Source organism: Vitis riparia, chromosome 2 (assembly GCF_004353265.1).
Source record: "Vitis riparia cultivar Riparia Gloire de Montpellier isolate 1030 chromosome 2, EGFV_Vit.rip_1.0, whole genome shotgun sequence".
In the NCBI taxonomy this organism is placed as follows: domain Eukaryota; kingdom Viridiplantae; phylum Streptophyta; class Magnoliopsida; order Vitales; family Vitaceae; genus Vitis; species Vitis riparia.
The window spans coordinates 14626902-14698426 of NC_048432.1; the positions used below are offsets into that span (position 1 = coordinate 14626902).

At 37.1% G+C, this 71525-nt stretch overlaps 5 protein-coding genes across 6 annotated transcripts; 4 read left to right on the top strand and 1 right to left on the bottom strand.

Moving 5' to 3' along the window:
* Positions 1–15676: 15676 nt before the first annotated feature.
* LOC117904987 (probable trehalose-phosphate phosphatase F) lies at positions 15677–21314 on the top strand. Its single transcript, XM_034817840.1, has 13 exons — positions 15677–15801; positions 18207–18319; positions 18407–18902; positions 19037–19177; positions 19274–19345; positions 19478–19603; positions 19786–19842; positions 19955–20056; positions 20173–20250; positions 20364–20433; positions 20521–20591; positions 20690–20782; positions 20885–21314. The coding sequence occupies exons 3-13, from the start codon at positions 18609–18611 to the stop codon at positions 20960–20962; spliced, it is 1182 nt and encodes a 393-aa protein (XP_034673731.1). The 5' UTR covers positions 15677–15801; positions 18207–18319; positions 18407–18608; the 3' UTR covers positions 20963–21314.
* Positions 21315–21960: 646 nt separating this feature from the next.
* On the top strand, positions 21961–31741 carry LOC117904973 (transaldolase). 2 transcript variants are annotated; one of them, XM_034817827.1, is made up of 13 exons: positions 21961–22177; positions 22246–22360; positions 22450–22528; positions 22898–22973; positions 23070–23153; positions 23225–23329; positions 25638–25718; positions 25805–25869; positions 27311–27380; positions 27461–27538; positions 29783–29880; positions 29981–30008; positions 31406–31741. In XM_034817827.1, the coding sequence occupies exons 1-13, from the start codon at positions 22121–22123 to the stop codon at positions 31550–31552; spliced, it is 1083 nt and encodes a 360-aa protein (XP_034673718.1). In that variant the 5' UTR covers positions 21961–22120; the 3' UTR covers positions 31553–31741. The 2 variants fall into 2 exon arrangements, with proteins under 2 accessions (XP_034673718.1, XP_034673709.1); XM_034817818.1 differs by having other exon boundaries at positions 21963–22177; positions 29981–30116.
* Positions 31742–32741: 1000 nt separating this feature from the next.
* Positions 32742–36908, top strand: LOC117904968 (acid beta-fructofuranosidase). Its single transcript, XM_034817805.1, has 7 exons — positions 32742–33369; positions 34234–34242; positions 34742–35598; positions 35697–35858; positions 35952–36187; positions 36271–36358; positions 36439–36908. The coding sequence occupies exons 1-7, from the start codon at positions 32931–32933 to the stop codon at positions 36640–36642; spliced, it is 1995 nt and encodes a 664-aa protein (XP_034673696.1). The 5' UTR covers positions 32742–32930; the 3' UTR covers positions 36643–36908.
* Positions 36909–41892: 4984 nt separating this feature from the next.
* On the top strand, positions 41893–46721 carry LOC117933912 (monocopper oxidase-like protein SKU5). Its single transcript, XM_034855497.1, is given in 10 exon segments — positions 41893–42316; positions 42599–42708; positions 42792–42967; positions 42970–43061; positions 43177–43315; positions 44093–44459; positions 44899–45264; positions 45364–45442; positions 46060–46259; positions 46348–46721. Coding segments are annotated over 10 exon segments (1773 nt in total). The 5' UTR covers positions 41893–42175; the 3' UTR covers positions 46451–46721.
* A 5643-nt stretch (positions 46722–52364) lies between these two features.
* On the bottom strand, positions 52365–55172 carry LOC117927348 (axial regulator YABBY 1-like). Its single transcript, XM_034846844.1, has 7 exons — positions 54877–55172; positions 54566–54721; positions 54353–54470; positions 53338–53386; positions 53097–53172; positions 52903–52977; positions 52365–52817 (listed from the first exon to the last, which is right to left on the bottom strand). The coding sequence occupies exons 1-7, from the start codon at positions 54967–54969 to the stop codon at positions 52749–52751; spliced, it is 636 nt and encodes a 211-aa protein (XP_034702735.1). The 5' UTR covers positions 54970–55172; the 3' UTR covers positions 52365–52748.
* Positions 55173–71525: the final 16353 nt, after the last annotated feature.

Consider the following 71525-nt stretch of genomic DNA (forward strand, 5'->3'; position numbering starts at 1 on the left):
TAGGTGTTGAGATCTAATTTTCATCAAGTTAGATTGAAAACCTAAATTTTCATATAAACCGATTATTGATTTAGCTTTATGTTTAGATCTAATTTCTCTTCAAATTAGGTAATCTAATCCAAGAGATCAATTCGAATCATATATTCAATTCATCTTAAATTATCTTCCGATGATTCACATAATGCAACTATTCAATCTTATCAAATCTAGCATTAAGAATTTGATGAATTTACCTAACTTGCATTGTAGTAATCATCCAAGACAATTTGAAGAGAAAAATCCCCAAATTTAAATTAATCAATCAATTGGATCAAATTACCTTTGCAATTCAACCTCAATTCTCTAATTCACCATAGATCTTGCCTCTAGATCCTCCCTCCTCCGAGAAAAACAAGATTTAGCCACTCATGCTTGGAGATTTGATCTCACAAGACATGTTTGGCTACCGAGAAAATGAGAGAAAATGAAGGAAAGTAGAGAATTATATAGAGAGAAGAAGTCTGAAAATTTCTACAATTAAGAAAAATTCAAAAAGTTCTTAAATGAGTCAATCACGTTTCTATTTATAGGCCAAGGTCAAGTAGACACTTGGCATCATTTAAGAGGTCTTTCGGAGGCTTCTTTAACAAGGAATCTAGAGAAAATACATTTTCGCACGAGCCCCATCAATTTCGCATGATGGTGCAAAGTGGAAAGTATATCATCTTCATTTTCGTCTTCCCAAAGCGTTTTGCATGACTGTGCGAAAATTTTGCATGGTCATGCGAAATCACTTTTCACGTTTTCCTTGTGTGCTACAACCAAGCCTATTCTGTTTCATTTTGCATGATTGTGCGAAAATTTCGCATGGTCATGCGAAATTGAAAAACATGATTTTTTTCGACTCCTCTTTGCAATTTCTCCCATTTCTTCATTTTTAATCCACCTCCACCACCTTCAATTAAGCTCCAAAGCTTGGTCCAAGTGCATTTCATCTTCCTCTTCATCCACATTGTGTACCATTCTCCATTCCATTTTCCATTTGTCACTCCATGCTTCAAAAATCACCTTAAAATATCTCCAAAACTCAAAAAAAAAAAAAAAAAACCATTACTATCTCTTGCAATGGTAGAAATGTATTACTTGGGCATATTAGGCATAATTACTACTCAAAGGTATGAAACTCATGAAAATTAGTATTTAAAATGTGTGGTTTTTTAGCAGTTTTCACCTACCTACCTTTTATTTTGTACTCAGACATGTCACCATTGATAATTTCATGATTTCTATCTTACCAAAGCCCGATCATTACCTTCTTCTATCCCACACATCTCACCATGACACATGACTTCACACTTCTCTCTTGATTAGGAGAAGATGTAGACCAGTCCTTGATTTCTTTGGTTGTACTTTCATACATCTTTTGAACTTTAAGTTCAATATCTTCCATGATGGCAAGACCAGATTGTTGATTTATTACGATAATGCTTTCATTTTGATAGTTGGCATGCTGAGTGTTGATTTGCTTACTCTTTGCATTTTGAGCACTAGTCATCATTGTTTTTATCCATCGGTTAGTTTTGTTTTGTTAGCATGGTATCACAATACATGGTCCTATTTGGCATTACCTATTTGAGATTGGACATTTTCATTACATGATGGATGAACATATTTCATAGTACAATAATTTTGAGGAATTTTGTATCTCAGTTTATTTACCGTTACATACTGTGGCATGCCCCATTCTCTGAGAGCACCAAACTTTTCAGTAGACTTTCATTCACCTTTTGATCTAGTTGTTGACCCTGGTGAGTTGCATACTGAGGGCATTCCTCCTTCTCTGAGATCACCAGACCTTTCAATAGACTTTCATTCATCTTTTGATCTAGTTGTTGACCCATGCAAGTTGCATACTGTGGCATACTCTCCTTCCCTAGGATCATAAGGCCTTTCACAGGCTTCATTATCTTTTGACCTAGTTTTCGATCCTTATGAGTTGTCATACTGGGACATATCCCCTTTTACCAAGTTTGCTTGCATTGTTATCTTAGTTATCCTTTGGCTTTGAGCTACTTGATCTAATCATCGTCGTGTCAATTCAGTTCAAGTTTTTAGGGTCGCACCTATATCGATCGACCATCTTCCTATCAGTTCAGTTCAGCTTGAGTTTTGGGACCACACTTATATCGATCGGTCATTTGTCTTGTCAGTTTGTGTTCAATTCAAGTTATCACACCTATATCGATTGGTCATTTTCCTATAAGTTTAGTTCAGTTTGAGTTTTTTAGGACTGCACCTATATCGATCGGTCATTGTCTCGTTAGTTTGAGTTTGAGTTTTTAGGGCTACTTTCATATCGATTAACCATCTTTCTATCATCTTGTGTTAGATTTCAGTTTTTGGGACCGCACCTATATCTATCGGTCATTCATCTTGTCAGTTCAATTTGAGTTTTTTGGGACCACACCTATATCAATCGGTCATTGCCCATATTAGTTTGAGTTTAGTCCGAGTTGGGACCACACCTATATTGATCGGTCATTGTCTTGTTAGTTTGAGTTTTTAGGGCCGCATCTATATTGATCGGTCATTCATCTTGTCAGTTCAGTCATAATTTTGGGGTTGCACCTATATTGATAGGTCATCTTCCTGTCAGTTTGTGATCAGTTCAAGTTGGGACCGCACTTATATCAATTAGTCATTATCTTGTCAATTTGAGCTTAAGTTTTTGAGACTACACCTATATCGATCGGTCATTCATCTTGTTAGTTCAGTAAGAGTTTTAGGGTCGCACCTATATCGATTGACCATCTTCTATGTCAATTTGAGTTCAGTTTGAGTTTAGGACCACACCTATATCGATCAGTCATCATCTTGTCAATTTGCATTTGAGTTTTCGAGACCGCACCTATATTGATCGGTCATCTTCTATGTCAGTTTGAGTTCAATTTGAGTTTAGGACCACACCTATATCGATCAGTCAACGTCTTGTTAGTTTAAGTTTAGGTTTTTGGGGTCGCACCTATATCAATCAGTCATATTCCTGTCAGTTTATGTTCAATTTGAGTTAGGACCGCACTTATATCGATTGATCATTTTTGTATCAGTTTGTGTTTTTGAGGTCGCACCTATATCGATCGACCATCTTCTTGTCTTGTCAGCTCAGTTTGAGTTTTTCGAGGCCGCACCTATATCGATCAATCATTGTCTTGTGTTTATTTTGAGTTTTGAGTCCGTACCTATATCGATCAATCATTGTCTTGTCAGTTGAGTTAAGTCTTGTTCGTCTTCAAGTTGCGCCTACCTAGTTGAGTCTTGTTCGATCTTGAGTCACACCTCTTTCTTTGAGTTCATTATTTATGAAGATCGATCATTCCTTACTTTGCTTATCATTAAGCCATTCATTGTGTCATAGTCTAGTGCTACTCATTGTACATGCATTATCATACACTCCTCGCGTCATCCACATCTTTGGCTAGAGTTTCACCTCCCTAGCATGTGCCTTTGATCTTGAGTTTATCGTGTTATGTGTTTAGACCAAAATTCAGGATCTTTTCAATTCTTCGATACAGATCACTTCATTCCATTCATCTCTCACGTATTCGTGATCCATTCATTACACTCGTGATCTCTACCGAATAGGGACATATTTGTAGATCCTCATTTTTTGTCTAAGTTTTTTTTGGTTATTTTTTTAGCACATTTTTACCACCGTTTAGGAAGTTTTAACAGCACGTGTATGAGAGAGTAGGTTGGAAAAGACATTTTCTTGAAGCAACCAGCATGTGACAGGTGACATGAGGATTCAGAGGCCGTTGGGAGTGAGCTTGGACGGTAAGAAATCTGAACTAAAAAATAACCACAAAAATTTTTTGAAAGTGTTGCAGATCGGTGCCGGAGGAGCTTGGGAAGAAAACAAATAGAGGTTAGGAGAGTTTGAGATACATGAGTTGAGTATTCTGGGAGGAGGAACCAATCATTTTTCTAAAAGGAGTAAAAATGGTGAACTGAGCATTAAGCATAGAGTGGGAGAGATGAAAACCAGAGTTCAAGTAGGTTTAGAGGGAGATAGAGTTGGAGGAAGAGAGAGCTAGTTTTCGGAGGAAAAGACACATAGGGGGATCGTCTTGAAGGGGAACAACACAAGTATGATTTCTATAAGTTGTCGATTCCTTCATTCTCATACCATTTTATTATGTTTTCTATGTATAATGGGATTTTATTTTGATGCCTAAATGTGAGCATTGGGGACTTTTGCATATTTTTATAGAATCTGAGTTTGCTTGCACTCATTTTATGCTTGATTTCTAACTTGTTTTCTGGGTTCTATTTTGAGATTTTATATGAGATGTTGGCAATCATGTCTTGATTTCCCTTTGAAACCCATTTGAAATCCATTTCGGCTCATCCCCTACATCTAAGCTCGTTGATTGAAACATGAAATGTGGCTTTATCGAGTCCATTTTGTTCTTACCATTTGTGTTTTATTTTGCTATCTTCCTCTGTTCCTGGTACTCGGTAATGGTGTGCATCAAATTCCCCATCTATGCCTGAAGGAGATATATTCTATTCTTAGTCTGTGGGTATGAAGAGTTACAACATGCCCATCCAATTATGGGAATGCTAAAAATGGCTCATGGATATTGAGGGTGGTTGAAATTTATTTGGGTGGTAAGGTTTGAGAAGTTGAACAGATGAGAATATGATAAAGGAACGGGAGAATACTTTGGCTAACTTAGTTACAAAACATCTAGACAGCCATAGTCAAGAGTCAGAAGAGAGTCCTGTGAGGTAGAAATCAGAGCATCATGGTGAAAACGCTGAACCAAAAGTCATTTCTAATGGTATGTATACTCCTGAGGATGAATGGGTTTCTGCTTCAAGGATAGGAAGGTCACCTACTGTATAAGATTCCGCTATTGAAAAGAGTAAGACGGAGCAATGTGCCATGAAAGTTTCTGTTATTGAAAAAAAAAATCAATGGAATAGAGAATGGGAAACTCATCCCGCAGAACAAGTTATTTCATCATCTGGAAGATCTCCAAATTCTGGTCCTCATCTTTGTCATCCTGTTGGCCTTGAGCATGTTGTCCTGCTTTTGGAACTTGTTTTGCGTAAAGTGCAGCAGCCCCTGAGTGAATGGAACCATATCCTAGCTTGCTCATAGACTCGAGCAGACTCCTTATAACGTTGTCATGGCTCAAGTCTTGTACAGACTTGGATTGGTTGAACAGCTACAAGAGAGGAATGAAAGCCATGTTGGTGTCTTCGGCTTTGACCTTGTTAGTAACATGACTGAGCAACTTGAGGTAACTGATTACTACCGAAAAGTGTTATTTTGTAGACCTAATTATAAGGGTTTTAAGCACCTTTGAGTAGTAATCATATTCATTTAACCTAATTAATTCATTAAGCTCCTTAGTAATTAGTTCTAACCATTTTTAGTGGCAAGTTTACATGTTTTTCATCAGCTTATGAACCAATTCAAGCATGCCAATTGATGGAGGAGCTACTTGGGTGAGTCAAGCAAGGATTTTGGACGTTTACAGGCTTGAATTTCAAGTGGAAACGCGAGCACAAGCAATGGGAACACCATTTCGCAAGGGAAGGCAATTCACTTGCCAAATGACCAATTTCTCAAGGTGAATTTCACCTTGCCAAAATTTCGCAAGGGGATTTTCCTCATGGTGCGAAATTTGGCCATTTCGCACCATGAAGAAACCACCTTGCGAAATTTCGCAAGGTGGCTTTTTACCTTGCGAAATTTGGACCTTTCATCTTCTCCCTTTGCGAAATGCCTTTGAAATCCCCTGTTTTGAGACGCTATTGATGATATTCCATTACCGGTTCTCCAAGATATTTTGCTTGACTTTTAGCTTTGTAAATACCTATTTTACTCTTGTAATCAACCAATGAAAAGGTTGCTTTTGTAATAGCTCTTGTAATTTAGCTTTTTATTGTCTTTAAATAGAGGTGAAGAGCATCAGACACGATCATCTTGTAACCTGTAACTTTATAAGTTATAAGAGCACTTTTGTTCATACGCTTCTTTTCTCTTTTCTTTCTCATTTTCTTAGTAGCCAAACATCCTTGGAGGATGAAATCCCCAAGATGAGAGGCTAAAACCTTTTAGTTTCTTGAAGTAATGGATGCCATGTGAAGCTCCCGTGTCAGGATGGAGATTTCCAAGCCATAAATGTAAGTAGCTGAGCGTCATAAATGTTTTCATTCAAAGTAAAGCTTTTAATCCCTCTGACTTGCTTTGAATGGCCAATACTTGATAACCTTTTGGTCTCAGTGGATTCTTATTGTTAGATCCACTAACGTTCATTAGTTATCTCCTACGAGCCATTGTATTGCAAGTCGAGGAGATGACCTATACCAATAAAAGAACAGTTATGAGGTTCAGCTACCCTTTTTGTAAGTTTTCAAGGACTAAAACTCAGTTGTTAAACTCATACCGGTTCGGGAAGTAAGCATCACCTTAGTTGCTTCCCCAACTCGAGGTGAAAAGTTCCAAAATCTCCATTTTTACACAGTGAGTTAAGTATGGCTATCCAAAGCTTTGAGAAACTTCTTTTTCCATCTTTTAACCTATTTTCATGTTAGTTTAGTTTACAACACCTTCATCTTTTTATGTTTTCATCTTAACTTAATTTTTATTAAGAAAAGTTCACTCAATCCTCCGAACTTCACCAGTTAAAGTAAAAACCCTTCCTAGTGTTCGATCCTAGAGCCACTATGCTATAGTAGCTTTGCTACTTTAGTGTAAGGACCTTAGGTATAAATTTTTTTGATACCCTTACATGCCAAGCTACCAAGAGTCGGGTTATCAGTAACAGAACAAAAGCCCCTCGATTTCTCTTGCACAATCATGGTTCTTGGAAGGACGGGAGTTGGGTACAAATAAAGTTCAGGGTGTTATGGGAATAGTTCAGGGGAGTAAGGTAAGGGTCATGGACACTCTAGGCCTTCTACCATCTTGGTCAGAACAATGCTAGAATGAGAAGATCTTCCGCTCTATTAAAAGTTTTATCAAGAAAACCTCTTCATATATTGTTCTGTATCTTGATACGTTGGACATGCATAGCAATGATTTTGGTGACATGTAGTTGTTGCGCATAATGATTGAAATATTTGGGCTATCAATATAGTGTAATGCAATTGTGGTTCTCACTCATGCAGCATCTACTCCACCACTCTTATCCCCTTTCTTTGTACTCATCACTGGCAATTTATCCCACACAATCGCATCACTTTACCATCCTACATCATTCATATCCTCATTTTTCATGTCCATCAAACCCAAATCTCAAACAAAATTCCCCATCGCATACTCACCTAACCTATCTTCTCCACTATTCATTCCCCACTCATTTATTTTCTACCCTACCTTGGTGTAGGTGACCCATGCGTGCATGGCCTCCTAAACCCTTATCAAAGTCCTCCATCAAATCTAAATCCCCAACCAAGTTGCTCCACGCCTAAAGCCTTATGACTAGCTCATCATTTTTCCAATCTCCATATCTACTACCTTCAACCCATCCATCAAACCCATCACTACACTCTCACCTTCAACCTCATTCATATGCCCAACCTGCTGCCCCGCTACTCATTTCCTATCCATGTGCACAAGAATTATACATGGTCACTCTTCATACCCATCGAACCTGTCTCCACACCACTACTCACTTCCCATTTGACCACCACCCTCAACGTCTTCCCTTGCTCATATTGACCACCTCCCTTTCCTCCACCATTCATATCCCTAATCCACCATACCCACATTTCCATCTTTCATACCCACTAAACCCACTTCTTCCACTACTTGCATCTCCACTCAACATCTAACCCTGTAAACCCATTTCAATTTCTACCTATTCCATTCATCCTACCTCCAAACCCATTTTTCTCACTATTTCCTCTACTTAAACTTCTTCTCATTCTTTCCCATGGGCGCGCAGCCCACATGCACGACCACTTCAATGCACACATGTCATGTTTCTGCTTGTTTCTAATCATAGCATCTTCAATACTTGGCACCTCTTCCACATTATGATGAGAGTTCAAGTTTTGTAGTCCTCACACAGTTTTCCAATCATTCATTCCATCCTGGGCTCGCACACACATGGGTTCAACTTGCATAGCCACCTTGTGATATTTGGAGTCACTACGCGGGCTGGTAGAATGATGTAGTTCCCAGGCATGTTAAATTGCCAAATTGCCATGTGAAGGGAGGTGCTTGGAAGCTTCGTTGTTGTGTCTCTTTCTCCTCCACTTCCCCATTACTCCATCATGAAACTCACTACCATAAAGAATTGGACAACCACGACTGTGGAGTCCCTTATTGTTTGTAAGCAAAAATGGTATTGATAGGCAAAGAAGTTGCAATCTAGTTGGAAATTATGAGAGAAATTCCAAAGTCAACTTCTTACTTCAGCCAATGGCAAGGCTCAATGAAAGCTCTTCATTCTGGTGCAATTTGTTTTCAGTAAGTCATGGATTGCGTCCTAAATTGAGAAAATGCACTGCCATTCTTCAGAAAGAATTAAATTGTTCAGAAAAGTTTAAGCATCATGATTGTTCATTTTGTCTAATTAGATGTTGGAGTGATGTTGGTTATGTCAGTTTCTATTGACGTTAGTAGGACATCTTTCTAGGCCCTCACTAAAGAATTTTTTTTTTTTCCTTAAAGGCATGGAAGACAATTGACCATGCATATGTTGACAAAACATTTAGTGGTCACAGTTGGTTTCACTACAAAGAAAAAGGCACTGCGTAATGAGCCAATGAACACGCGAGAAGAGACATATATGGCAATAAGAAAGATGTTTGCCACACTTGATGATCATTTCACTCATTTTCTAGAGCCTGACAAGTTTAATAGTTTGTGATCTGGAACTCAAGGCGCTCTTACAGGTGTCGGGCTGTCAATTGAATACCCCTAATGGATTTGATGGATCACCTACTCTAGGAGGTCCGACATGTAGATAGAGGTGAAAGATGTTGTCTCTGAGTTTGATTACTATTGTTTTGTTCCTTGAGAAATGTGAGATTGATCTAAAGCAAATTAGATGGCTGGAAATTGGCAATGAACTGTGATAGGCAAAATAATCATGGAGAATATGGTTTTTGTCATGATGAAGCCTCTGTGGGTTATGATTCATGTTCCAAGTCACCAAATTTGCCTTAAACTTCATTTATACCGAGATTACATGTTGTTATTAAAGGAAATGGTGCGCCAGCAGTGCAATCCCACTAACACCCCGGGCCTCACTCCTACAGGGCCATGCATGGCCACCCTCCTATGCTTCTTTTTAAAACTCATATGTTTCTTCATCCATCTTTATGCATGTCTTTGGAAATTGGTTTTCAAAAAATCTTGTTTTGACTCCACAAATTTTCATCCTTAGAATTTTTAAGTCCCAAAAGTCCCATTTTTAATCAAATTTGTTATCATTTTCTTTTTGGCAAGTATTTTTCACATCTTCCTTGATTTTTAAATGTTTTAAAATAAGCGCGAATAAATTTCATAATTTCAAATAATGGAATTCATGAAATTAATTTGTGCAAGAATAATCTGGGCATTAGTGAGACCCAACATCTGTGATTGAATATCAATTGACTCAGATTTGCTCTGTACACATGTGATTATTTTGTATTCATTTATTAACCCTTGTTTTCCATGAAGCGATTAGCTTGCTACTCAGGTATGCACCTTGCCTTTCTTGTTTATTTATTTATTGCTAGAATAATATTTGTTTGGTATCTATGTTTAATCTATCAATTGTTACATTTGCTTCATCTTATTTAGTAGAGACCTATTTTAGGGGCTTAGAGGGGTGCAATAGTCTTTACCGTACCTTCCCAATAAGTAATCTGACCTCGAGCCCAAATTTGGTTTTTCGCAAACCATATTTTCCAAATAAAGAGTTACACTTAAGGTTTTTTTTATTTTATTTTGTTATTCTTTTAAAAATAAAACAAAAATAAGTGGCGACTCTAAATCATTTTCTAAAAAATAAATCTTTTTTAAATAAAAAGTGAGTTCACCATCAAATAGAAACGCATGCTTAAAAATACGGGTCCACAAATAAATAAATATATATATATATATATAAACTCAATTTCCTTTCTTTACTTTTTAACGTGACTACATCCTACCGCCATTCATTAGGACTCACAGGGACCTATTTCTATAAGGTTTTTCAACACCTAATCCAATCATTAATTCTAAAAAAATTAACTATTAGTTTCCTTATCAAAAAATATAAACATTTTCATCCATATTACCACCAACTTTCATACATTAATTTTCTTTCTTTATTTTAATTTTTTTTTTTATTTTGTGATATAACCATCAATAAGGGGTTTTATGACAGTAAATCATAAAGAGAATATTAGTTCAATTAATTTCAATTTTATTTTAATTCTAAGAACTAAGATGTGTAATATTTTGAAATATTTTCTTGAATATAAGAAACTAAGATCTTGTTTGATAACTAGTTTTTAAAATAATGTTGAAAAACAGTTTTTAAAAATAATTTTTTAATATTTTATAAAATAAAAATCTGTTTAAGAAGTTAAAATATTTTTAATCTATTTTTTAATATTTTAAAATATGTTTTAAAATAATTTTTATATTCATAGTAAAAAATAATTAAAATATGTTTTTAAAAAATATTTTATTTTATATTTTTAAGAATAAAAAAGGAAAAATAGGTTTTAGTTATTTAATGTATTTGCTTATTATTTGATAACAAAAATAATTATTTTTAAAAATAATAACCAAACAAACCCTAAATATGAGTTTAGCCAAGTGGCCAGCTTTTCTGTATTTGCCGCCGACTCCTCAATGTTGGACTTGGACTACGTCACTGTGGAAAAACCTGATCTTTTTTACAATATATTGACTTATTGAAAACGCAATTACTTAAAGTAGACGGAAATGTGTGGAGTTCTCGTCCACTCTTTTTGTTTTTTCCCTCACACTTTCTATGCCCTGTTTGGCGCCGTTAGAGATTCTAGAAAAATAAATAAAATTTTTTCCTCATTATTTATTTATTTTTTTTATTTTTGCTCAAAAGGAAATCAATCACCTTCCTAGAAACGACCTTTGGGTCAACCCTGGGACGCTTTTCGAGTTTGGGCCGGTGGAGTCCGCCGTCCGCGTCAGCTCCTAGTCAGGTGACATCCTGGCGTCACCGCCGTGTCACTCTCAAAATTTTCTCCCAAGCGTGCTGGTGGACCGCTCTTAAAACAAGAGAGAATTGTATTTTCTATCGCGTAAAAATTAAGATTTAATTTATAAAAATTATATAATTGATGAACGTGCTATAAAATATAAAAAGATTATTATCTCTTTAAAACTATTTTAAATATTTTTTATCATAATATTTGATAAATTTTTTATCTTAAATTTTTTTAATAATTATTTTCAATTTTTATTATTTTTTAAAAAATATATATTTTTTAAAAATATATCATTTAAAAAAAATGATTTTGACATATTTTTAGTTTTTATAATATACATAATTTTAAATATATATATTTTTCAACATGTTTGATTTTTAAATAATAATAATAATAATTTATTTTTATATTTTTGAAAAATGATGTATTTTTTTTAAATAATTAAATTAAATTAAATTTTATTAAAATTTACAAAATGAATAAAATTTAAATTAATATTTTTTTATTCTTTTTTAATTATTTTTGAAAAAATAAAAAATTTATATATTTTTTTTAATTTTCACATTTTCTTTAAATTTTATCTTAAATAATAAATTTATACGAAATCAAAACTTAATTTTTTTCAACCAATTAATCCAAAACACAATGCTCTACTAATAAGAAAAACATCAGAAATCGAGGCAGCGGTCACCATCCGAAAGTATGCAGCCACGTCATCACGTAACATCGTGGTGTTGTCAATGATTGGAGGGAGAGGATGAGAGAGCAAGATGCCAATCGTGCGCTGATGACTTGTACCAAAATGGGACCCACCTTCTTTTGTCTTCCGCTCTCACGACAAGTCCCTCACCTCGTGTATCCGACGTGGCTCTGCACCATCTTTCCTTCTCTGCTTTCGGCTGCATTATGTTGCTAAATGAAATCAATATAATACTACACTAGCCAGTCGTTTTTTTTTCTCATTGCAAATATTTTGTTGTCCAATTCAAATGATTTTAAAAAATAAAAACTGTTTTTATTGCCAAAACAATATTATTTTGATACATATAATAATCATATTACTATATATCAAATCTCATTTTCTTACTTCAAATCCTAAAAATATTAAACATAAATTATAAAGTGTTTTTATTAAATTATTTAATAAGATGTATAATCATTTAAAACATGAGATTAAAATACCGTAATTTACACTGTAACACCAACTAAACACTTGCTATTATTTAAATGAAAGCATTGATTATGTTAATAAGATGATTATTTTTATTAGATACCAGAGAAATGTACGTTCATGAACCACAATTCACTCGTAGCATAAAATATTTGATTATGACACAACTATTAGGATATCAAGAATCAATAATTTGTATTTGTGAATTTATAATTACATAGGCAATGTTAAGGTCATTTTCCAATTTCTTTTTTTATATATATTAAAAAGTTAAAAATGTTTTTTTATTTTTTTTATTAATGCTATATTTGATTCTTAGCGTAAAATATTTGATCGTGACAATACTACTAAGATATCAATCAATAATTTGTATTTGTAAATTTTTAATTACATAGACAATGTTAAAGTCATTTTCCAAATTCTCTTTTCATATATATTAAAAAATTTAATAATGTTTTTTTTATTTTCCTTATTAATGTTATATTTGATTCTTAAAAAAAAATTGATTTTATGAAAAAAAAATCAAATACAATTAAAATTATTTAATCTTTATATATATAAAAAATTAACTTTAAATTTAAAATAACTTATAACAATAATTTATTGACATGAAACAACTTCAAACGCAACGAATAAAAACAACTTTCATCTTCTAGTTCTCTCCCATCAACCATGAGTAGATGACAATGCACCTCAATTTTCAATTGAAGAGTCCCATCAAGATATAGTTTTGATTTAAAACTTGAACCAAACTTTGTAAGGAAGGTATAGCATTTATTTATTTGGGTAGGATTCGTTTGGTAACATCCGAGTATTTGATTGGTTGGGCGGCAGGGTTTTGAGAAATGCTGACATTTACCTACTATTCTTATTTTCAAAGTCCCCTCCTTAGAAAAATGAAAAATGATGTTTGGCATAGCCAGACCTTTACTCAATAATTAACGGCCAACGTGTGATTAAAACACACGACCTTGCTTTAAAAATGTTGGTCACAGGGACATTCATCTTTTAACTCATCCCAATGTTCAGCAAAATTGAATGGAGTTTGTCCTGGAATAAGGACCACACGAGCAAGGCATTATTATGGATGTATGATGCATCTGTACGTAGGCAGCCTGTTAAAATTGACCCAAACAAAAGCTAAATCAACTAATCAAGTCATTTGTACTTGTTATTAAAGAAGTTCGGGCATAGCTTTGTAAGGCTACTAGCCTAACCTAATTAACTAATTTAAGGTGCATGCCTATGTATTTTGTTTGATATCGTCGGCTTCAAAGAGTGGAAAAGAGTCTCATATATATAAGAGAAAGACAACTTTGTATCATAATTACTTCCTATTGGGCATTATTGTACCAAATTTAATATGACTACAATAATTGAAAAGCCTTGTTTGGAAAAAGAAAATGTTGACATAAATGAAATCAAATGAATATTGTGGGGGGTTGAATCATGGCATCCAATGGGTAGAGTGGTTCAACTTTGTCTTGGAAATGGCACCTACCAAAAATAAAAATATTGGAATTTGAAAAACATAGAAAGGCTCAAACATTTCCATGCACATTGCTCTAGTGCCCTATTAATCAATTATGGGTTTGAGTCTTTGACCAAGCAAATGGTGCACTTTGTCATAATAATGTTAAATACTGTGTCTTGGGCAGCACAGAGCCATGCCAAAATATGGTGCATGTCATTGGAAATTTGGAAGGAAGTGCTTTAGTTTTACCAAACAATTTGTTGTAAGAATTGGAAAAGGGGAGGGAGACTTAATTTTTCTATGGGCTGCTCTAATTCTCCAATTAAGTTTAGCCCACCAACTAAGCATTATTGGGTTCACCTAACAAGATAATGAAATATAGGACTTATGTTTGGTTTCTAGAAAATATTAAAATAAATGATTTTTTAATCAAATATAATTAAAATTAATTAAAAATTTGTATAATTTTAAATTATTTAATTTTAATTTTATTTATTTATTTATTTTCCTTTGTTCAAACCAACCATACCCTTTTAAGTTTTTAGCAAAAGTTTTGTACATATACTCCAAGTATTGCTTTAAAATAAACTTCACCGAAAATGAAAAGTAGGTTGGAACAACCAACCTCCTTTGAACTTTTAGAAAATGAAACCATCTGGTTTTGACTTTGTATGTTTCTGGCCTTGGAAAATGTAAAATAAATAAATAAATAAATAAATGGGGAAAAACACAATGTGAGCAAGGCGAAGCAAAGAGGCACATGGCTGTGGACTGTGGTCAGTAAACCGTATGCGCAGGGAAATTGCAGCACATGGGGGGGGGGGGGAGATAATGGAGGCCAGACTGCGCTTTTGGGCACTTTGAGTGCGTAGTGTGTACACATATAAACCGGAGGAGGTTTTTTCTTCATCTCCGCAGCGTCTTTCTTCTACTTCTTCATTTTTTTTCTTCGAACTTCGAAGATTCCATCGGGATTCTCGAGAAACAAACATCAACCAACCAACCGTAGAAGTGGACCCCCACGCCCTTCCTAATAAAACCCTAACCATATGTTTTGTAATTTGTATTATGACCTCATTTATTAAATCACTCTTTTTCGCCGTGGCCCACGTGATTTACTCACACGACTCTCAAGTCAGACTGCTGTATCCCAGAAAAGCTGAAACCCTTTTTTTCATCCCACCTCCATCATCCGCCACGTGTATCCCCCTCAGCGCCCATTGTTTTTTCTTTTCCTCCACCTCCCATTTTTTTTTTTAAAAAAGGGAAAATTTGAGTTCACGAGATTTTGTTCAAAAAGCCCTTTTTTTTCACTGATATTTCACCACAACTGTGTGTGAATTGGTCCACGTGAAAAGCGGCCGAGGCCGCTTGAAAAGCTGTTTTCCACTTGTCTTATACTGGTTTGGTGGTAAAATAAAAAACAGCTCCAATCACACGATCACTCAAAACTAAAGTGAATGGTGTTTGGTTGCAGTGAAAAAGTACTGAAAGAAAGTTGCCATCTGTACTGGATAGTGAGGAAAACCGTCGCACACCGACGACCGCCAGCTCCGCATGGAAACGACTCGAGCGTGAAATCTGACCGTTCCCTTGTGGCGGGCCCGGATGACACGTGGCCACGTCAGACACACTAGATCATAGGTGTCATTATTATGAGTACACACTGACGGTCATCGTCCACGTGGCCATCTTTTATGGGACCCACTCCCAAATGGGGAAATTTTATTTAAATTTGAGAAAAATTATACTTATTTGTAATTTCTGTTACTATTTTATTAAGGAAAATGCGGTTTCCAATTCAACAACCAAGTTGAGGTCTCCTTGCCAAGCACGTTTCAAACTCTATAAATACCCAAACCTTTCTCCTTCAAAGACTTCCTCACCTCCTCCTCTATTTTCTAGGGTTTTCATTGCTTGGTCCTCCACGTCCCTTCTCTTCAACCCACATTCAGATTCCTGGTGTTTGGCTTTTGCGACTCAGGTACAGCCTCTGCGTTTTTTCATTTCCAAACAGAAAGCGTTTTATTTTTTTCAGGTGGTCCGATGCAATGCTGTTGGAAATTAATGTTGTGAGGAGTGGATTTGTTTCTGTGTTTTCAACTTTTCTCCTTTACGATGATCGGCTACGTTTGTGATGTTTGATTTTGTTTCCATCATTTTGTGTTTACGTGTTCAAGCGTGCCTGATCCTCGGCAGTTATAATTTTTTTTTCATGAAATAATACAAGCGCTCTTGCTAATTCGATTTATTAGGGTTCTAGTTTTGATTTTTACCGCCGGACTCGTTTTTGATGAATTGAATTTTTGAGCCTTTATTTATGGTTTTTGAAGATTTGAGCCTGCGCTTGTCTGCAAGTTGTACATATTTGAGGAGATGTGATTTGACGGCCTATTTGTTGGCCTTATTCGCTATAATTATAAAATTATATTTTTGTCGGTTGCTGTGATTTACAAGGAAAAGATGTTGGAACATCCCAGCACGTCCTAATCAGTTTCTGAAATTTAACCGCTGAAAATGTAGTTTTCCAGATTCTAGATGGAAAAAAATCATGATTTTTAAGGGCAACGCCAAGAAATAACTAGCCATATTAAGTTACTGTTTGAGATATCTTATGATTCATAGTCTTTTTTTCCTTTTTAAATTTTTCTTTGAACATGTTTTTTTCACTCTTTCAATTTTGTTTGTGGGGTGACTAAATTTAAGTTTGTTAGGTGCATTGTCTTGTCATCACAGGAACAAGTTTTTTTTTTTTTTTTTGGTTTTTTGCTTTTCACGTGATTCACAAATTTAATCTTGATGTATTCTGTCTATATTATTGATAGCCAAAGTAATTTTATTGATCGTGATGTTTGAAAGTGGTTCATACAGAGGTATTTTATAAGCCATGTGTGCCTTTTGATGTGCATAGGATGAGATCATAGTTAAAATTTTGGTACAAGCGTAGGTCTTGATGTGGATTTGACTTTTTCTGTCGTTCTTTTAATCTTTCTTTTTTACTTTGTCTCTTTTTCAAATTATAAAATTGGAATTATTTTAGCATGAGTTCTTAAAAGTGAATTTAGTTCCTTTTGCTTTATTGTGACTCTATACCCTTTTTTCTCTAAGGAGTTCACGTCTGACATTTTTACTCTCCCTAAAAGCTCTGGTGACTAAATTGGAATCCACTTCTCTTGTGCCAAAGGACACATGCGGTACATGTTTATATGATCACACATTATATAATTTTAGATGTTGATTGTTAAGGGAAACTTTAAATTCAAAGATTTAGGTGGTTTTTGTTTTGTTTTTTCACCTAAATATGATTAAAATTTAATTTAATTTATCTTTAAATACCACTTAATAATATTAAGTATTATGTTTTTTTTTTTGTTTTTTTTAATTTTTATAAAGCATTGTTATATTGAAATTGTGTTTTGATTGTTTAAAAAAAAAATTTAGCATTTAGCCAGAAATTTTTTTTTTCTATTTAATAAATTTTTTTGAAAAATAAGTAAAAATAAAAAATATATTAAAAATAAATCATTTAATTGCATTCAATATTAAAGTAAAAAAACCAAATAATACCAATTTTATTTATTTATTTATTTTTGCCCTTTCGCTTTGAAGAATGACCATCAAATTTGTCTAGATGGGTGTTTGTTGTGGTGGAAGCTTATTTCCCTGAATATGTAAAAGTGGTAGCTAGTGGTAACTTGTCTGAGTAAACTTGTTTGAAGATCAAACTTTTCAGGAGGTGCATGATGCTTATTTCACCGTGGATTTGCTTCTTTTCTCTTTATGGGGTTATGCCAATAAACTTAAAGGGAGCTTGTAAAGGACTGGACATGATTGCAGAGGCCAACTTTAACAAATAACATCATTTCAACAGTTTAGTGCATGAAATTACTTTGTTATGGGCTGTATTCTTCTCTGACTCCTTAGGATAAAGGACAAAACTGATGTGGATAAGAATTTCTTTTTTTTTTTTGTAGAGAAGTTGGAAAAACATTTTTGGTTAACTTAGTAGTACTAATAGGTAAGGAATTTGATATTATGTTTGTCTCCACATTAGGTAATTGAAGATGCCTGGTTACATTTATCACTGACATCTGGTCATGTCATATTTCATTTCCATCAACCTGTTGGATTAGCTTGGCGAATAAAGTCACTTAATGAGACAGGACAGTGATTACACCTCTGTGGTCCCAAATAATTGAAGACTTGTTTTGTTCACGTACACTAGTATGTCTCATAGCTATATATCGACCTGATATTTGGATTTTGAAAATGTCAGTTTCTGGCTCATTGATCATTTGTCTATTTTCACTAAGTAATTATTGACCCAACTATCTTCACAACTCACAATCTTGTAGTCACTGGATTGAACTTTTTTTATTTTAAATGCAGAAATTTGGTGCACTTCTCAGACTTGGAAAGCTGTCTATCAACCCTTTCTCAGGGATCCTGCACCAATAATGTTTTACCCTCTGTAAATGCTGTGTAGCTTTGGAGATGAGAAGGTATGGCAAACTCTGAATGTTTGTTCTGTTAAATTCATCTTTTCAAACTAAATCAACTTTTCATTAATGTGTGGCCGTCACTACCAGTTTCCAGGAAGCGTGTTTTTGATGGACTGCTCTCCCACAAGCAGTGACAAGAAAACATTGAAGAGGTGGTTTTTCATAGATAAAAGGGGTGGGTGAAGTATACTTGAGATAAGGCCCATAAGTCTCTGTTTTGACTAAAAGGTTATCAATATAATACACTAAAAATATTCCATATAAACTGTTCGGAGTAATCTTGGATCAAATGGATTTGAAGTCGAACCATGCTTCTCCTGTTCTTACTGATCCTGCACCTGTGAACAAATCAAGACTAGGCATCCCTTCTGGTCTGTTGCCTTACTCGCAACCAGGAACAGGATTCTCCTCTGGAAAGTATGTAATAATTCCAAGAAAAAAGCCAGGAAAGCTTGATGACGTTCGGTCAAATGGTTGGCTGGATGCCATGAAATCGTCCTCTCCTCCTCGCAAGAAGTTAATTAAGGATTTCAATGTCGAGGTTGCTACAGATGACACTGATAATGTGACAAGCTCTTGGATGGTATTCTTACTTCTTTATCTGACTAATTGATAGGATGTTTTTATCATTGAGCTTGTTTTATCAGTTGAGACACTTAGGTTGTTTGTTTTGGTTTTTTTCCCATCCAATTTTACTTTCCTTTTCTGATTGGGCAGCTTAAGTATCCATCAGCGCTCAACTCTTTTGAGAAAATCATAAGTTATGCACAAAGCAAGAAGATAGCAATGTTTCTGGATTATGATGGGACTCTTTCTCCAATTGTTGATGATCCTGACCGTGCCCTGATGTCTGATGCTGTAAGAAATTGTTACTCATTAGTAGTATGTGCAAAGAGTTCTTTCCTTCGCTTTCCAACCCTATGTTGATATTGCAATTAAATAATTTGTTGTCAGATGCGCTCAACTGTGAAAAATCTCGCAAAGTGTTTCCCAACAGCAATCATTAGTGGAAGAAGCCGTGACAAGGTATTTGAGAGAATCTTATATTCCTAATATTAAGTGTTCAAGGATTTTATTGCTTCTTTTTGCCCCTTCATATGTATATATGTATATTCGTCTTTTGGGTGCCGTCAGCGTCTGATCTCTGCATTTTGTTAGGTTTATGAGTTGGTAGGACTAAAGGAACTCTATTATGCGGGCAGTCATGGAATGGACATCATGGGCCCAGCCAGATACACAGCCTGCAATGACCATTCAAATTGTATTAAATCCTCGGATGAGCAGGTAAGGAATAATAAGACCAATTGCAACTTCCCTAATCCCCTCAATTCCCCACAAAGAGATAATGAATATGGACAGTGGCTAACAAAAGAATGGCCACGACTCATGTACATACCAAGATGTAATTGGATCCTTTAGATAATACTCTACTTTCTCTTGATCCTTTTTAATTTTGGCTGTGGCAGGGTAAGGAGGTGAATCTGTTCCAGCCTGCCAGTGAATTTTTACCTATGATAGACGAGGTGCTAAATAGTTTTGTATTCAATTACCTACAATACAAGTGTAAAACATTTATCAGAAGTCACGAAAGTCATGAAGAACTGACTGTTTATAATTTTTTTTTTTTTTATGCAGGTTTTTAGAGCCCTTGTTGAAACCACTAGAGGAATTGAAGGTGCAAAAGTTGAGAACCATAAGTTTTGCGCCTCTGTACATTACCGTAATGTAGATGAGAATGTAAGGATCATGGATTGTTCTTTTGCTTTGTTATCTAATTCTATTGATAACTAATAACACACTGCTTACAAGTTTGGCTAATTTGAAGAATTTTATTCACTTCTTTTCAATTACAGAGTTGGTCTACTATTGCACAATATGTTCATGATGTTCTCAAAGATTATCCTCGTTTACGACTAACCCATGGGCGGAAGGTAATATTTTCTCCCTGAACACCCTTGCATATTTTTCCTCAAGATATGGAGATTTTAGGCAGTGGTTCTTATTAGTAAATTTCATCAACTTCATATGTTCTTTCCATGCTTAGGTTTTAGAGGTCCGTCCTGTGATTGACTGGAACAAGGGGAAAGCAGTTGAATTTCTTCTCGAATCACTTGGTACATAATCTCTGGCTCTCTGTCTGATAAGTGGCATCCACACTATAAATTGTGTTTTGAATTGTTTTATTCTTTATATGTGCGCAGGACTAACCAATAGTGAGGATGTGCTCCCAATTTATATTGGAGATGATAGAACTGATGAAGATGCATTCAAGGTATTACCCGTGCAACTGCCTTTTGGGTTAGAGAGTTGGTTTGGATGTGTGCTACTTTGAGGCAACTACATAATTTGATTTCACTATATTTTTGTCAGGTGTTGCGAGAAGGAAATCGGGGTTATGGTATACTGGTGTCTCCAGTACCAAAAGAAACCAAGGCATTCTACTCCCTCAAGGACCCGTCAGAGGTGCAAAATTTGTCTTAAACCATTGCTTTTTTCAGTTCCATTTTATTTTGAGTTTTGGCATCTTTCTAATGTTTTGATGAAAATGTACAAAATTTTATGCAGGTCATGGAATTTCTCAAATCCCTAGTGAGATGGAAAGAGTTGGATGCACCTATTAATTCAGAAGGAAGAGGAGCATAGACTGACTTGCATATATGGTATAGATATATTATTCGAGTTTGGAAGTCGGGTATTAAATAAAGGTGGTGGGTGCTGCTGCATTTTTTGCAATCTTGTTCAGCAAATTTCAAGTGTTGATTATTGCATTGTTTATTGGATTCAATTTAAGACTTTTTTGCCTTGGCAGCTTGTAAAGCCTTCTTCCTCCCATGTTGATGGCTATGATTATTTTCACCCCTCTAAATGAGTCGATTATTTAATTTATTTTCAGCAGCGCTCCCCTGGAAGCTATAGCATTTGTTTAGATGTGTATCATGTAATAGAATTCTTGAAAACCCATTTGTAATAGCACCAGGATTGTCATCGCACCAAATCTCTCATCATCTTGTGTGTAGTTTGAGTTTTTTTGCAGTTAAAAAGTTGAAGTTATATTTGCATACATGAAAAGAAAAAAGGAAAGAAAAGAAAAGAAACGTACACGCCTCGATGACGAGTCTTGAAACTTTGAATGAACAGCAGGAAAAAGGATTATTTTGGATTGGGTCAGGCCCATTAATACGGGTCTTTCACAATTTCACTGTTCTCAGTCCACCATTCCAATGGGTGTCTGCTTTCCCCACAAGAAATGGACCCACGTGGCCACATTCGTTAAATAAAGATCACAACAATTTCCTTGATATTGTCAACGATATTCTCATCTTCTCTCCTGAGAGCCTTGGACACTAGTAACGCCAGTCCAATAAACGTACAAGCCAATCCTAATCCTACCGTGGGATTTATCCTGCATTTTGTCCTTGTCCATTTAGCCCTCGGTCTCATCGTCAAAGAAATGTGATAATCTAATAAATCTAAATATAATAAAATTTGGGGGTTAATAACTTAATACCTAGTTTGCGAGCAACTTATTTAAGAAATGAAAATATATATATGATAATGTCCTGTCCTAATTGAAAAAAAGAAAGAAGCTTGCTTCTATACGTGGAGTGTGAAAGTGAGCTTGTATAAATTTAATTGTTGCCAAAAAAAAAATCTATAAAGATTCACTCAGTACTCCAAGAGAGCTGATACTGATATCATATCCCAATGCCCAAATCATCACTTTGTTGTGTGTGAAACCCCTCTGAAACGATCTTCACATCAAGCTCCCCTCTTCCTATAGATTACAGAATCTCCATCCAAATGTCGCTTTTATTGCAATCTCCTCCCTCATCAGCCCTCTCCTCTTCTTCACGTCAGGTAATTTCTCACATTTTCTTTCATTTTTCTTAATTCATGGACTGATTGATTGGTTGTTGATGGAGCAGGATGGGAGACTAAGGTTCTTAGCTCGATCCGCTGCGCCCAGATTTGCTCTCAGCTTCCAGAGGTCGTTTCCTCAAATTCGCGCCTCCGCCAACTTTTCTTCCTCCCTTGACAAAGGTCGTTAGAATTCTGTTCTCTCGATTATTTGCTCTTCTAATCCTCTGCTCTTGTTTGATTTGGCTTCCATTTTGTCATTGCCTTTTCAGGTTTAAGCACTGAATTTGATGCCGTTTCAGACTTAAGTGAGATTGTTCCAGACACCGTCATTTTCGATGATTTCGAGAGGTTACAATCTCTCTCTCTTTTTTTAAAAAAAAATTAACTCTAGCAGTAACTCCGGAATGGATTTGGGATTTTGTTTGTGGTCTGTTTGATTACTCGAAAGTGTAATCAAAATAAGATAAACTCAAATTTTGAAAATTTGAATTTTCATTATTTGGAGCCAGGAAAATTAAAATCTCCTGTCAATCTATCTGGCCCAACTGTCAGCTTATTTTGGTCGAGTTTTTTGGGTTTATTTGTTTGGGAAATGAACCAAAAAATCATGAGGCTAAGAGTGCCATGTTCTTTTTCCGTCTGCTGCTTTATTGGCAACCAAAATAAGAGGCCTTAGTGATTTCTTTGACGATTGATTTTGAATTATTTGAAATTTAGATTTCCACCAACAGCTGCTACTGTTAGCTCCTCACTTCTCTTAGGCATTTGCAGCCTGCCCGATACAATTTTTAGGGTAAGTAATCAATGCAATCAAAGATAAAAATATATAATATTGATTTTTTTATTTGAGAGGGAATGGCTTAAAGTGTTACTCTTTTAATTGCTGTAGAGCGCTGTGGAGACTGCATTGGCAGATTCAGTGTGTTATGGGTTGGAAAGCCCCGATGCTCGAATGTCCTGCTTCTTTAATAAGGTTGTTTTTTTTTTTCTCTCATAATGTGATGAAATTAATGTGATTGCTCACAATTGATCATGGATGTGTAGGCTTTGGTGAAAGTTGGCAGTGACCTTGTGAAACTAGTTCCTGGTAGAGTGTCAACTGAAGTGGATGCTCGTCTTGCTTATGACACACATGGCATTATTAGGAAGGTATAGGTTTATTTTCTGTTAACACTCTGTGTATTTAAGATATTGTTTTTCTGTTTAGGCTTGTTATAACAATTTAATTTGGTTAACAATGTTGGAGGGCCCATTAAATGTTTATTAATTTTTATTTTTTTATTTGTTAGTTTACAAAATTTGGGTCATTGCTGGTGATGAATTATCCCAAAAATTTTGGGCTGGTAATGGTTTTTTAATTTTTTTTATGTTAGAATATTTTCTGTCATAGAATTGGCTTTGACTTCTTTTTATTTGTTTGGCAAGGGCATAGTTCTTGATTTTACTATATGATCCATTAAACTTCCATTTATCTTTTCAGAAAGTAGTTCCTGGAATCATGTTGGAGAATCCCCAATAATTGTTTTTCTTGCACCACAATATTATAGTTAACAATTCTGCTCTCTTTCTATGAATTGATGGCAAATGATTTCCTTTTTACTTTTGAGATGCATTTTTCCAGGAAATGGACTGGTAAATACTTGCTTCATTCAGCTCTTGTGATGTAAATTTCCATGAAGTGCGAAAGATGAGCAACCTCATGGATCAATGCAGATATATTTCCTTCCCTGTTTGCTTTTCAAATTAAAAAATGAAAGCTTAAATGGACACAAAATTTTATCTTTGGTTACTCCAACACCAGTGTGGATGCTATTTTAGTTATAAAAACATCAACTAACCACTATTGTTTCTTTCTTTGAAATTTTACAGAAAGCATACTCCAAAATCGATTTTGTAGTCAATTGATTTTAGAAATTGTCATTAAGAGCTGTCTGTCGAAACTTTGAAATTAATTGATGTTTGCATTATAATCATCTTTTAGTTCAAGTGAGAATTACATTATCTAATTTGGTGTTTCCAAAAGTTGATTCACTTTAATGGTTTTGATCACATCCATAAGTACATTATTTTTCAAAAATCGTTGCATCAGCATTAACTAGTGTTCTTCCTTTACCATGCTTTAAAATAAGTAATATCTTCTCTTTTGATTTTGCCATTGTGATAATGTATTATGGTTTCACTTATGGCAGCACTGATGGAAAAATTGAAAGAGAAGATATTATTTGTATGTGCATGCACATGCAATGGGTGGAAAAGAGAGGAAGTTCCACTGTTAGCGTTTCTTTGGGCGATATATACAATTTATAAGATCAAATTTAAGAAAAACCTATTTGACTACCCATTTATGTAAGATAGAGAGAGAACTATCAGTATGTCCATGTTTGCATGCGGATGCGTGAGAGAAAAAGCAAGTTAGCAGTCAGCACTTTTTGGGTGATATATGAAGTTTAGTTGGAAAACTAGTTAACTACTTATTTTTGTGTGTGCACGTGGTGCACAAGAGAAAGACCTATTTTGCATGTGCATGTGAGAGAAAAAGAGTAAATTCTAATGTCATCTGTTTTGGGGCAAAATATAAGATTTATGATGTCAACTTGTAGGAACCTATTTGACTAACTATTTGTACATGCACATTCATGTATACATCTGTGTGTGTGTGAGAGAGAGAGAGATAGAGAGAGAGCTATTTGTGTGTGCATGTGCAATGAACATATGTGAGAGACAAAGCAAGTTCTACTGTCATCTTTTTTTTGGTCAAGAACTAGAAAGCCTATTTGACTGCCTATTTCTAAGCATTTGCTTTTGTGCGTGTGTATGCGAGAGAAAGAGAGCATGTTCCACTATCATCTCTTTTGGGCGATATATAAAATTTGTGATGTTAAATTGGTGGAAGATATGTTTGACTACATATCTGTGTGAGCACATGCATGTCAGAGAGAGCACCTGTGTGTGTGCTTTTGGTGTGTGTGAGTGAGTGAGAGAGAGGGGGGGAGGGAGAATTTATTGTTCAACTTTATTAGGTGCTCACTTGAGAACATTTTGTAATATTCATTCACCTTTGTTAGGGGGGAGGGAGGGAGAGAGAATTTACTGTTCAACCCTTATTAGGAGCTCACTTGAGAACATTTTGTAATATTCATTCACCCCTTGTTAGGAACTGACTTTAGGATGTTTTATACCACTCAGAATATTTTTTATACTCTATTGATGGCTTGAAAGTGTTATTGATATCCATTTCTATCACATGATCATCTGATATTTTGGTTATTTCTGTGGCAAAATTTTTGAAACTGGCTCATTGTGCCTGCACATTATGTTTGAATAGTTATGGACTGAATCAATGGACAATATTGGGAATTTAGATGGATGGTTCAAACTATGATACGTGGACCTCTTTCTTTATTCAGTAATTACATTTTTATGTAGTCTGATGCATTTAGTTTATCATAATCTGCAGGTGCATGACCTTTTGACCCTGTACAATGAAATTGATGTCCCTCCAGAGCGTTTGTTATTTAAAATTCCTTCAACTTGGCAAGTGAGTATCTGAATTTAGTGCTTGGTATATAGAAGCTAATAACTTTCATCCCACTGTGGTCCCTCAGTAGTTGGTTTTCAATTCAGGGAATAGAGGCCTCAAGGTTGCTGGAATCTGAGGGCATACAGACACATTTGACTTTTGTTTACAGGTTAGTTTTTCAAGACAGACTATCCATTCTATTACCCAAACCTTGGTTTATAATATGCAAAAAGTAATTGTGTATGACATGGAATAACTCAGGGCTAGTTTGAAATTCCACTTTGAAAATTAAGTGATGGTTAAATTGTTTTTCATGATTTGGAAAATCAAAAGGTTTTCCTATGCATTCATCACTAAATCTTTCTGGATACAAATACACCTAATCTTTGTAGCTCCATGCCTTGATTCCTCATAGTCCCTCCCATGACACTCCAAGAGACCCATGAATTGCTTAGTCCTAAATGAACCATGAAGAGCATAATGGTGGTGTATCCATTTTATCCACATTGGATCACTGTGAATATGCCATGACAGAAACCTTCACCATGAAATGATTTTGACTTATGATGAGTTATATAAGATGAAGAAGTAAAATGAAGATATATAAGGATTAACTCTGATACACCAGAGTTGTACTAGGCAAGATAGTGAGAAAGACTCTAGTAGCATAGTTCTTTATATTGTTTCCTGAAAGTACCCTCCAGCTAGAAATTCAGTTTTATGATGTGTGCCACTACTCATGCATAGCTTTGCATGGCTCATAATGCTATTTTGCTGAAATCTTTACTTCTTATGATATGATTTCTTTATTTATTTTTTCTGTTAGTCATTTGTACATAGTTTTTTGGGGAGTTCATACCAGAAATGCTGACTACTCATCCTCTTTCATTCTTATAGGCTTTCTGACATAGAGCGGGGAAGGGAAAAATGTGGCTTCTTTTGCATATATCGCAGTAGTTGTTTTATGTGCACAAAAACAAAACTCAGCATGATATTTTGTTTAGATCACAATAAATCTCATCTATATTTGGAAAAATCATTGCATCAATAGGTATCAGATCAATCTATTAATGTACCAAAAAATTGTATTTTGGAGGGTGTTATGATGCCAAATAAATTATTCAAGGTAACAATCTAAGTTAGCTTTCCGTATATCTTGAGAAATTAATTGAAGGTAAGTGTAATTCTAAAAACATTGCTTTGCATAGCGTTCTCTTGTATTGATGTAGCATTGTTAGTTTGCTTAATATTTAGCATTTGTGCTATCCTTGATGTCTTGGTCAGGGCTTTTAAATGATCTGGGTGGATTGCCTTTTTGTTCTCTATATTTGATAATTTTTTAAGCATCTCTCCAAAATGTTGAGTGAGAGAGTTTTGGTTGGATGGAAGAAATGAGGTTGATACTGATATGTCAGCACTTATCAGGAGTTAAGAGCTACAATTCATATTCTTTGCCTTTTTCCTTGTTATATCTTTCACTCTTATTTTGATTGACTTTGAACAACTAACGACTTCCATATTTGTTTCCCTTTTATACGTGTACATGTACAGTGAATCTCATCTTCAAACCTTGTGGCTAATCATTTGATGACTTGATCATTCTTCTTCAGTTTTTGTCAAGCTGCAGCTGCTGCTCAAGCTGGTGCTTCTGTTATTCAGATTTTTGTTGGTCGCGTTCGGGTAATTTTCCACCTCTAGTAAGTAAAATGATGTCGGAAATTTCGTTTAGTGGTATTGATAGCTTGCACATTGCTGTTCAGGATTGGGCCCGCAATCATTCTGGTGACCCTGAGATAGAAGCTGCTCTTAAAAGAGGGGAAGATCCTGGTTTGGCTTTGGTTAGTTGTATATCATTGATGTTTGGTCTTTTAAGTACTCCGTAAATGGCTAATAAATCTTGCAACTTCCTGCATGTGTTTTCAATTCCTCGGATCTTGTTCTAAGAAATATGATTATGATCTAATATGGCTTTTGAATCAGTTTTAGAGCAAAAATCTTAGAATAAATTTCAAGCTGTTGGTATCCTAATGCAAAACCAACTTCCTACTATTGGAGTTAAAATTAAAAAACATGAAGTCTGATTACTAAGGAGAATATATGGTTGCAACGTTATTGATTGGAGATTGAGGATCTTGTCATACTCGTGTACACTTGTCTCCATTCATCCCAGATGCAAGAGCATGAACACTATCTTCTTCAGGCTTATTCTTAGTAAAATCTTTCTTCTTTGCTTTGTCTAATATATCAGATTTGGTTTCTATCCATCCAACCAAATATTTATGGAAATTAAAAGTCTCATCTAAGGTTAAGGTCTTTGCTTAGTTAGTGGCACGTAGAAAGGTGAACACCAATGACATGCCCTTTTTTTTTTTTTTCCCCTGATTAAAAACAAAATATATGTATTAAATGAGAAAAGAAACATGAGAAAGATGAGGAATCCTCCCTATGAAGTACAAGCCTGATCAAAAGAACTCAGTAAACCTCCACTAGCAAAGGAAGGTTTTACAAAAGGTAGAAAGGGCCGCATGATCAAAAGTACTAAGTAAACTTCCACTAACCAAGGAGGGTTATACAAAATGAACAAAAAGCCTATGCAAGTAAAACAATCCTGATCCTATAAACCCAACCCTAGGGTGTATATGACGGAAGCCAACTAAGCTAAATTACACTCAAAGGATAGGGTTTAAAAATGTCTGTACAGTAAGCCCAAAAAGAAACATAAAAGTGAAACTGATCCTCAATGACATGTTTTAGTTGAGAAGACCTTCTAAAGCCCTTAATCCTAATTGGTGCACCCTATGTAGTGGGAGTGGAAAGACAATTTGCCATCTCTTTGTACTTTGTACATTGTTCAATCACTTGGGGACTATGGCACAAGCTATTCAGACAGACCAGGATGGTGTGGGTTTAGCCTAGGACTTTATGTGACATGATGATTATTTCTTATATGGGTTTTAGGAACTCCACTAGAGGCAAGACCCTTTGGAAGATTGCTTGTCTCACTTTGATTTAGATTATGTGACAAGAGAGAAATGCTAAGATCTTTGAGGATAAATGGAGGATGTTAAAGATATTGTGGTTTGACTAAAAGTTTTAAAGGCATTCCTTTGAATGTCATTTAGCTCGGTTGGCATTTGGTATGTACACCATTATGGACCAACAATGAGAGGAGCCTAGCCGGTTTTGAGGAGATGAAATCATTATACATTATTTTGTGATCTATCTTTTTTTTTATAAATCTTCTTGTATATCGGAGGTTTCTTTGTGTTTTGATCAAGTTTGTGTTTTGTGGGGTGGATTCCTCATCCTTCTCATGAACTTTTTATACATAATGAATGTATCTCTTGTTTATGACAAAAAAAAAAATGGAGAATATATGGTTATGATCTATCTGTTATTTTTTATAATGAGCTCTTTAAGAAATTTTAACCCGAGTTTGAAGTCCTTTTATTTCTTTATTTTTTAATTTTCCTTGTAATGACCCTCCCAACTATTTGGTTTCAGCTGCTGAAAAAATATTATATCAACAACGTTTTATGGCACCTTTAACTTGGATCATGTTCCTTCACCCCTTCTAGGATCTACCATGGTGCTGTTATTGGTGTCCTGTACGCATGAACATGCTCAGCACATATCATTTCTCTCTTTTTGTTAATGCCTTAATGGTTGATATGACATAAAGCTCTCCTTAATCATTTATTTCTTATCCTTGTTTCTCAATATAAATTCTCTGCCAGTGAAGTGTGTCAAAAGCTGCATTGTATTGATTCAATTTCAATCTCCCGATTTTGGAATTATTTCCTTTTTACTAACCTTATGAAAAATAAAGTGAAAAGCCATCTGCTTTCAGTCTAGGTGGTTGAGATTCCAATTCCTTTTTGGGAATGCCCTAAATAAAGTATTGGCACTCACATCTGCAATCTAAACATATAAACCTACCTAAAGAATGTTCCTTCCGTCCTTTATTCAGAGTCCAGTGCAGTAGATGCAGAGTTGACTTGATTCTTGTGTATTGTTTCAAGTCATTAGCACCAACAACCAACAAATGCTTATGAGTTCAGCCTATTTCTCAAATATTGCAGGTGACCAAGGCTTATAACTACATTCACAAACATGGATACAAATCAAAGTTGATGGCAGCAGCGGTTCGAAACAAGCAGGATTTGTTCAGTCTTCTGGGGTAAATATTTGACTCCCTTTGGTTAATCTCAACTGGGGATTTTTGACAAGATTGACTTCAGGAATGATCATTTTTGCTCTTGTATTGCCTCATTGTTCAGGGTTGACTATATCATTGCACCATTGAAGGTACTGGAATCTCTCAAAGAATCTATAACTTCCCCAGATGAAAAGTACTCTTTTGTAAGGAGGCTATCCCCAAATTCTGCTGCCTCTTACAGTTTCAGTGAAGAAGAGGTCTGCTTTCTTTTCATAGTATCAGTTTCTTTCCCTCTTAGACATGAGTATTCAATGGTACCTCCACCTTTAGGATTGTAGGATGTTTGAAACAATTCTGGCTGTTGCAATTCAACAGTTAAGATTGATTTTCAAACATCTGATAGCTGAGATTCTGGATGTACCGGATACCATAGAATTCTCCCAGTAAAATTAATCAGAACAATAGGGAATTCATCTCTGAAAAAAAATACTCTCGATGAACAGAATTTTCTCAAAACTTTCAGCCAAGGCCGGTACCAAAAGGGAACATGGCCTAAGGATCATAGAGTGGAAGACTAAGGATGTCCCACCCTTTACATATAATTCCAAATGCAGGATATTGTGCTGATTTAACAGCATGGTCAACATAGAACAGAAATCTTGGCCACTCATTCCATGTGCCACCCATTATGACAAGGGTGCATATGCATGTTGGTGCTCAATAAGGCTACCTAAAGACCTGAAGATGATGTGTAATTCTGGATGCGTATATGTTTTTGATATGCATATGCATTGAATAGCAGAAAGGATTAAATCTTCCTAATCATTAGGTTAGTGTCACTAATTTGATGACTCTTTAGCTGATTATTTGTGCCAATGTTTATCTTTCTGATGGGCTATCCCTTTTCCTCTGAGGTTTACTGTTTCCCTCGGCTGCGTGGTTAGAGTTTCAGAATTCACATATTAGTCATTTTTTTAAGAGGGTGTTTAGTAGTATTTTGGAAGATTTTTCTTGGTTTTAGAAGCAGAAAGTAAGAAAATAGAAAATTTATGTTTGGTCATCACTATCAACAATTCCCCTACTTCAGCTTTATATTTGTCAGCAATGTGCACCATTCCTCTATAAGCTTTCTTACTTACATGTAAGATATGTTGTTGTTGGTTGGTCAGTTGGTTCTCTTTTATATGTTTTTATTTTCTATTTTTTTGTTTTGCAAAGATGAAGATGTATTTGACTTTGGATGTGTGAACAGATACACAAAAAGAAAAAGGTTCTTTATTTACCTTGCAAAAGCACAAACACATTCAAAAACCTTAATGAAGCATGCCCCATATCATTTTGGATTTCTCAATTACCAGAATGCTCTCACCAGATAGACCAAGATATAAGCTTTACTTTCTTAAACAACATTTAGGGTGAAATCATCCTTATTGCCAAAATAATGTATACCAGTATTTACCAGAATTTGGAACCACTGGCAGTTCCCTTTTTGGTTTTTGGAATACCCCCAACTGGTTGGACTAACTGATCCACTTTCATTTTTCAGCTTGTGAAGTGGGACCAGTTGAACTTTGCATCATCCATGGGCCCTGCAGCTGTGGAGCTTCTGGCTGCCGGACTTGAAGGGTATGCTACACAAGCCAAGCGAGTAGAGGAGTTATTTGGGAAGATCTGGCCACCCCCTAATGTTTGAGAATAAATTTGTCTATAATGAAATAAAAAGGAGAATTCCACTTTCAAGTGCTGTTCCCTTTTCCTCCTGTCTTTGGTTCTCCATAGTTAACTTTTATTTATCTCTAGCAACCGATTGAATCACTAATAATTTTTCCTTTAATACTCTTATTATAATCATCGGACGCTAGTAGGATTGGGTTTGCCTTGAGTTTATGACCATTTTCCCTCGATCCAACCACGGAAAAGAAGGTTGAAACTGGTAACAACCTGGAATAACACACTGAAACAGCAATTTTCATCCCCTGCTATTGTGGAAACCAATTCTTTAGCACTAAAAGACACATTACTCATGGGTTGAATTCCAACTTAAGTCGAGGAAACCGGTAGATGGTATACAGTGTAATACAATATGATAGGAATGATGGATCCGGATGAGTCATCCTATTTGAGTATTTGTCAAGGATAACTCAAGAAATTGAGTGGAGCTAATAATTCTAATAAATTTCTGTTCTTACGGATTGAATCGGTGACGCGGCTGTGTGTATTATATTACAATATTTATTTTTCTCCAGGGAAGCAGGTGCATGTGATACATGTGACCCATATGCAGCATCAGCAAGTGATATTTATTTAATGATTAAAGAGCCAAAGCACCAATGGGTTCTGAATAGGACTGTTTTGTTTTGTATGAATTATTGTTTGTGTTTGTCCATTAATAATGCAAAACTGGGGTCGGTGTCATAATGCAGCCAAGACGCTCAAATTGGAAAATTCTAGCCTAACCAGACACATCCATTGCGCTGGGCCAGGTAACCATCTTGTCCTAAGATATTTACTTATTTCCTGTTGTGTTTCTTTCTTATTCGGTTGGTTTCGGGATTGTCCTGGACTAAAGCATTTTTTTTATGGTCCATTCAGCTATTAATTATTTTTAGGGACTTGGTTCACATGCCAAAATGGTTATCTAAAATAATGTAATATCAGTGGTAAAACCAATGGTAAATTGACAGAAGGCATCGAACCAAAGTGTACAAGTCGGACTTGAGTTACATCTCGTGTTGAAACAGACAACGTACTGTTTTTCAGGGAAATTTTCTCTCTCCTTGTCAGCGAAGCCAGACGAACCATTCAACCTAACATCATCTCTCGAAACACCTCACCCGGAGACCCGCCATGCATAACTCCACATTAATACCAAATCACAAACACACACATTTACAAACTGAGATCTTTCTTTCTCCCTCCCTCCCTCTCTCCCTCTCTAACAGACACACGCTCTGTCATCCGACAAATTCCAACTCACCTCTCTCTCCTTTCTCTCTCTAAAACACCCACATAAACGCCTCTGCACAACCCATTTCGGTCACCTTCATTCCTCTCCTACCTGCAAAACAACCATGGCAGACCCCAACCCTGCCCGCACCTTCGCCGATCCGGAGGACCCCATCATCGCCGCCACCGTCCCTGACCATTACACCCCGCTCTTGGATGTAGACCCACCAGCTGGAGAAAATTCCCGGCTACCCTTGAAGGGATTCTTGGTCATCTTATCTGGGTTGGTCTTGGTTGGGTTGTTAATGGCTTTAATCGGTGAGAATGGGCCCAGTGTATCACAAGATTCACAACAAAATGATTTGACATTGAATGCACCAGCGGAGTCTACGAATATATCTGCGCAGTTTTTGGAGCCAGCGTCACGAGGGCCATCGGCGGGCGTGTCAGAGAAGTCATTCCGGCTACATTCCGGCGTGAGAGCTCCGTTTCCGTGGAGCAACACCATGCTAACTTGGCAAAGAACGGGTTATCATTTTCAACCAGAAAAGAATTGGATGAACGGTAGGGTTATTTAAATTAAGGTTGTGTTTGCAACTGTGAGGTTCAAATTTCCGCAGCACCTTTTTAAATAGAATTTTGGAATTCAGTCAGCATCGCTTTTCTTTCTTCCCATTCCGTCGCCGCCCCCCAAGGAAGCACATCCAATTTGGAATAATTTCAGATTTTCTTTTCTTACGTACCCGAATCCATTCCTTTTTCCTTTTTAAATTTTTTTAATAAAACAAAATGTTACCGCCTAAGACACGGAACCAAACAGGTTCTACAGATCAGATTTTGCATGGAAATAGAGGTATAATGGTGGGTCCCATCAATATTATTGCCATTTAGTAAGGCTATAAAACAAAAACTTCGTAGTGGTACCTTGTTAATGTATTTCTTCTATTATTTTATTATTTTTAATCAGACCACTTTTATTAAAATTAAGAATAATTTTTTATATTTTTTAAAATTAATTAATTAAATAAACTTCTTAAGAGAGTCTATTTATGACGCGTCACTTTTAGTATCTAAAAAACTTATGTGTCAAGTTCATCAATTCTCCCCTCAAACAAATATGTTATAAATGTTAAATTTTGTTGAGAAAGGAATCAAATCATGGATTACCTCCCTTACCCAAATTTCTTTTCTTAGAAACATACGAAAACACCATCCAAATATTTTAGGAAATTAAGATTTTATATACCATTTTAATTTCAAAAGTTAATTTAATAATATTAGCCCAAAATTCCAAGAACCATCACCTATTCTGCTGAATTGCTTTAAAAATTTAAATTTTGACAATATAGATTCTTACATGAACTAATTACTTTTCTCTCTTTGTCGGTTCGCGCTCCTGGTGGGGAATCTCGTTGGCCGGCTTTGTAGATCCCAACGGTAACGCTACTTTCTCCTCTCCACATCTGTTTGCTGTACAACCTGCAATTAATTTGGGAAAAACGTGTTTCATGTGAAGAAAAATAGAAAATAATAACTTAAATTTATAAAATGATTATTTAAAAATAATTAGAATTTTATATTTTTCGATTAAAAAGGTAGTACTTTTTATTTTTTTAAAAATGTTTTCAGGATGTTTATCTAAAAATAATTAAAAATTTATATGTTTTTCGATTGAAAGGTAGCACTTTAATATATATATATATATATATATATATATATATATATATATATATTTTTTTTTTTTTTTTTTTTTTTTTGTAAAAAATAATTCTAAGTTTTATATATTAGAGGATAAAAATATATAAAATATTAATTATTTTTAAATAGTTGTTTGATGTGAGGTAACCGTTTGAATTTGAAAGGAATGACATCATGAGCCCTCAGTTTGAATTTGAAAGGAATGACATCATGAGCAATGGCTTTTTGCTTTTTGTAGGTCCAATGTTCTATGGTGGATGGTATCACTTCTTCTACCAGTACAACCCAGATGCTGCAGTGTGGGGCAACATAGTGTGGGGCCATGCCGTGTCAAAGGACCTCATAGAGTGGCTTCATCTCCCTTTGGCCATGGTGGCTGATCAGTGGTATGACACCAATGGTGTGTGGACTGGCTCTGCAACCCTTCTCTCTGATGGGCAAGTGATCATGCTCTACACTGGTGCCACCAATGAGTCGGTGCAGGTCCAGAACCTGGCATACCCTGCTGACTTGTCTGATCCACTCCTTGTGGACTGGGTCAAGTACCCAGGTAACCCAGTGCTTGTTCCCCCACCAGGCATCGATGACAAGGACTTTCGTGACCCTACAACAGCCTGGTATTGGCCCGATGGAAAATGGAGGATTGCTATCGGCTCTAAAGTTAACAAAACTGGCATTTCTTTAGTTTATAATACTGAGGACTTCAAGAAGTATGAGCTCATAGAAGGGGTTCTTCATGCTGTCCCTGGCACCGGCATGTGGGAGTGTGTGGACCTCTACCCTGTATCATTGAAGGAAGATAATGGGTTGGACACTTCCTTTAATGGCCCGGGAGTCAAGCATGTGCTCAAGGCTAGCCTTGATGATGACAAGAATGATTACTATGCCATTGGGACTTATTCGCTGGAGTCAGGTAATTGGACTCCAGATAATCCCAATTTGGATGTTGGTATTGGCCTGAGGTATGATTATGGCAAGTTCTATGCTTCCAAGACGTTCTATGATCAAAACAAGCAGAGGAGAATATTGTGGGGTTGGATTGGAGAAACTGATGGCGAATCTGCTGATATCAAGAAGGGATGGGCATCTGTTCAGGTCTGTTTTTTTCTCTGGTTCCTACATATATTTAAAGCCTGATTTGAACTACTTGGGTGATGATGACAAGGCTGTGTTTGGATTATTTTGTGTGGCAGAGCATTCCAAGGACGGTGGTCTTCGACAAGAAGACTGGTACCAATATACTTCAGTGGCCAGTGGCGGAGATCAAGAGTTTGAGAAAGAGTAGCAAAAAATTTGACAAACTAGAGGTTGGACCAGGATCAGTTGTGACACTAGAAGTGGAGAAAGCCACACAGGTCTGTTTTTTATTTTCAATGTGTGGAATTAAATCATAATTTTTTTGAGAACAAACTCCTGAGCTTACTGTGAGAACTCTGGTGTTGCAACAGATGGACATTACTGCTGAGTTCGAGATTGATAAAGAGGCTTTGAAGAGAATAGGTGAAAGCGATGTGGAGTACAGCTGCCGCACAAGTGGTGGATCTGCTCAACGGGGTGAACTGGGACCATTTGGCCTTCTGCTCCTCGCCGACGAGGGCCGTTGTGAGCAGACTCCTGTGTACTTCTATGTTGCCAAAGGCACTGATGGCCAGCTGAAGACTTTCTTCTGTACTGATGAGTCAAGGTTGGTTTCCATCCCGCCTATCATGCTCATTGCTCATTGCTCATGTTGGCGTTTCTAATGAAATTACTTTTTGTTTCTCCTAGGTCTTCTCTAGCAAATGATGTCGATAAACGAATTTTTGGGAGCACAGTTCCAGTAATCAAAGGAGAAAAGTTATCCATGAGGATACTGGTAAAATTAAAACACTGGTTTTTCACTTCTCTGAATGTCTTTATCAAAAGCAATTCTGATGAAAATGAATGGTGGCGCAGGTGGATCATTCCATAATAGAAAGCTTTGCGCAAGGTGGAAGGACATGCATCACATCCCGGGTGTATCCAACCAAGGCGATCTATGGAGCAGCTCAGCTCTATGTCTTCAACAATGCTACCTCAGCCAGCATCACTGCCTCAATCCAGACATGGGCAATGAAGTCTGCATACATCCGCCCCTACTCATCCCATCAGGAGTCCTAAAACTACGCCTCACTTGTGTTTTCATTCCGATCAGCTCATGATCCCACCGGTTGTATTAGGTCTTATCATCTCACTTTTTTTCATATTGTCAAGACAGTCCATATATTTGACCCCTTTGTAAGATAAAAATAGACCCTTTTTTCAGCAGAGTGAAATACATCTTCCATGGATGCATTACCGTTGGAAACCTCGTTGTTGTGCATTTATAACCATGTAATTCAGATGCATTATTATTATAAATATGTAGGCTTTGCTCTATTTCTTCATATCTTTCTGAGCAGATGCATAGCTGAGTTTGTTTGTAAAAAGATTAATTTATTCAGAGGATTTTGGTTTTCAACAAGAGTTGCATTTTCAGATAATCCCCAAGTTATTATTCCTTTCGTATATACCATCTAATTGTAGGCATTTTAAGATATGGGTGTCAAAAAATTCCCTCAGCAAAATGGTATGTACTAGACATTAGACCGAATTAGCAAATTCAAAATGAACTAAGAGTGCGTTTTGTATTGATTTTAAAAAACGTTTCTAGTATTTGTAACATTCGAATGAAATAAATTTATAAGTGTTAAAAATATTATAAACACTTCCTAAAATTACTGTCAAACAAACTCTAAACCCATAAAAGGAGAATTACTATTGGCATTGCCTTAAAGTGATTAACCTACCATTGTGTTAATTGAAACTGAAATTGGTTAGAAAGCTTCCACCTAGATGGAGCCTCTTGGCCATATGTGGACAGTTTCTTTACAATCTTATGGATGGTTCAATTGTTGAGGGGAAGCAGAGATGAGAATAGCAATTGAATTTTTTATTTTTATAGGAAAGGGCTAACTGTCCAGTTGCTTTGGATGTTAAACAAAAGATGAGAAGAGAAAAACAAGCAAGCTTCATCTTTTCAACAATACTTTAAAAATATGGACCTTCTCTTGAGAAAAATTGGAGAAGCATTCAGTAAGCAACGTCTTATGGTATGTGTCTGGTTCTAATTTAATAAGCATCCAGGAGCTCGATCAGAGACTTGGGTTTGAGTCTGTTTGACTTCTTCTTCATTGGAGTAAGACTCAAACCTGTAGGGACCCCTCCACCTGATGACACGTGGCACGCGTTTTTATCCGGATCAGCTCCATCCGGACTTTCCCAAGAGGACACGTGGCGTGCTTCTCCTATCCGGCCTCCTTAAAGGAGAAGCACACGACACTTGCAAACATCACATCCGGACGACCGCTATATCACATCCGGACGACCGTCATATCCTATCTGGATATGTTCTTGTCCGGATCGTTGATCAAAGTAAGCAAGTCTTACTACGTCATTCCGACAGCCTGCTACAGCCCACATTCTGCCGCCTATAGAGCGAAATGATAGGAATGATGGCAAGTCACCTCCCACGATCTATGACAGCTAAGTCACCTCCAAAGATCTCTGACAACCGCACGTAGGGTAATGATGGCCCTGCCACCACCTAGAGGCATCATGACGAGCCAAAAAGTCTCCCCACCATTAAAGAGGGAGGCAGAGCTTCTGTCACTATATATATATGAACCTTCACACAAAGAGGAAGGTAAGCTTGCTATACCTAGTAAAAGGCCAACTGATTGATCTCTCTATACATGGCTGATAAAACCATTGGAGGGTGTGTCCGGACACCCTATCCGGACATCTTTTGCAGTGACTACTGAGCCAGAACTCAATATTGGTTGAGAACGTGCATCCATTTGGCAGTTACGTGAATCACAGGGACGCGAGGCCTCAACAAGACCTCTTCAAAATTTCCAGATTAATGGATAATCTTCAACTCTTTAGTGTGCATGATTGAGGGGTAAAAGAATAGTGTGGCATATAGGAGTGACAATTCATGTTTGTAGGTTGCGCCTGTATCATATTGAAGTTTGGACATTCTATTAAATAGGTTAATCCAAACATGATACAAATAATTATCGGATTAAAAATATAAATCCGCATATGACTTAATTATTAAACAAGTAATACCTCGTATAATCCATTTAATAATTTAATTTTTAATAAGATGAGTTTTGTATAAGTCTATATGTTTAATATTTTAACTTATTTATTTTTAATCCAATTAATCCATTTATTCAAAAACAAATTTTAAAAACAATCAAATATGAGTGTTTATAGTTATAATTAGATTAATTAACATGTTTATTAATTGGATCAATTCAAGTCAAATTCATATTATGTAAATTGATCCAAAAACTACCTAAAGGGGATAATTGGGTTGGCTATGATATAAGAATTTGACTCGGACACTATTGTATTCCATTCAAACCCGTGGAAAACATGTTAAATTTAAATTGTGTTAACCACCCATAACAAACTTTGTCTAACCTAAGTGAGGGGACATCTGGTTTAGGCATGAGATAGGTTGGGCTTGTGCCTGAGGGGCTGAGGACGAGAGTGGGGCTCGGTAATCATAAAGGCCTTTGGGTCAAGCCCAGGCAGGACCATGTCCCAAAGAAAAAGACTAGGCCTAGCTATGATGGTCATGAGAATTCTCAATTATTTTGGCCACACTCTATGCCAAAGAGGCCTCAGAGTTTCACACCCACTTCGGCTTGATGTGAAACATGGGAGCCTCTGAATTGGAAGGTCTCTCCCACCCAGTCTGCCGTTTTAATATGAATATATCTAAACAAAAGCCTCCAAATTCTCTCTCTCTCTCTCTCTATTTAATTATCTATTTTCACACTCAGCTACCCCGTTGACCATAGTTGTATCTAAGATCTGAAGAAAAATAAGTGAATAAACAAAACTTCCACTCTTATAATTTCCTAGATCTGAGTCTGATTATGGTTTGACCTCCTTGGCCAATCCATGGCCTTGCCGCCCCTGTGGCCTCATCCATTTTCTTATAACACCTTCTCCATTATTGTAAGGCCCGATTGGAGCCAATCGCTGCCCAGTTCTCGCCTTATGCTCCGCCTTGCTCATTCAATCAATTACTCAGACCCCACAGCCTCATGCACATCTTATTATCTACAGTCATCATGATCCATGTTATTGTAATTGGTGCTGCTATTATTATTGCGATAACTTAGGTACAGCGGTCCATGCAAAAACATACAAATAAATTAAAGACATTCCTTGACCAAGTTGGGACCAAATCAGGGGATTATATTATATGGTTTATGGTTTCATTAAAATAAGAAGAGGAGATGGGTAGGTTTGTATTACAAGTTATAATAATGTAGATTGATAGCATGGAAATTGATGTCGTCTTACCGGGTTTAGCAATCAATGAGTTGGCACGTCTGGATTTTTCAATATTTTGGATCATCCCACCATGTGATGTCTACATTTTCATGCATGTAATTATAATGAAAATTTAAAAAATAAAATAAAAATCATCAATCAGCCCTTTGAACCTACCCATGTCCCGTACACATTTTCTTGAACACTTGTTTTCCTCTACAAAATCCCAAAATATGTATGATAAATAAATGGTATTCCCATTCCCATTCCCATTCCCATTCCCATTCCCATTGGGATTCGGGCTATTTATATAAATTTAATTCTCATTTTATAAGTGTTAAAAATTAGAAAACGAAAAAAAAAAAATTGAAATTCAATGATATATATAATCGGTGTAGCATTATCTGGAGGGGGAAAATTCTGTGTGAAATCACTCAAGTGGATGGGGGGCAGCGCCCTCCATTACAACCGCAATCTAGGCTTTTCCAAGTCATGAATGGCCATTGGCCAATTTCTCGCACCAACTTTGAGCTGGTTTCCACTTGCATTGGTCGGCAAGATCCTGGCTCAACCCCTGAAATCCCCAAAATATCCCAAGTTCCTAACCTCACATCCGGGAATGAGATAAGTGTGCCATCTGATAGCAATCAAATAAAATTTGCAAGCATCATGTCTTTTATTTATGATTCTTGTTGGTTAAGCTACTGGGCATTGATTGCATCCTTCTGCTTTTGCCCAATTCAGGGGTTGCCTTGTATTACCAAACACAATGGTAAATAAAATAAGGAATATATCATGTAACGCCAAGCTATCAATTAGAATGGTTAATAGACCAATTCAGGGCTGCCTGGGGTGCCATACCCAATTTGGGAGAAAAGGAAATGCTTGAATATTCTTATGTCACGGGCCCCACTACAACCCTGGGTTTTAGTTTTGCCCGTTGCTTGTTTACTTTCACCTTCTTGGTCAGGGTATTTAATTTGGAGCCATCCTTGGTGGGTGAGCTGCCTTATAATTTTGAAAATTTTATGTTACTCTTCTTTCATAATTGAAGTGTTATATTCTAGTCTAAATCTTATGAAACCTTTTTGCAAATGTATTTTAATTATATTTTATCAATAACTCATCCTTGATCATTTTCTTCCTGGATCCTGAAAGTTTATTTATGGCTGGCATCCTCGTATGATCCATGTCGTTGGGCCGATGACAGGCAGTCTCAATAGTGACCATCACAGCTCATTCATCACCGTAGGATTTAAATACCTGAGGGGGTGATGTAAGACCCACACCATTACGGTTGGTAATGGTGGGACCGCACGGTATTTTGACCTATTGCCTAAAAAGTAGTGCTGCTAAATATGTAACATTTTGGGATATCGAGGCTGAGTGTCAGCGCCACTGGCTCTGCAATTATTATGGTTTTAACATTACATACTGTTTGAAATTCTTTTAAATGGAGGACTCAATATTACACCACTTTATATAGAAGCTCATTGGAATCCAAAATTCCAGGGCAAATAGAGAAGATATTTGAGAAAAAGAAAAAGCTAAATATGTTTGAAAGAAATGGATGGTGGGAAGTAGGAGGGAAGGGAAGGAGGAGGCTGAAACGTTGAATGGAAGTGGGAATAGGAGCATGGGAGAGAGAGAGAGAGAGAAGGGGTGGGGACCAGAGAGCAGGTGGTGGGCTGGCAATCATGTGGCGCTTTCAGAAGATCCGAACGTTGGATTAAATGTCGGGGTTGGACGACACTGGTTTTATGCCTTTGCTATACGCGTGTGCCTCCTTTTTCTACGTCTTCCCTTCACTTCTGACCTGGCTCTCCGCTGTCACTCACCCTCCCACACTCTCTTTCTCCTTCTCTTTAACCCTTCTCTCTCCTCTTGTAATTAATTTTTTTTCTACCCAACTCCATTCATTTAATTTAATACGCAAGATTTTTGTTTTCTGCTTCTGTTGAAACGGAAGAACCGGATGAGAGGAAATTGGAGGAGACTGGGACTCTTGCGTCTCTTCTCTCTCAAGCTTTTTTTTTTTTTTTTTTCCCTTCTCTCAACGGATATGAGTGATGTTTGACGAGTGATGAGTCTGATGACCGACAAAAGCTTGGGATCAACTCTCAAAAGCCAACCAAAGTGCTTTGCTACAACCCACCCCCAAAAATATTGTACAAAAGTAAATATAGCCGTTCACTCTCTCTCTCTCTACCTCTCTGCTCTGCTTCTGCTTTCTCTCTCCCTCTTTCTGAATATGTGAGTAACCAAAAGCTTCACAAATCGGCTCTAAATTTCTAACCAACTCCCAAAAGTCTCATACATGGCTTCTTCGGGTTTTCTCGGACTGTCGCTTATCCACATTGCCTTACTTTTGAGCTTCTGTTTTGCTGAAGATCCCTTCGTTCACTTTGATTTTGAGGTCTCCTACATCACTGCTTCTCCTCTGGGTGTTCCCCAGCAGGTTTGTTCCTCGGATCTTTCTGTTTTCTACTTTCTCCCTCCAGTTTCACTGGATCTTCTCACGCGGGTCTGGTTTATTTTCATGAATGGTTCATGGGTTGGTCTTAGATTTTGAAATTTCAGTCAGTGGCTTCAGATCTGCAAACTGTTCTTACTTATTTTGTGTTCTGAGCTTCGTGGTTGTAGTGTTAAGTGAAACGAGATGATGGGCTTTGAAATGATGCTGAAAAGCTTTCCTTTTTAGGGTTCTAGTAATCTTCTTTCCATTTGCATTGCTTTGCAGGTTATTGCTATAAATGGAAAGTTCCCCGGTCCTGTAGTTAATGCCACTACTAACAACAATGTCGTAGTTAATGTACGGAACAAATTGGATGAGAATCTCCTCATTACCTGGTGAGTTTTGTAGTGATTTTCTCGCTAATTTGAATTGGAAGTAGTTGAAGTTTTGGAATGTAATGTTTTGATGTGTGCAACAGGTCAGGGATTCAACAGCGGCGTAGCTCATGGCAAGATGGTGTTCTGGGCACAAATTGTCCGATTCCACCAAAATGGAATTGGACCTACCAGTTTCAGGTCAAGGATCAGATTGGGAGCTTCTTTTACTTCCCGTCTCTCAATTTTCAGAGAGCAGCAGGCGGGTATGGCGGTTTTATTTAAACAACCGAGCTATAATTCCGATTCCTTTCGCCACCCCAGATGGGGATATCACCATTATGATTGGTGATTGGTACACCAAGAATCACACGGTTAGTGTTTGTTAGATTATCAGAATGATCCTCTTTATGTTGATGTTGGGTTTAGGATGTTATGTATGTAATGCTGGTCTTCTTTTTTCTCTCTTCTCTTTTCTTTAAATTGTAGGATCTGAGGAAGACCCTTAACGGAGGAAAAGAACTTGGTATGCCAAATGGGGTTCTCATTAATGGGAAAGGCCCTTATAGATATAACACTACGCTTGTCCCTGAGGGCATTGACTATGAAACAATTGATGTCCAGCCAGGTGATTAATCTTCATAGCTCATTGTTAAGGAATAATTTGTTAACAGTTCTGTCTGTTCATGGAATGGTTTTGTCTGTTTTAGTCATCTACTATCTAGGGATGTTTGTCTTGCAGGGCTGTGAACTGGACTTGAGAGTGACAAATAGTTAGATTGGTAGAGGCTTTACTATCTAGGGATGTTTGAACTTTGAATGCCTGTTTCTGTAAAATGTAAGAGATATCATTCTATTTGCGTCAGGGAACTGTTATTTCCAGCAGGAATTCTATTTTTCTTTCCTCCTTTTTTTTTTTTTTTTCCTTTTTCTGTTTTTGTTTCTGATTTTGTTCTTGCCTTATTCTTTGTTGTGAGATAAATCGTGTGTGGAGATGTGATAAATTGGTGGATGCAAAAAAAAATAGTCATGGAAATAGGGCTATAACTTTAGATGAGTATAATAGTTTTCTTCCTGATGTTGTGTGGTCTTAAGATTTACCATGAGAACCAAGATTACCTGCAATCTTTCATCCATCCACTGACATTATTGGGAAACAAATTACTGACTCTTAAGACCTTCAACAGTTGTAAGGAAAATAAAGAGAGGCTCTTTTGAGGGTTATGGATATATAGAACCTTGCATCACATAATTCTCGAGAACGATAATACCTGCTTGCATTCAAACACATATTAATGCATAGTGTCTTACTATACTAAATATTTTATTTAGATGTGGATATCACCTTTTTACTTGTTGAAGAACTATTTGAACTGTTGATTGACAAAGTTGTAAATTTGAACAGGCAAGACTTATCGTATTCGAGTACACAATGTTGGAGTATCGACTAGTTTGAATTTCAGGATCCAGAATCATAATCTGCTTTTAGCAGAGACAGAGGGATCATACACAGTGCAACAGAATTATACTAGCTTAGATATTCATGTTGGGCAATCTTATTCATTTTTGGTAACCATGGATCAGAATGCAAGTACTGATTACTACATTGTAGCTAGCGCTAGGTTTGTGAATGAGTCACTTTGGAAACGGGTTACTGGTGTTGCCATTTTGCGTTATTCAAATTCCAAAGGAAAGGCATCTGGTCCCCTTCCAGACCCACCAAACGATGAATTCGACAAAACATTCTCAATGAACCAAGCTAGATCCATCAGGTTTGTTCATAATGCGGTTTGAATGCATTAGCACACTATTCTTGTGAAAGAAAATGATTTTTCAGTATGTCTTTCTTTCTGTACCTTCCAATGATAGTATATCATTTTTCAAACACACCATTTAGATCCAGGTATTCTTGTTTCTACAAAATACTATTAGTTGGTAAACAACTCTAATTTTTGGAACTCATCATAAAGATATCATGATAAGTCAGGAAACTAGTGCTAATAGACTAGATAGCATGTTGTATATCTAGAGAAGTCTTTAAAATAATTCAGAAAGTATTTTTCAGTTCCAATCATATTTGCAGATGATTATATGTAGTGGAACTGGGCATTGCATTTTCAAATAAAAAAGGTTCATTTCTAGATTTCTATAAAATACTAGAGGTTTCTGATTACTTTGGTACTGTTTCTCCATTTTTATCACTGTGTGCAGGTGGAATGTATCTGCTAGTGGTGCTCGTCCTAACCCACAGGGATCTTTTAGGTATGGCTCAATCAATGTGACTGATGTTTATGTGTTGAAAAACAAGCCACCTGTGACGATCGATGGGAAAATGAGGACAACACTCAGTGGGATATCATTTGTTAATCCCACCACACCAATCAGGCTTGCAGATCAGTTCAAGGTGAAGGGAGTATATAAGCTTGATTTCCCCAAAACCCCACTTACTGGATCACCTCGGATGGAAACATCTGTAATTAATGGTACATATAGGGGATTTATGGAAGTAATACTACAGAACAATGACACCAAGATGCAGAGCTATCACATGAATGGATATGCATTTTTCGTTGTTGGGTAGGATTTGTTTCCTCCCTCTAGGCTTTATTATATCAACATGTGTATATGTTGGTTGAGTGTACATGATTTTTCTCAATATTGGTTAACTAATTGCAGGATGGATTATGGTGAGTGGACTGAGAATAGCAGGGGCACGTATAATAAATGGGATGGAATTGCCCGCTCCACTACACAGGTATGTCCGCATTGTCCGGACAGGAATGTGCTTTTAGTCTAAATTGATACCTTCTAAAGCCTTGGGGTAGCATGGTGTTATTTGTTTAGCCCTTTCTATTTTCATTTTTGACTTAATAGTATGAATAGGAACATATGCTCTTATTCACATGCCTAATGAGATGATGGATTCAGGATTCTATAGTGTGGGGAAACCATTGGTACATCCCTAACTCTGTGTCACAAACGCTAGTGTTACCAAGCCAATCATACCTTGTCATGGGCCATTGAGGCTCTGGAAACTTGATTCCATCATTTTATTTTATTATTTCATATTTTCCTCTCAACCACTCCAGAGAGAGAAACTGTGGAAGGCCAGATAAGTTAGAGTCTATTTGCTTCATGCTGTGGGAATGATGGATCATCATCGAGGAGAATGCGCAAATGTATAAATTCATAAGCACTCTATGGACTCCAATTAAATTAGAGCATTTCAGCTGTAAACTATTTGGTTCATTTTGCCTGGTTCTGTATTATTTTACACTGTGCCAGTGCCCATAAAGCAATGACCTGAAAAGTTGTGGTGGTCTCCACAAACTCAAAGGGTGCTCAGAACATTCCTATTTCTGTGCTATGCAGGTTTTCCCTGGTGCATGGACGGCAATCTTAATCTCTCTCGACAATGTTGGAGTTTGGAACCTGAGAGCAGAAAATCTTGACTCATGGCATCTTGGCCAAGAAACATATGTCAGGGTTGTCAATCCAGAGGCTACAAACAAGACTGAGTTGCCCATGCCAGATAATGCCCTTTTTTGCGGTGCCCTGAGCAAAATGCAGAAGTATGCATAAGACCCATTCTTACTTTCTTTTCTTCACTAGTTGTCTCTTTTAACCAACTTTGGTTCTACATTTCCTTTTCATTTTCAGGCCACAAGACATCACTTCTTCAACCACATCAATCAGTGGCAGTAAATTAAGTATTTTCTTCACTCTGTTGATGATCTATGCTGCAATCTCCACTTTCCACTAAACCTCTTCACCTTAAGTTGCTTGAGGGGAGCCATGCTTGCTTAGTGAGGTTTGTGATTGTGAGTGTTAGGTGTGTAATAATTCTAGTCTTGTTGATATGAATGTTCGATGATTTTGGTATTTATTTTTTTATTTCACGATGTCTAATGTGCTCCCTGGGTTGTTGGGATTTATCATTCTTTTATTACCTCCAAACTTTATGTACTGATGACAATTCATCAATTTTCAATACAATTAACTTCCCATGTGTTAGTTTAGTCTGTTTTAAATAACAACTTTGAATTTCTGTTATCATTTTGTTCCACTTCTATTGTAACTTAGGAGTTTGAACTGCTGAAGACAAGATGTATTATCTTTTGTGTGCATGTTGAACGAGTGATAAAAATAGGAGATGATTGTCTACTCAACAGGGGTTTGATGAGCTAAATGTCCGTCAGTGTGGAATATAAAAAAATCATGAGCCTTCCTAAAGAAAATCATCCTGAGAGACATAAGACTAATTTACAGGTGTTAACGTGGATGGCAGAAGCTGTGGGTCTAGCTGGATCAGCATGGCTCCTTAAAGTTCTTAATTTGCTGTTTTTAGCTTTTTGATCTCCTTGGGATTCTTAGTTATCCTGCAGATGGAGCAAAATCATAACATTTCAATTCTTAGTTTGTTCGCTCGAGTAGGTTTTGCAGTAAACAAAGGTGCTATTAGACGTTATTTCTTTACCCTTTTTGTCCAAAGGAGACAATGGGCTACAGAGTAGGTTTCAAGTCTCTACTACAAATCAACTAGATTTTACTAATAGGGTAGTTCTTACCTGTTTCGAATTGTACCGACCAAGTGATGGAACTAACGGCAAAATGATCTATCTCATGGCAACGTTGCAAGATGAGTTTAGAACTGTTTCAAAAGTAAAATCTTAATCTTTAACTGAGATAAGATTGTATGGAATTCGTTAAATTTCCTGTGGCTTAAAAGAACCATATATAGGCGCTAGGCCTACCAAGGAAGACCAACGTGTACCTTGAAATCTGCTCTTGTAAGATGGGTCGTGAATGTCAGGCATGGAGTAGGCATTGCTTCATTAGTCCACTGAGAACAAAACATGCCCATGTGCCATACAGGGGAAATGCATCATTTTGAAGCCAATACAGTATAAGCATGCTTTGACAATAGCTTGATTTTTCCTGTCAGGCAGAGTTCGGCAGTGTGATTTCTACATATGATAAAAAACAATCTTTGTCGTCTCAGTTTTTTTTTTTTTTAACTAATGTGTGGTCCTATCAATGGCTGCTCACAACCGATTCCTTTCTAAAGTCTTTATGTGTTGCCTATTCAATTACCCACATTTTTATCATACAGTTCAATCTTGGGGGCTGTTTGGAAGCTCAGGAAATAGGCTAGCCCCACGGTTTTACCCTGTATCAGAGTGGTGGAGAACCGACTGCTTAATGCGAGTATCCAATTTTTATCTTCACAAATGGCCCCTCATTTCAATGTTCATTGTGTTTCACCTTGTGAGCAAATTTGTAGGCGGAATTGAGGACTAAATCCCACTGCAACCATTTTCGCCATCGACATTTGCAATATCAACTAATACAAGTGGAAGTTTTTGTTATGGACTCTTCTTTTGATAACTTGCATTACATGCTTTCTGAAAAGCTGGATGGTGGAAGTGCTTAGCATGTGTTCCATCTTCCATGATTTGAGGCTTTTGGAGCTGAAACGGTGAGAGACAACAGAAGAAGAAGCAACTTTTACAGGGATTCAACAGTGCTTGTGGGGGCTTTCTTTCAAGCCCTTTTATTGATAAGTACATTTGTAGGAAGAGCAGGATAAAATAGCCTTTTGGTAAATGGCAGCATCCTATGCAAATGCCTTCAACTTTACAAGCCACGCTTGCCTCTCCCAAACTTCAATTCTCCATACAATTTTTGGGCAGTGGAGAATTCACAATAATCAGCAAAATGCTTCTTCTATTTGCTTCCTCCCCACCTGGATCTCTGTGACTCCGACAATCCATCCTTGTCACCAAGGCCCCTCTGTTTTTAGAAATCCACGTACGATTCTTGCATCATTTTGCCCCACTATTGTTACCTTTTCTCCAACTCCTTATGAGTTGCATTAATGGCTGCACATGAAGTGGGGTATTGTTGGACATTGTTGGCCCCGGCTTTATAATTCAAGGCACCATTCACTCCATTTATTTCAAATCACTCTTAACCATATTCTAGTGTTCCCGAAACAGCAAATATTTCTGCCTGTTTCCCTGCACAGGCCCTCCCGCCCAGACCTGCCCAAAATGGGGCTCCAACAGAGAGAAATACTCCATTTGAAGTGACTTTATCTAATAACAAGTTAAAATACTTCAAAAAATAAAGTTAAGAAAAAAAATGAAACTCAAAGCAAAAGAGGTTAGAAGAAGAGGTTTTTGAACTTGTGATATTTTCTTAAGACATGTAAGACAACGTACCAAGCTGTCCCAGACAGCGCCAGAGGAAGAGGTTGCATGCTCACGGATTTCGTTTGCTTGAAATGGAGGTTTCTGCCATGCCAAACCCGATTCAGTACACCACATTCATTTTTCATTAAGGGAGAAATGTTTGACAGTTGAAACGCAGCAACAGTGATGACTGCCCCACTTCAGCAAGCGTGACTACTGCTACTGTAGAGGGATCCAGCCCGAAGATCGATGCATCCAGCAGGTTTGAACGCGATATCACATTCATTTTCAGTCCCTGATCCATCACCCACTACACAGCTGGCCCATATACTTAGATCATAGCCGATTGTGAACGTGATCACAAGGGATGAACCCAAACAAGGGTAGATTTAAATTGGTAGTAGTGTTTAGAGTTTGAAATTTATGGAGTGAGGTGAATCGGCAATTTCAAATTTTGGGCAGTAGTGGTCAATGTCCTACTTCGTAAATTTACAAGCAAATACACTTCAAGAGTCTTTATGCCAAGCTCAATCTCTGAAGAAACAAATACTCCCAATTTAGAAAAAAAAAAAGTGCGATTCAAATTCAGAATATTAGAGTTAAATAGTGGGATCTGCAATCCATCTTATGCTTGTGATTCAATTATATATAATTGAATAAAAAAAATCAAAATATTTAACTTTTTATTAAAAACAAAAATAGCATTTTGAAACAATCAAAACACAATCTCAATATGATTTTCATTCTATTAATACTTAAATTAATAAAAAAAAAAAAAACAACATAACAATTAATACTATTAAGTATTAAATTATATTTAAAGTTGAGTAAAATAAAATTTTATTTAGATTTAAATAAAAAAACACCACCTTAATAAAGAAATTATCATCTTTTGACTTCTAATTATAAAAATTAAATCGATTAAATCATAAGTAGTTAGGTACTTTCAAATAGCTAAATAATTTAACAATGGATTTTGAAAGACCCAAGCTTAGAATATATATATATATGGCTTTGGAACTACCAATCTATTTAAAGCACTCACAATTAGGTTTAGAAATGTTATTGAAAAGGTGTCATTTTTGGTTGTGTTTATGCATCACAGTGTTTCTCTTAAACTAGTGCATCTACTACCAATGAATTAATATTTAAGATTAGTATGTATTGACGATAATATATGAAACTCAAAGAATTAGGATATTTAAGAGAAGAGATCCATTTTAAAGAAAATATTGTAACATATTTCCAATCTTGTATGGAAATATTGTGTAGTACTGTTTAATCATTTATTTTTTCAGTCCTATATGTGGTATAAGTAATGGTGCACCACAAGTACTGAATAACATTCAAACAACCATGCACGGCCTGCTAATTTATTAGACTGCCAAATAAATTCCACAAAACTAATGGCTGGATGAATTGCATCCTAGAGGAATTACCCTACTGTATCTTACCGTGATCGGAGGACTACAAGCAATTGGCCAAATAGTCTCTAACTCAAGTACAGTAGAGGTGAAAAATGTGGGGGGAAAAAATGTACAACATGGATGGCATCAACACTGGTTCAAAAACTTGTTAGGAATTCAAAAAAATGTACAACAGAAGAATATTTATGAAGGAAATTAGACATACAAGACATATTATGGGTGTTTTTTTTTTTTTTTTTTTCTTGGTAACTAGCTTCTGCTAGCAGTGAACTCTTAACTACACTCTCAATGTATGGCATTTTTCTAGAGTGGGTGCTAGCATGAGGGGGTTTGTATGGTCATTTGAGCAAAGGGATGGACCATGTACGTACATATATGCCTTGAAACTTCAAATAATGACTATCGCAACTTCAAATTCTACTTATTTTCAAATATCCTTTTCAACAACCTCTGTGATAGAAGGGTTAATCAAATATGTCATATTAAGAGCTGCGTTAATCATTTAGTGGATTTATGATGGAAATCAAGGAATTGGGAGAGAATAAATTGGAGGGATTTAAGGGAGTGCATGTTTGAATTCCTATCTTACCCTCAGATATTTGTCCTTGTTTTTAGTAGTGGGGGCAATAGAGGGGATAAACTTGGGTCCAAACTTGATGCCTCACCAGTTTCTTTTCAAGATTTCATTCATGCATGTTCAAAGTGTCAAATTTATGTGATACAGCAAGTTTAGTTCATTCATAAATGTTGAATCTGATGTTATCGGCCATGGGAAGTAATTTGCTGGTCTGGAAACTATTTTGCCTTTACTCCAAGGTAGGATCAAGTCAACAAGTAGTTAATGCAACTATATACCAATATAGCAACACAATTTTCTTTGAGATTTGTTCTATGTTTTAGAACTCTCAATCACAAATATGAAAGCAAATTCCAACTGTATTTCTTTGTATAGAGCAACAATTCGAAGCACATATATATATATATATATATATATATATACTTCACGGTGCCATCATTATGCTGAATTATGATGCCTTTACGCATCCAGTACTCCTCTTGAAGAACAATCATTTCAAACATGAATAATTCACCATCATTATAGGATTACAATTGTTCTATTCAACCTATGTATTAAGATTATTAGAAACCCTACTATCCCTTGAGTTCCTACATCATTTTCAAATTTACTTTATTTCAACAGTCAGGAGGAGCTTTTACTTTTCATCTAAGACTCTCATTTTAGTTGAATGGAATATTGCATTGTGGAAATGGACGAGAGGGTTTCTGTGTTTCAATATAAGTCGATCTTCCCAGGCTAGGGAAGCGCAAATGACGATTTCTTAAGAAAATTGGGTGCATGATGCATCAGGTATGCAGGTAGGCCACTCTTTACTATCAACTTTGAAACACTCTGAGCTTACAAAATGAATATTGAGGCAGTGGATCAAGTAATTAAACAATTCACGCATAACCATGCATCCTATATTTGAGCCTTATAAACAGTGGGGTCCGTGGGGATGATTTTCAGGATCCCAAGAAATTAACATCTCATTGTTCTCATATCTCATTTATTTATCAGTTTCATAATATATATATATATATATATATATTTCTGATCTTCAAGGTCTTACTCTGGCATTTCTGTGGAACCCTCTGCTACACGAATTACACACCAACCCAACCCCTCAGGACAAAAATTAACAAACCCAAACACGAATCCCACAACCATGTACCCACAAGGAAAGAAGCCCAAATTGAATTTAAAGAAATATCTTTGTTTTCAAATGAAGACGATGCCCCAAGCCTAAAGATGTATAAGTGAGTGACCTATCATTTAGTAACTTATTATTTGAGAATTATAAACAGGTAGCAGTCCACCTACCCCCACCATGGAGAAGGGTTCTGTAGCAGTGAAAGAGAAAGTCATATAGATATGGTGATTAATTAGAAAAGAATGTGAACTAATTGGCATATGAGTTTTGGGTGAATATGCAAATTAAAAACGGAATGATGTGAACAAGGTTGATAAAAAAGAAGTATAAGTGCAGAATGAATAGAAACATGAAAGACAAGAAACTAGTTGATTTAGCAAAGCTACATTGCTGATGATAATTATCGAAGCATTAAGGATAAGTCTTCCAAACAAAAGTAGACATAAAGGTTTGAAAGTACATGCGGGCTAGAGAAGTATCAACACTGAAAGACCTTGATTGGCAAATGGGTCACGTAGATATTGAAGTTGTTAGACTTGACAAGCATCCGAACTTGAAAACCTTTCTTCCCCATTTTCAATAGGAAGCCGTGCAATAAAGACTACTGCTAGAAGTCTTCTCTACAAGAGAGAAGAGAGAGAGAGAGAGAGAGAGAGAGAGAGAGAGAGAGAAGGCGCTTACAACAGATGGAAAGAGAGGAACAAAGAAAAACCAACACAAGTCCACTTCTAGTAAGGAGAGACACCGACATTGGCAGAAGCAAAGAAGCCATCTTTCATGAGAACGTCCTCTCCTTCCTGCAAATGCCCAAAATACAAAAATTCAGAGAGAAGGAAGTCACATGCAGTGCAGTAGGAAGACATGGAGAGGGTGCTTAAGTACCTGTTGGCGCACGTTAGCCTTCTTCATCGTCTGATCAGGCATGAGTCCAAAGTGGATGTGAGGGAAATGGGCCCACTGGAAGCAAGAAAAACAAACATATTTATATACATTCAAATATCAAAGTTCGACCCCACAAAAGATGTTACCCTAATTTGGCAACAAATGCAACCCTAACAACTTTTCCTGGATCTTACATTCTTTGCAGCTGCACTGAAGGCTTCTCTGTGAGTTATATCAGGGTTTCCCGCCTTGATGCGTTGGATCTCGTCCCTGCAGATTGATGTATATAAAAGAGGGTCATGACCATTCGTTTGCTTCAAATTTTTAGCTGCTTCTGTAATAGTCTTATCCCGGAAATGATATATAGAAATAGTAGAGAGAGAAGACTTATTGCTGTTATTATTGTAATAGGGCTTTCTATATATAATTACTCACTTGATGAATCGGTTGTACGCGGACGGGACTCTCTGTCTCTTCTCCGGAGCTGGACATGCACAGACATACAGACACATTAAAATCACTTATGCTGACTTCTAGCGGAATTCTGCATTTTATGATCTTCCTCTCTTTCTCTGTCTGGCCACTTCATGAATGTTTCTCTATCTCCATAATGTACCGTCTATAGTATCTTTACTATCTACGATTCCAGGGAGAGAATTCTCTATCGAAAAGATTTAGTAAGATAAAATGATTTGTTGTCTGGTCAGCTTGATTAACATGTTTAGGGACATGGGCTAGATTAAACTTGGCTTCGGCAACAACACAAAAATAAAGAAAGGCATGAAAGAAGAAGTCTTGTCAACTAGATTTAACTTGAAAAGTTTTCAGCTTGCCTTTTAATGATTAATTTCATGGTCCTGCTGATGATTATCGAGGAGTGTTGGGAGATATGGAATGATGGGTGCAAGTAACACAGTAGTTAGGGTTTCTTTTCAGGACTCAGTTAAAAGGAAAAAGAGAAAAAGACAATAAAAAAAGAGAAATATAAATAATGGCTTTAGATCCAGAAAGTGGAGTGTCAATGGAGGACAGCAATGGCAGGGCGTGAAACAAACTTTAGAAAAGCTATTGCTAAATGAAGCTTGTGGTATCATAACAGAAGTCTGGAATAGCTCTCATAAGAGGTTTAGGCTTCAAATTAACTGACGTGTTAAAGGTTCTTTCTCCCCTGTCACCAGACCAAGAGACCCTCTAAAACTGTAGGGAAAAGCAAAAAAGCAAATGGGGCTGATTCTTTTCCGCTTTTTTCTTGATTGCCTAAGAGAGTACTGTATACTTAACAGACTAAAGTGCAGGTGTTTTGAAAATTTCCTTCAAATCCACTCCTTAGGAAAAATGGTATCGACAAGTTAGGGAACAATCTGGTGAGCCAAAACAGTTATATTCAAGCACCCAGAGCTAAGGGCCTGGAAAAGCAGTAAGAAATAGAAGATGTAAAAATGAATCTCACGTCTGTTAATCACCGGGGGTCTGGGAAGTTCATCAGCTCCTCCTCTAGCTAACACAGAAAAGTCATTTGCGGTGGTCTGATTGATCAAAAAGTTCGGAGATGGATTTGGCATCTCTTCCTGCAACATAATTATCAACCAAACAGCAACATTAATTAATTCGTATAAAAATTTAGGATTTTTGTCTTGGAAACTGCCTGTTGATTATGATATACCAGAATATTATGGGAAGGAGAGAAGAAGGCGTGGCCCAGGTGAAGCTGATTGGCTGAAGGTAGAAGCAATCCACGAAGGTTTACTGGCAACAGGTTAGTGCAGTGTCCACATCGAACAGTAACAGTCTTGAACAGACTGGTGCAAGGAACGCTCACCTATATCATAAAACAAGCAAGGGAAAAAATGGGAAACCCCAAAAGATGAATATGAGAAAGAAGAGAAAAGAAAAGAAAAACCCTAACCTAATTGGGTAAAGAAAATGGATTAGAGCTAGCGTGAAGAATACAAAACAAGTAAGGCAAAGGAATACCGCGAGAACGGTGTCGCAAATGTTGCAATGGACATAACAGAGCTGCTCGGAAGGAGGGAGGTGGTCCAGCGACAAGGTTGAAGAGGAGGACATCTTTGATTCCCTGTTCTCTTGGATGTGATTTGATTGCTCCCACTGGCTGATTGATTGACTGATTGATTGATTGACAGATTAACCAACTCCTTGGGTCTGCTTTTGTTGATTATGAGTTATGAAAGAAAGGAGATAAAGAGAAAGAGAGAGAAAGAGGAGAGGTGAGAGATCTGCTTGGTCTAGTAGATATAAGACGAGAGAGAGAGAGAGAGAGGATCTGGTAGTTTTCTCTCTTCCCCTCAGTTTCTTAGCGTTGTTGTTTATAGTTCATACATACATGTATATACGGTAAGTAATGCATCTATGTGTGGATGCATCCATGTTATAGAATGAATGATGATGATCAACCAATCACATATGTGGGAGAGTTAGATCGCATACTATTTCCAACATACATTATGCATATTACACATGGTTTTATGATATGACATAAGAAAGGAACGTGTGTGGTTGGCATTCCCGATGTGTGTCATATGAAGTGAGAGAGAGTGAGTGAGTGAGTGAGAGAGAGAGAGTGAGTGAGTGAGAGAGAGAGAGAGAGAGAGAGAGAGAGCGAGGCGGCAGATGTGGGGGAGAGGAGCGAGAAAGGGACGTGTGCATGGGGTGATAAGAGCTTTGGCTCATTCAGCTGTTGCTTTCGAAGTTAAGAGAGGTGTGTCATGGTTCGAAGCCTTTTGTGCCTCGCTTTCCAAACCCAACCCACTCACATCCCCATGACTCATGACTCATGTTTCTCTCTTATAACCCCCGGACAATAAGCCTCCATCCTCCGCCTCCTCCTCCGCCTCCTTAGGGTTACAATCATACCCTAACTCATACTCCATCTCCTTCACTTTTGAGCTCCACAACTCATTATATTACAATCATCATCATTATATTTTTCTGTTTTCTTCTAATTTTTTTTCCCTTCTTTTTATTTATTTCCTAACTGTAAGTTCACTTTTAGCGATTTGACCACTCAATAACTCTCTTCTTACACATATACAGATCAGTATTTAAGTCAGTAACCCAGCCATCTCAGTAGCCAGACTTTCCCTTCCTATCAGCTTTGTCCTTTACTAAATTTCTATATCCTTTTGGCTTATGTTGGCTAATTTGGTTAGATTTTGTCTCACGCTCCTTCCCCTCCACAGATTTCTAGGGTTTCAGTGACAGATTTTGCAAAGCAGCTGTGACCTTAACTTTGGAGAAAAAGATGGTTTCCATATCTCCTACTTTTTTTTTTTCTTTAACATGTTCGTTTTTCTGTTTCATAACTATCACCATCTACCCTCGTCAATATTCCAGCGTTAAGGTTTCTCTTCCCCCCAAATGTATCCCAAGGTAAATGTTAATGACCTTCATGACTCAGAACGGGGATGGGTCCTGTGTAACTCCCATGCAGAATTCAATGTGTTTGTAATAAGGAAAGATTTGCGAAATTTGTTGGCCCTTTATAGACCATCGATATGGTCTATATCTATTTCAAATTTCAAACCATACCTATGAACATTTTGAAAGGGAAATGTGCCTTAGAATCTAAGACCCATACTTGAATGCGTCCATGCTAGCTACAAAGTCAAGTATCATTACAGATCGATCGTTTGGTTTATTGGGCACTCTCATTTATTTGGAATCCAAAATTAATCAAACAAAAAAAGGCTCACAATTTATTGAAGTCTGATAAAATATGTTCAAGTTATTTCTTCATATAATTTGAAATGAGTTCATCTATTTTCCATCTGTATCAATGTGCTTATTCTAAGATCAATTATTCTTGAATTCCAGAAATGGTTGGTTGACTTGATTTTTTAGTAGTCTGGTTCACAATATCATCGGTCATTGAAAGGGGTTCCGAAATGGCTGCAGTATAGGGTGGATCAGGGGATAGCTTTGCTCTAATCAAGGACTGACTACGTACGTACCATCTGTCCATGGAATATATACTTGTCTTCAAAGCAAGAGCTCCACTGTCTACTTTTCTCTACGTCAAGACATTATAACAGCAGGAAAAATAAAAAGGGAAAATAAAAAAGATTCAGAGTTATACATTCAAAGAAATAGCCATCTATTGATTTTATTATTTTATTTGTTTCATCAAAAATAATTTTGTGACAATTTCCATCAGTTGCTGCTATTGATTTTGTACAAATGTAGGTGAAGCTCAATATTTTATTTGTGTTCTTGACAGCTTGCGCATCCTGTGACCTGAGCAAAGATAAACCCACTCTGGAGGGAGTAGTCGTTCAGAAAAATCAAACATAAAAAGGAAAAAAAAAAAAACAAAAAAGCCCCAGGAGGATGCCTCCACTGCAAGGTGACCGCATCTCTCCTATTTAATGCAGATCGACAAGAAGGTTTTGTTTGAATTTTGGATATTTCATTTTCAATCAAAAGTGAAAAAATTACTACTATAAGAAAAGTGAAATACTTCTTCTAAGGTTTTGGAATGATTCTTGAACTAAGGGAAAACAGCAAGGGTTTGGGTGCCGGCCCATTCCATCAGACTAAAGTTATCTCACATCCATATAATTTCCCTCAGTGCTAGCTAATATATATTGTCATCAGATTAGCAATGGAAACTCTCTCTCTCTATATATATATATGGTGGCTTCCACTCAACAATTATAGCTCTAGAGGGTATTAGCTGCCTTGTTAAAAACCTTGATTATTGAAAAATTCAATTACTTTTTGGGCCTATAAGATAGAAGTTCACAGTAATAGCATGATTAACTCTGAAGGTTAAAACTCATTAAATATCAGAAATAGTTTGTTTTACACTTAATTCTGATTTTTCTGATTCTATTTTAATGGTGACATATCAAATCCAAAGAACTACTGAAGATATGGTCAGCCAGAAACTATAATTGGAGTAAAGCTGAACCATGGAACTCTTTTCATTATGTTGTTCAATTTGTTTTGTCGTTGTTAATTATTCATTAATTTCTTTTGATTTAAGTGAATTGATTTCAGTAAATAGCACAAGACTAGATCCAAGCAATGTCATTTGCATGGCCCAAACAAATACAATGTTAGTCTTCCTTTAAACTTGGCTAAAACACCTATAAATTTGAAAGATCATCGGCTGGATGATCACTTTGATTTTCAACCATTTGTGTTGTCCCCTTTCCCATGGTGATAGTGAAATCAGAGAAAGAAAAGTATCACTGTTAGTTATATATTCCTGTATCGTATGTATAATTTTGAGGTATTTAGTTGATCACTTTGAATATCTTTCTATGAGCACTCAAAATGGACCAGCATCCTGAACTCATAATCGTTTGATTGAAGGGAACTTGATGTCCGTATATATAGTTTTGAGAATGGTATGATATGAATGCCCATAAAGGTAGCTGACACAGATCTTGGGTCATCAGCAAATTTCTGTAAGATTAGGGCAAATCCGGAATCTGACGCAAGACCCTTGTCGTGCTGACTATTGGGGCTATACTGCTGAAGCACAAGGCTCGAGCTCTCAGTGTACAATAAAAAAAAAGTATAACGCATAATCTCACTTTTGCAATAAAAGGGTCACGAGAGAGGTGGTGTGGTGAATATTGTCATCTAATTCATCATTTATCTCACCATGACCCATCCTCTCCATCCAATGTAAATGTGATCGATGTTGGCAAGATGCATGCATGCATGTATGTACCATGCTTTCATGTACGAGTGAGGAAAAGCTATATCTCTCTGTAAAAAGCCTGCTAGGAGCTATTTGTTGCTGTTCGTGGGGATTTGAAGATCTCTTAATCGCTCTGCCTCTCTCTTATGGTGGTGAGGGTGGGGTAGAAATCGATAAAGGTGAAATAAATATGGGTGTGGTGTCTGATATTAATTTTTTTGGCCTCTCGAACTGACTGGTGATTTACCTCCTCTGTGGATTACGTACATACGAGTTTAAAGAGGAGGTTGCGATACCTTTATGCCTTTAGCTTTGATAAGCCCATATGTGCATCTTTTGTTGCATGGACATATGGGATGATCTGCTGTTAATGTTTTTTAACCACACATCCACTTTGTTAGATACCCCACAACAGGGATGGGTTATACAGGCACTGGTGTTCCATCCTTTTATCATTCAATCAGATCCCCCGCCACCCACCACATTTCAACTCCATATACGACAAAAGGCACTGTTCTTAATTATTAGACTCAGCTCTATCTGACGACTCGTCTCAACATGACTAGCTAGCTCTTTGAGCGTGGAGTATAAGGGTTTTGTTTCATCTTTCTTGGTCCGCAGAAGTGACAAAACTGCACTGTAACAATGAAACAGTGGCCAAAGCTGCAATGCATGCATGCCTACAGCCGACTTGTTCAGGGGTGTGTGCTGGAACCTCAATTAAGGGTATTGACAACAATTTTTATTAAATTATTATTTTTATTTCATTTACCTTCTAATCAATATAATAATCAATTTATATTTATAATAATCTAACTGTATTTGGATATAACTCCAATTCATAATTAAACTGGAATCCTAATTAACATAATAAATTCAAATAAATAACCATTCCTAAAATTTTTCAAATTCCTAACATTCTTAAAATTTGACTTCAAGTTCAATTTGGATTTTCTCTAGTGTCCCTTAAATTGAGCTTTAAATACATTCGGATAAATAACTTTTTTTTTCAACTTTTCCAGCACATCTACTTTTAATAACTTATAAAAATATTTACAACTTGATTTTCTGATGTATAAAATTCAAAATTGATTTTACTATTTTTACGAGTTCTTTAATATAATAAAATGTGATGTTTATGTATTTGCTTCTACCATAAAATATTGGATATTTTGTTTATGTAATACCAGATTTATTATTACACAAAATCTTTGTATAAAATGTGAAAACCAAAGTGCTTGTATTGCCATGTATTCAATATTTTTTAGTATTCTTTCTAGTCTCTTCATTATCTTCCCAATTACTATTTGTTAAAATTACTTGAGTAAGAGTATAAAATTTTGTGACTGTGAGTATCATTTATACAATTCAAAATGTATTTTACTGTTTGTAATTGTGATTGATATGGTATTTTTTAAAAATAAATAAATAAAAATTGACTAACAATTCTTACTCCGTAGGCAATGTTTAGTCTACCAAAAGTCAGATAGTAAAAACTTCTAACTATGCTTGAAATGCAGGAGATTTACTAATTCTTAAATACTTTCGTTTTTCATTGCCAAAAGGAATGTGAATTGCTACTAATCACTCCATCTTGAATCTTTTTATCTGTAGTATACTTTTTTAGAAAGATATAGATATCATCATCTGATTATGGATGTTAATCCCAAATGTATCATCGTTTCAATTTATTATGACATTGTCTACTTAAAATCTTTAAATATATACTAATAGTTTCCAATATAAAGTAAATCACCCACAAAAGGATTCAACAGTTATATCATCATTAGAATTTGACTTAATGTAAAATATATACTCGAAAGGAATTTTGTCACTCTCAGTAGGTTGACAGAAACTAACATTAAATTAGTTGCCTCTTCCTTTATAAGAATTTTTGTCACTATCATTGTCTCTATTGCTAGAGATGTAGTGTCTTCCTTTCCTCAGCCACAACCATGGCTTCTACCACCTTGTTGGCTACCATGACTTCTTGTACATGCTCTACTTTGCAAAGTTTGCTCTACATTAGTAAAGTTAATTCTCTAATTTATTAGTTTTTTTATGCAAATACAATAAATTTATTAACCAATAAAATTGTACTTTTCACAAAATAATAAAAAAACAAAAAACAAGGCGTTTATTTACTGGTTAGTAAAATAGACAATTGTGTTTTGGGCCTAACTAGACCCAAAAATTAAGTTTTGGTCCATATAACTTACATAATTGATGGAAATGATATAAAATATTAAGAGATCAATATTCCCTTCAAATTTCCAACTCAGATGGTTGTAAATTAATGGGTTTCATAGGTGGTAAACTTAAAATGCCATGTCACATGTCTGAAAAATCTGAAATAAAGGCTATAAGGGTCACTGCCTCCTACCCCCTTCTCTCTCTCAGTAAATAGTATACTCACAGACGATGCTGACTGTGACTGTCCTCCAATTGACGCCTTTAGCAGCTGCGGATTGTGAGCAACTTAGAAAAGCCTTTGCAAGTATTTTATCATCATCATTCCCAAATCTAAATGACGAGGGGTCTGAATTCTTTTATCATATTTTGATTTGATCATGTTGGTTCCTTTGATGATGTGTTGGATATTTGTTTACTAGGTCAGTACAAGGTTTTAGGAAATATCGTCGTTTTGATCTCGTGTTGGGGTGTTTAAAAAAATTTTGAACTTAATAACAGAGCGTTTTTTGATGCAAGGTGGGAGATAAATGAGGCTTTATCATATCCATCTTGGCTCATAGGAATGTAGCACAACATAAGTAAATTCAAGAAACTTGCAATGAATCTTATGGAAAAGATCTACTAAAAAAATGCCATTTCACCTGTTTTAAAAATTTTTCACTTTAGAATTTGCTTGTTGGGTTTATTGTCTAGAGGGAAGAAATGAGTATCGTCCAAACGGTGAGCTTTGGGGAAGAAGATTCTTTGGTGATGATGCAATTCCTCTAAAATAGCTATCATTCGGATCAAACATATCTTGAAAGCAGAGAAGTTGGTCCACCACACGAAACGGAGAAAATGAAAAACATCGATGAAGATATAAAGCAGCTACAACTGTGGTCGTGATGATGACAGTGGCCCAACAACCTCCTATGAAGATGAAAGTATGCTAAATAGGGTATATGCCCTTTTGGAGTAGAATTGCGGGGTAAGTATATTTTATAGAATTCGAACCTAGGTTGATGGAGGATTGAGTGTGATTTTATTAGGTTTAGGGATGAATTGTGACATTCATATTTGTGAAAATTATTTTGCTATGACCCAAAGCACAACCCTATTAATTATATGATTGAAACTCCTTTATGTTTGAGTAGAAGATTAATAATATGATGACTAGTAGTTAGGGAACAAATTGATACTTCAGTTTTTCCTTATTTTATGAACCAAAAGATTGCAAACATGATTAACCTATGTATGAGCAGACATTCAATAGTAGTTGTATGGAATTTCTTTCTTTGTGCAAGATATTTAACTAAGTGCACAAGATACATGTGCTTACTGTACAAGGGTGTACAAAGGTACTTATTGATTCATGCCCAGTTGAGTATTTTAATAAAAAAATGTTTATAAATCCTATTACCTTATACTGCCGTAGCAAAGCACCTATAGTATAGCAGCTCTAGGGTCGAACTCAGGGATGGGTTTTCACTCAACCAGTGATAGACTAAAGATTAAGAAATTGAGTGTGATGATTTCCTTTGTCTTAACTTAAAGTTTAAAAGAAAATAAGATTTGTTTTGAAAGTGGTGCTTGGAACTAAACTAATATAGAACTAGGTAGAAATGAAAGAAAGAAAGTCTCCCGGAGCTAAGGGTTGCTAGGATCAAGTTCATAATGCAAAGTGGAAATTCCGGATTTTTCTTCTCGCATTGGGGACAACAACATAAAGGATGGTTGTTTCTCGAACCGGTATAGGTTTAACAATGAAGATTTAATCCATAAAAAGTCAATAGAAATGGTAGTCAAGTTCCTTTAATGGCTTTAGACACTGTGGGTCTTCACCTTGAGTCACTTTCCAATGGCTCGTACATGATAACTAATGGACTGATATGGATCTAGCAATAAGCATCCACAGAGACCTTAAGCTTACCATGTATTGGTCATTCAAAGTGATTCTAAGGGATTTAAAACAAAACTTTAGATTTAAAAGCCATTTATGAACTCCAACTACCAGTATTTAATGCACGAGAGTTTTCCACCTTTGCATCTGGACTTTTCACCTAGCTTCCTTCACTTCAAGAAACCAAAAGTTTAGCCTCTCATCCTCTGGGAAAACATCCTCAGAGGTTGTTTGGCTTCCAAGAAAAAGAAAATGGTAGAGAGAAAAAGAAAGCAAAAGGGATCTCTGTATTTCACTAAGTGTAAAATTTACATAAGTTGGTATCCTGGAAAAAGCTTCCCGAGAGTCCCCTTTTCAGTGTTTACAAGAGAGTTTATATAGGAAGGTAATTTACCCTTCCTTGGATACTTCCTAGCTAAGGAATTACATGAGTGGCTGAATACAAGGAGAAAATGGAAATTTAGACACAAAAAAAATATCAGAAGAAAAAGAGTCGGCACAAATATCCCAGTTTCGCAAGTTGATTTCGCAACTTAGAATCCACTTTCGCACGTTGATATCCAAGTTCACAAGTTGCAAAATCAACTTCGCATGCTGGGCTTCACCGCGACTACTCAGTTGCCATTCACTTTAAATTTCGCACGTTGGAGTTCCAATTTTGCAAGGTGCGAAATTGTCCCTCAGCTTGATGCAGTTGACTTCTGAAGACCATATCTTCCTCATTTCAGCTCCAAATCGTACACGGTTTGAAGCGTTGGATTCTTGACTTCCTGAGCTTTAAATGGTATATAACATGTAGAAAATGGACTTCGGGAAGTGCTTCAAAAGTGCGAAGGAAGACTGCAGTTGTTGTCCTCTGTTTTCCTTACTCTGTTTTCCTCTCTCCATTTGTTATTTCCTTGCATACTTTGAACGACTTTGGAAAAGGGCTATGGAGCTCCAAAGCTTGGTTCTTCATGAATTTGAGCTTCCAAAAGCTTTGCCATGAACTATATATAGCTCTCCCTCATTCTTAAATTGCTTTGGTGAGCAAAAAGCTATCAAAAACACCAAAACTTAATACAATTTGATTAGAAACGATTGCAAGGGTCCTTAACATGCCAATTGAGTTAAAAGGTAATAATTACTACTCAAGGGTGTTTAAAAGAGCTAATTACAAGCTACAAAATAACATGATTTGAGTAGTAATCACTCCCCCCAACCGACATATTGCTAGTCCCTTAGCAATGAAGGAGAGAAAAAAATAAAAATAACAGTAATAAATTTACAAAATCATGCTGATCACTCCAAAAAATGTTTAAGTGGCATGACTGATCAAACTCTCATATGGAACATGAAAGAAATAAAACTCAAACTTCAATAGGAGCTATCAAATAATTTGCTTAGTCACAATTCATAAAGAGTAGGCATTATGCAAATTTTAGCTTCAAAATAATTTCCACTCCCAAAGGTCCAATCCTTACTCTTCCACCAAAATATATGTGTTATTTATTAGTTTCCGGATATAGTATGTCAAACTAATCTCTCCCCTCAACCTAGTTTTTTTTCAAAGCTTAGCAAACTAATCAACCTCCAATAGGCTAAGAACGCACCTCTTTTCTTTCACAATTTTTTCTTGTAGGAGTGTAAAGCTTAAAGGCATTCTTTTTTAAATTGTCCATGTAACGGGGGTACATCGATGACTCCCAACCAATCAAGGTTTAGGGCATCAAGCTTTAAGGATTTTTCAACCACTAATTTCTCGGATTTCACCCCGAACTTTTGAGAATGAATTTTTAATACCCAAGCACCTACAAAATGTTAAACTCCACCTATTCACCCATGTAACGAGCATTGAGGTCGGTGACCCCCAACCATTGAAGGCTTAGGGCACCAGGTTTTAAAGATTTTCACATATACCCCTTAGACCTTGCTCGGGTTTCAAGGCAAGTAAAACATTTTTCTTTTTCCTTCTTTTTCTAAAGGCTCATTGGCCTTTTATAAGGTGTTCAAAGGTACCAAGTCTAAATTTTCCTAAGTCAAGGGGGAAAATAGTTTTTCATCTTATAAACGAACCTAGTGTGCACGGTGTGTGATAAGCTTAAAGTGGAAGAAATAAGGTTGAAATCAATAGGAGTTCAATAATTCATCAACTTTAATAAACATAATACAAACTCTAAGTTTCAAGTAAAAAGACAAAAATTTAATTTCTCCCATTTCATTTTGAAATTTTTTCCTTAATAACCATGGAGAGTATTAAAAAAAAAACTTTAAATTTTTTTAAAAATTAAGCAAAAAGCAACTAAATTACCAAAATAACTTAGCATTAATAACCAAACTTCTCTCCTCAACTCTCCCCCCAACCAAGCTGAACATTGTCCTCAATGTTTGAAGAACGATTAGGAAATCAAGGGAGGAAGTGGTACCTCCTGAGTGAGATAGAGTCTGAGTCGTATAGGAGAAACCACACGTTTCAAAGACAAAAGAGTAATGAGAAAAGAGAATATAATAATAAAAAAAAATGATATATATATATATGTATTACTTGGAAAAGAAATACAATATGCATGATGTTCAAGTAATACATCCAATCCCAATTTATAATACATCAAAAAGATGGGATTCACAAGTCTAATATAAAAAGTAAGTAAAAAAAAAAACATAAAAAGATCAGATAGTAGTGGGATCATGTGATGGCTCTACTCTGATCTCCTCATCTGGTATGGGCTGCTCAGCTAGTATGGTCCCTTCATCTGGCATTGGAGGCCCGGATGGTCCAGATCTATCATGCCCAGGAAGTGTCTGCATACTTAGATGCTGCTGGATCTGATGAAGGATCGTGGTATGCTGGGTCTGAGTAGCAATGATCTGATCCTGGTGTGCACGAATAGTGGCCATCTGCTGGATAAGAGAATCCTGAGCGGTGCTCAGTGTCTGGAATGAGTGCACTAAGCCTCTGAATTCCGTAAGAGAAACGATGACAGTGGGCTCAGATGAAGGAGGAGATGCTGAGGTAGCTGGCATGATTGGTGGAGCACCTGAGTAATAGGAGAAGCAGGAAGTGTGGCCTCAGGCATGTGCACTAAGGTGTGTGCTGCAGGGGCAGGAGGTGCTATGTCAGTGAGAATCTCATCCTGCTGGGCCTGAGGTAGCTGCTCATCTTGGGGTAGCCTTGGAGGTGGGGGCATTGGGGCTCCCTGAGGTGGAGGCACAGCTGGGGCTCCCTGAGGTGCAAAGTAGGCTGCCAAGTGATGCCATTTGTCGAGAGAGAAGTCCTCTCGGCAATGGCGGCGCCTCTCAAGGCGGGGCTCTCCAGGATAGCCCAGGTGCTCTAAAATCTGGTAGAGGAGCCTCGAAAATAATAATGGAATGACATCTGCCCTCTGAAGCTTCTTCTGATGGACTTTCTCTTCAAAGTGAAGAAGAGAAGTCATAATCAAATGATGAGGGCCGAAGTAATATCCCTCAGAAATCCTAAATAAGGCCTCAAGTATAGCTCATCTCCTCTGAACTTTATGCTGAAGTGGGAAGATGTTGGCACGCAGGAGCACATCAATAAGGAGCATCCCTGATGGAAGCTCTCTTCTAGTCAACACTGAGGCTGTGGAAGTCCTCTTGGACAAGATACGAACCATGTCCCTTTGAGAGAATTAGGACCACTTCCTGAAGTCGGCCTGAGTCATAGGCTCATAAGGTATACGGAGGGCCTCAGCAATGTGGCGAGCTCCAATGGCACCCTGGCGTCCATCTATGGTAAAATAGATGAGAGTAGGATTCCGGACGCCTTGAGTAGTCATAGATTGATAAAAGTCTAGAACTACTCTGGGATAATAGAACTGCCTAGGGGTGAGGAGATGCTCCATGTGATACCTCTGCAGTAAATGGAATGAATCCCTGAGCTCTGGCTGCTGTCTGAGAGCCTCGATGTCGAACCAGGTCTCTGAGTGGAAGGATCGATCTCTACAATCCAGGTTGCCCTCTATAGGCGGCCCTGCGATCATAGGACGCCTGATGACGGTCTCGAGAGGAATCCCCACAGGAATCTGAGAGTCCTCTGTAGGCGGCTCTGCCTGAGGTGTCTGGGATGACTCTCTAGAACCCAAGAACTTGGTCCTCTTCGCCGGTGGCCGAGAAGCAGGCCTCTTGGCTTTGGCGGCGGGCTGCACAGGGTCAGTGGGTGGCCTCCTGGTGGGATACCAACACTGAGAAGGCGTTTCACCCTCAGATGGGGGAACGGTGGAGTCTTGAGCAGGTGGCGAAGTGGCGCCTCCAATGGCGGACTGCTCTGGTCGAGGCATCAGCGAGGATGGGGATGCGGAAAGACCTCCCCTAGTCTTTGCCATGACCGAAATGGAGCGAGATGGCTGTTCGTGAGTTCCAGAGGCTCTCAGCTGGTGCGTGGGGCTGGTCTCTTCAGCTTCTCTCCTTCAAGGGTTTATATAGAGACGGGGGCTTGAGGTGGTTTGATGTTTAAAAATTCCCATGGCAACCGAAAAGTCGTTTTTGGACGTTAGGCAAAGTCCCGGGGGTAAAAAATGAGTTTAAAAGTCAGTTAGGAGTTTTCGTAGCTTAAAATTTCATCGTGCGAAATTTTCGCACCTTGAATTGAGAATTCCGCACCTTAAATGGAGTTTCGCACTCAATTTCGCACTGTGCAAAATTTTCGCACCTTGTTTCGTACGGTGCGAAATTTGGCTTGAGGTGTGCAAAATGGCACTCGTGTGCCAGGAGTGTGTTTCGCACGGTGCGAAAATTTTCGCACCTTGAATAGTGGTGTGCGAAATTGAAATTTAGAAAATTCGCACCTTGGACAGGGATTTTCGCATTCTGGAATGAATTTCGCACCTTGGATTGAGGTGTGCGAAATTTTCACACCTTGATTCGCACTGTACGAAAATTGCCTTGAGGTGTGCGAAATGGCACTCGTGTGCCAGGAGTGTGTTTCGCACGTGCGAAATTTTCGCACCTTGAATATGGTGTCGAAATACTGCTTTTGGAATTTCGCCCTTGAAATGCATTTTCGCATGTTGGATTCCACCGTGCGAAATTTTCGCACCTAGAAATGCAGTGCTCTTTTCCCTTTGTTTTGCTCCCCTGTCTTGCTTTTGAAGGCTTCTCTACATTTTTCTTGATTTTTTTCTGAAATTTTTCATCAACATTGACTAGAATTAAGACAAAATAAACCAAGTTTGAGCAAGAATTAAAATCAAAAGAAATAAAAATAAAAATAACAATACAACTATATAAAACTATACAAATTCATGGACTTAATATAGTCCATGAAACCCTGCTTTCCCTCAAAGTTGTTGTGGTTCAAGGAGGTTGATCTCCTCCTTGTCTGCATTATAAGGCTCTATGAATGGCTTGAGACGATGGCCATTGACTTTGAAGGTTTGATTGCCTTTGGGATTGAATACTTCCACCACTCCATTAGGATGCACTTCATGAATTATGACAGGACCCGTCCACCTGGATTTCAATTTTCCTGGAAAAAGATGAAGTTTAGAGTCATAAAGCAAGACTCTTTGTCCCTTGGTAAAATTCTTCTGATTTACCAACTGATCATGCCATTTCTTCAACCTCGCTTTTGCAATTTTTGAATTGAGGTAAGCATCATTCCTCATTTCCTCCAATTCATTCAAATCCAAACATCTCTTTAACCCGGCTCTTGTCAAATCCATGTTGAGCTTCTTGATTGCTCAATATGCTTTATATTCAATCTCCACTGGAAGATGGCATGCTTTGCCATAAACAAGGCGATAAGGAGACATTCCGAGAATGGTCTTATAAGCGGTCCTATAAGCCCATAATGAATCCAGGAGCTTAATAGACCAATCCTTCCTATTCACATTCACCACCTTCATCAATACATTCTGATTTCCCGCGTTAGCTAACTCAACTTGGCCACTTGTTTGAGGGTGATAAGGTGTAGCTACCTTGTGCTTGACCCCGTATTTGGCTAGAAGAGTCTCAAAAGGCTTGTGCAAAAGTGGGTTCCACCATCACTGATAATGGCCTTAGGTACTCCAATCTTGAAAAGATGTTCTCCTTGAGAAATTGAGAACCACCTTATGATCATTGCTCTTACATGGGATTGCTTCTACCCACTTAAAGACATAATCCACTCCCACCAAAATGTAGGAGTGTCCAAATGACATTGGAAATGGCCCCATGAAGTCTATCCCCCAAACATCAAAGACATCCACTATCAGATGGGGTGCAAGGGCATCATATTCCGCGTGTTAGCTTCCCTAGCCTTTGACACCGATCACATCCCTTGCACATAGAGTGGGCATCCTTGAAAAGAGAGGGCCACCAAAAACCTGATTGGATCACTTTCATGGCTGTTTTCTGGGAAGCAAAATGACTCCACATGCACTATCATGACAATGGGATAGAATCCCTGATTGCTCTTGTTCAGGAACACATTTCTTATGATTTGATCAGCATAGGATTTGAAGAGAAAAGGCTCCTCCCAATAATAGGCATGGATCTTAGCAAAGAAATGCTTCTTGTCTTGGGCACTCCACTCACTTGGAATTTCTCCAGTAACCAGTAATTTGCAATGTGAGAATACCATGGAGCTACCTCTATTGACATGAGAGACTCCTCAGGAAGTCATCATTGATAGGTAGACTATGTGAGTCATGTGCTATCACAAGTCTTGACAATGGTCAGCTACCACATTTTCAACTCCCTTTTTGTCCCGGATTTGGAGATTGAATTCTTGAAGCAAAATGATCCATCTTATTAATCTTGCCTTGACATCTTGCTTGGTTAGCAAGTACTTCAAAACAGAATGGTAGTGAACACCACTATAACGGACCCTACCAAATAGGCACGAAACTTATCCAAGGCAAAAACTACTGCCAACAACTCCTTCTCAGTAGTTGTGTAGTTCCTTTGAGCCTCATTCAAAGTTTTGCTTGCATAATAAATCACATAGGCTTTCCATCTTCCCTTTGCCCCAAAACATCCTCATAGCAAGATCACTTGCATCACACATTACCTCAAAAGTAATTCCAATTTGGGGCTCTCACAATTGGTGTAGTTGTGAGGAATTGCTTCAGTTCCTCAAAACTCTTCTGACATTTCTCATCCCACACGAACTTGGCATCCTTTACCAAGAGTTCACAAAGAGGTTTTGAGATTTTTGAGAAATCCTTAATGAACCTCCTATAGAACCCAGCATGTCTAGGAATGCCTAATTCCTTTAACATTTGTGGGAGGTGGCAACTTAACATTTAGCTCCACCTTTGCCTTATCTACCTCAATGCCATTCTTGGAGATTATATGTCCTAAGACAATTCCTTGTACCATAAAATGACACTTCTCCCAATTTAGCACTAGGTCTTTCTCAATAATCTTTGGAGAACAACTTCTAAATGCAACAAACACTCCTCATAAGAATCTCCATATACAATGATTCATCCATGAAGACTTCCATGATGCCTCCACCATATCACTGAAGATGCTTAGCATACATCTTTGGAAAGTTGCAGGTGCATTACATAGACCAAAGGGCATCCTCCTATAGGCAAAAGTACCAAAGGGGCAAGTGAAGGTTGTCTTTTCTTGATCTTCCAAATCAATCTCTATTTGGAAGTAACCTGAGTAACCATCCAAAAAACAGTAGAAAGGATGCCCTGAGACTCTCTCAAGGACTTGGTCCATGAAAGGCAATGGGAAATGGTCCTTCCTAGTCACTGAATTCAACCTCCTGTGTCTATACACACCTCCATCCTGAGGTAAGACGTGTAGAGACTTCCTCCCCTTTTTCATTCTGGATCACAGTAATTCCAGATTTCTTTGGGACTACTTGGGTTGGGATCACCCACAAGCTATTGAAATGGGATATATGATCCCTGCTTGAAGTAGTTTCAGAACTTCACCCCTTACCACCTCTTGCATGTGAGGATTCAACCTTCTCTGGGGCTGCCTCACTGGTTTTTCATCTTCCTCCATATAGATATGGTGGGTGCATACCAAAGGGCTAATCTCCTTCAGATCAGAAATTGACCATCCAATTGCCTTTTTGCATTTTCTGAGGACTCCCAAAAGACTATCCTCTTGATCACTTGTGAGAGTTGAAGAAATCACCACTGGACATTTCCCAACTTCCTCCAAATATGCATACTTCAAATCAACAGGAAGTGGCTTCAAAACAAGCTTTGGAGGGTCCTCCATAGCTGCTCCTTGTGAGTCCTCCTTATTGAACAGTGGTAAGATCTCTTCCCGTCTCCTCCAAGGAGACATGATGGCTAGCACATCTGAGGGTTCAGGTAACCCATCTTCAAGCACTCCAAGGCTTTCGTTCAAGCTCTCTTCTAAATTCTTGTCACAATGCTCTTCAACCAAAGTGTTGATCAAGCACACCTCCTCAAATCCTTCCTCCTCTTCTAGGTGAAGATGCCTCTTGCATAGGTGGAATATGTTTAATTCCAAGGTCATGTTTCCAAATGTGAGTTGCATCACCCCATTCCTACAATTAATGATGGCATTGGAGGTAGCTAGGAAAGGCCTTCCAAGGATGATTGGCACATAATTTTCTCCCTTAACAGTGGAATCAGTATTAAGCACCACAAAATCCACAGGATAATAGAATTTGTCCACTTGAACTAGAACATCCTCTATCACCCCCCTTGGATTTTACTGACCTATCAGCTAAGGAAAGAGTGATGGTTGTGGGCTTCAATCCTCCAAGTCCCAGTTGCTTGTACACAGAGTATGGGAGCAAATTCACACTTGCCCCCAAGTCTAGTAAAACCTTCTCACATGTGTCCCTCCAATGTTGACTGAAATGGTGGACATCCCGGATCTTTGTACTTAACTGGAGACTTACACTGAATGATGGCACTTACTTGCTCAGTGAGGAATGCCTTCTTTGTCACATTTAACCCT

Bases quoted from the DNA above. Each gene is read 5' to 3' on its own strand.
- LOC117904973 (XM_034817818.1), top strand. From the start codon at position 22,121: ATGTCGCTTTTATTGCAATCTCCTCCCTCATCAGCCCTCTCCTCTTCT. The intron at 22,529-22,897 runs GTTACAATCTCT...TTTGAAATTTAG, and splicing joins ATTTTCGATGATTTCGAGAG to ATTTCCACCAACAGCTGCTA. The intron at 22,974-23,069 runs GTAAGTAATCAA...TAATTGCTGTAG, and splicing joins TGCCCGATACAATTTTTAGG to AGCGCTGTGGAGACTGCATT.
- LOC117927348 (XM_034846844.1), bottom strand. From the start codon at position 54,969: ATGTCCTCCTCTTCAACCTTGTCGCTGGACCACCTCCCTCCTTCCGAG. The intron at 54,471-54,565 runs GTATATCATAAT...ATTATGTTGCAG, and splicing joins CTCCTTCCCATAATATTCTG to GAAGAGATGCCAAATCCATC. The intron at 53,387-54,352 runs GTGAGATTCATT...GTGCATGTCCAG, and splicing joins ACCCCCGGTGATTAACAGAC to CTCCGGAGAAGAGACAGAGA.
- LOC117904968 (XM_034817805.1), top strand. From the start codon at position 32,931: ATGGCAGACCCCAACCCTGCCCGCACCTTCGCCGATCCGGAGGACCCC. The intron at 36,188-36,270 runs GTTGGTTTCCAT...TGTTTCTCCTAG, and splicing joins TTCTGTACTGATGAGTCAAG to GTCTTCTCTAGCAAATGATG. The intron at 36,359-36,438 runs GTAAAATTAAAA...ATGGTGGCGCAG, and splicing joins AGTTATCCATGAGGATACTG to GTGGATCATTCCATAATAGA.
- LOC117904987 (XM_034817840.1), top strand. From the start codon at position 18,609: ATGGATTTGAAGTCGAACCATGCTTCTCCTGTTCTTACTGATCCTGCA. The intron at 19,178-19,273 runs GTAAGAAATTGT...ATTTGTTGTCAG, and splicing joins GTGCCCTGATGTCTGATGCT to ATGCGCTCAACTGTGAAAAA. The intron at 19,604-19,785 runs GTAAGGAATAAT...TGGCTGTGGCAG, and splicing joins TTAAATCCTCGGATGAGCAG to GGTAAGGAGGTGAATCTGTT.